Source organism: Arachis hypogaea, chromosome 11, assembly GCF_003086295.3.
Source record: "Arachis hypogaea cultivar Tifrunner chromosome 11, arahy.Tifrunner.gnm2.J5K5, whole genome shotgun sequence".
In the NCBI taxonomy this organism is placed as follows: domain Eukaryota; kingdom Viridiplantae; phylum Streptophyta; class Magnoliopsida; order Fabales; family Fabaceae; genus Arachis; species Arachis hypogaea.
The window spans coordinates 11,714,741-11,786,829 of record NC_092046.1 but is presented as its reverse complement, the minus strand read 5'-3'; the positions used below and the strand labels follow the sequence as shown (position 1 = coordinate 11,786,829).

At 35.1% G+C, this 72,089-nt stretch overlaps 2 protein-coding genes and 1 non-coding gene across 5 annotated transcripts; 1 reads left to right on the top strand and 2 right to left on the bottom strand.

The window, feature by feature from the left end:
- The first annotated feature begins 22,954 nt into the window (after nucleotides 1-22,954).
- Nucleotides 22,955-27,482, top strand: LOC112720263 (GDSL esterase/lipase At5g55050). Its single transcript, XM_025771142.3, has 5 exons — nucleotides 22,955-23,526; nucleotides 24,463-24,608; nucleotides 25,547-25,780; nucleotides 26,178-26,424; nucleotides 27,047-27,482. Exons 1-5 carry the CDS (start codon nucleotides 23,265-23,267, stop codon nucleotides 27,265-27,267), a joined length of 1,110 nt encoding a protein of 369 aa, XP_025626927.1. The 5' UTR covers nucleotides 22,955-23,264; the 3' UTR covers nucleotides 27,268-27,482.
- TRNAF-GAA (transfer RNA phenylalanine (anticodon GAA)) lies at nucleotides 24,995-25,067 on the bottom strand. Its single transcript has one exon. It is a non-coding gene; the product is annotated as a tRNA-Phe (tRNA).
- Nucleotides 27,483-43,267: 15,785 nt separating the features above from the next.
- Nucleotides 43,268-47,691, bottom strand: LOC112720260 (uncharacterized). 3 transcript variants are annotated; one of them, XR_003812189.2, is made up of 5 exons: nucleotides 47,419-47,681; nucleotides 46,335-46,442; nucleotides 45,132-45,798; nucleotides 44,965-45,055; nucleotides 43,268-44,886 (listed from the first exon to the last, which is right to left on the bottom strand). XR_003812189.2 is itself a non-coding variant. In XM_072206474.1 (5 exons), the coding sequence occupies exons 3-5, from the start codon at nucleotides 45,239-45,241 to the stop codon at nucleotides 44,785-44,787; spliced, it is 303 nt and encodes a 100-aa protein (XP_072062575.1). In that variant the 5' UTR covers nucleotides 45,242-45,798; nucleotides 46,335-46,677; nucleotides 47,419-47,691; the 3' UTR covers nucleotides 43,268-44,784. The 3 variants fall into 3 exon arrangements, 2 of the variants coding, with proteins under 2 accessions (XP_072062575.1, XP_072062576.1); XM_072206474.1 differs by having other exon boundaries at nucleotides 46,335-46,677; nucleotides 47,419-47,691; XM_072206475.1 differs by having other exon boundaries at nucleotides 45,132-45,872; nucleotides 46,335-46,677.
- Between the last annotated feature and the right edge of the window lie 24,398 nt (nucleotides 47,692-72,089).

Here is a 72,089-nt window from a genome sequence, read left to right as displayed (position 1 = left end):
GGCTGCAGATGCTATCGGATTCTGACCTCCATGCCCTCGAAGGAGCATTTCTAGAGCTACAGAAGTCCAAATAGCACACTCTCAAGCCATTGGAAAGCTAACATCCAGGGCTTTCCAGCAATATATAATAGTCTATACTTTGCTCTGAAAATGAAGGTCTAAAACTGGCGTTCAACGCCAGTTCTTCACCCCCTTCCTGGCGTTGAACGCCCAAAAGAGAGCAGCTGGCGCCCAACGCCCAAAAAGGAGTCCAAAGCTGGTGTTCAATGCCCAAAAAAGGTACTAGCACGTGGATTTACCCCTAGCTCAGCCCAAACACTCACCAAGTAGGCCCCAGAAGTAGATTTTCGCACTAAAAGACTATTGTATCCTATTTTTGTAATCCTTAGTTATTAAATTAATATATATAGACAAGAGTTCACCCTTGTTAGGAGCTCTTGGCCACTCTACACGTTTTACATTACTTTTCTGTAAGCTATGAGCAACTAAACCTCCTAGGTTAAGGTTAGGAGCTCTACTGATTCTTATGGATTAATAATATCACTATTCTATTTCAATCTATGCTTGATTCCATTCTAAGATGTATCTTCGTTTTTCATCCTAATGAATTGGAAATGTAACTTGACCGTCATCCCTATTCTACATGGGTTCTTGCGAGTCCTTGACGGGATAGTATTGAACCACAAGCTTGATTATACATCTCTTAGACAGCTAATCCACGACTTCGTTGGGGACTTGGAGATATTAGTTCAGTCGAGGTACGGGGCGATTAGGGCCTTTGTGGTATAGGCTAGAATCAATAGAGCAGCGTTCTCTAATCCAGAAGATCCGACCTTGTCTATGGCGCTTTGAGTAGGATCACCAAGGGAATGGACTGCAGGAGCTTCACCCCCGTTCAGATTGGATGATCACTGACCTGGTGTTTGATCTGAAGCAGAGGAGATTAATAACCACTGACATGACGTTAATCATGTACAGCCTGCCATGCAATGAATCATCAGAAGTTGAAGTAGACAGTGAGAAAAATTGATCCAGAAGGAGGAAGCATCTCCGAAGTCTCAACTGTTCTCTTATCATTGAATTCACACCAATTAAGTAATTCTATCTTTATTCTGTTTTTATGCGTTTTTCCACAACAACTATATTTTCTATCCGTCTGACTAAGATCTACAAGGTAGTCATTTCTTGCTCAATCCAACAATCTCTATGGGATCGACCCTCACTCACCTGAGGTATTACTTGGACGACCCTGTGCACTTGCCGGTCTATCTGTGCGAATATTGCGGTGTCAATTTCGTGCACCATTTATCCTGTTTGGATTAGAATTTTTATGAATTATATATAATAAAAGAAAATATTGTGTACCAAATTTTTCCTAAATCAATTACTATGTATTTGAATATGAATACATATATTGTTTAAGTTATTTTTAATATATTTTATATTTTAATATATATTTTATACTAATAACTAATTTAATGACTGATTTTTTATGTATATCTAACTTGTTCCTTATAATTTATAGTAGATAATAATAAGTTTTAGCCAAATTTCACCAAACAATAGACTCAATCAAAGTAATAGGGTTCGATATTAATATTTTTTATTTTAGGAGTTTGTAAATAAAGTTTAAAATTTAATTTTATTATTTTTTATTTTAATTCACAAAATTCTAAAAAATGTTAAACACTATAAGAAAAATGCTGAGCATTGTCGAATTTTCTGTCGGAAAAACGAATAAAATCCAACGGCAATTAAGTTACCGTCAGAAGAAATCGAACGGTATAAACCTCGCTGATGAATGTTTATCGTCAGACTTTTTTTGTCCAACGGTAATTACCGTCGAATTCTGTGACAGATTATCTGCTCGAAAAACCATTTGGTTATTAGTGAATTTTTTCTGACGGTAATGTTGGCGCCACAATATGTTGTTTCTCGCACTATTACCATCGGATTATTCCCTCGGTAAATCCGACGATAATGTCAATTGTGAAATAAATTTTCAGTTTTATTTTTTTATTTAAATTTATTTTTTACACAATTAATGGTCAATTTATAAATAATAGAAACCTATTATTTAAAATAAATGATCAAATGTTCAAATAAATTAAAAGTCAAGTAAATCAAATAATATAATGAAACAATGAATTGAAGCACTAATCACTAAAGATCCTAGTAGTCCTCGTTGTCATCGTCATTTTCGTTTTCGTGGCCCTGATGAGGCGACACAGAAGGCGGTGATGTCTGTGTGCCACCAGCACGGATGATGCCAACGGTGCGCATCTGAGCCTGGTACACCTCCATCTACTAAAGCCACACCAGCTGCTCCCTCCACTCTAGCCTGAGGTCATCCGTGTCCATCACGCGTGTGTGGATCTCCTGATACCTCTCTTGGTAATCGTTCAGCTCCTGCGCCTGCTGCCTCAAATTCACGCCTTTCTTGGGATCGACGGCCCGACTGGTGCCAGAGGCGGACGATGGCTATAATGTGGAGGTGCGGAGGCTGCTGGTGAAGAACGACCTCAGCCCGTATACGTGGTTCTTGTACGACGTTGAGGCAGTCTTGCGCCAAACCGCATCGAAATCGACGATTAAAGCAGCAAAGCCATCAACATCCTCCCCATTTTGTTGAGATTGCTGAGTCGCAGCCTCTAGTCTCTAGGTATAGGACTTCTGTGTAACACATGTTATTATGATTAGTACGACAACTATACGGTTAATATCTAATTTTATATCAGAAGATCAGATGTATGTTTACTCACATAATGATATTGAGACCGCTGATCAGCAAATCTCGCATTGTTCTCCTTCAATGGTTGGGTGTACTTGAACGTGTCCGCAAATGTTGCCTCGTGATCCAACGACGTCGACTACACATATTGCATTGAAACAATATGATTAGGATGCATAGTAATGATATGTAAAATAATATAACTAAGTTAATAACAAAATTAAAGAAACTACATATTAGCCTGGCCTTAGTCTTCATGAAGGTCGCTGAGCCACCGGTATACTTGGACTACCTTGCTGATGCCCTATTAGCTCTGTTAGTGAGACGCTGGTGCCTGAACCCCTCATCAGTCTCCCAGTGAACTACCAAAGCCTTCTTTATTTCCAGACGGAGCTCGGTTGTCAGGTGGTCCTGTCCCTCACGAACATCCTCCAGTATCTGCTACAGCTACCGACCCATTCGATGGTCATATATCTTCCTAATGAGGGCATCGTGCTCAGCGGCCCATATAAAGTGCAGCTGCACAAAGAAACTTTAAAATTAGTTAATCAAATTAGAAGATATAAACTAGTTAAAAATATTTGAAACAAAAAAATTATTAATTACCACCCATTTCTGAAACCATCACTTTCTAGTCTTAGAGAGGATCTTCTTGTAGCTGAACCAGGGATGGTCGTACAGCAGCTTGTGTTGGTCATCTTCTGAGTACATGCGTTGTTGTTCAGCGCAAACCTATCAACAATCCATGAACAAACCAATATGGCAATATAAATTAAGACCTCATCACAAATAACCATAATATATAGAGATTTTTATAGAAATTTCGTCAGAGTTTCATCTATAAACTTAAACAACACCAAATGTCAACAATCAATGAACAACGGGCAATAATCAAGAATCAACATCCATAAATCCACTAAATCCACTAACCTAGAATCATTAATAAGACACTTTCAGCAATTTAATAATCAGAAAACATGAAATACTTTCAGCCATTCAATCCTACATCCTTAAATCTACTAAATTATAATCAATAATAAGATACTTTCAACAATTCAATAATTAAGAAATATAGAAGACTTAAAGTGAAACTTACCACGTGCCTCCATCAGGCCAAATCGTCAACCGTACGATGGGAGGTGGTGGAGGGGCATCAATTGCCTCCCTTCCATGAGAGGACTCCGGGGCCATGGCTTCCATTGCTGGAGGCGGCGTCACCATGGCAGTGGGCTACTGAGCGGTTGGAGGCGATGTCGTCGCCGTAAACGGAGGGATGTAGTTGGGATTAGGGACCATGATGAATGGCTGGTCCGATTAACCCGCAACATGTGACGTCACTGGATAGTCGGAGTAGAGGGAGAGGATCTAGAATTCCCAGGGGTATCAGAAGAAACCCTCCTTCTACCACGACCACAATCACATCCATGGCCAGTAGCCTGATCCGCAACACCTCTACCTGTCATGTCTGCAAATAGCATACCAATTAATAGAAATTCAGAACAACAAATTAACAATAAATTATAATAATACCAATATAATTCTTATAATAATACCACAACATTAAGTTCAACATTTGATAATCTAAACAGCAAGTGTCTTAGAATACGACCATTTCAACCATAATGTACATTATTGGATCTAAATCAAATTCAAAGTGTGGAAAACACTTCAATCAAGCAAGGTAACAATTAAGGTAAAAATCAACACAAAGGAAAGTGAAGGTAGCATACACTAAATTGAAGTAAGTTGTATAATGTTTTGACATGAAAAAAAGTAATGTGTGTATTCTAAGTGTGTGTGCGATTTAGAACATACATAGTGGTCGCTTAAAAGCGTTATGTCACTACAACTAATCAAGAATTCAATTCCCTCAAATTAGCGCACCTAAGATGTTTTAAAGAGGACTTGGAAGTTAAAGCAACCAAACACGTCATAAGCGCTAAAAAAAACTTAGGCAGTAGAAATTGATGCAATTGTGATGGATTATGTAAAAAAAGGAGTTTTAGAGTGCGTTGTGTTGTCATTGAAATTCCTCTTTTTTCCAAAAAAAAACCAACTTGGCATTTACACGCAACATACATACTCAAAACTCAATTAGCAAATAATTTTCAATATATTACAATCTTTTATCACAAAAAGATTTAATTAACTATGCCAAAAAAAATCAAACATTCTAAAACTGACATAGAGGCATATGAACAAATACTTGGCGTGCACATACATCAAAGATGCAACATCAATGCAACTAAGTAACATTTGACAATTCAAATTCAAGTCAATGCTATTCAACCAAATTTTAGCAATTATTCAACAGCATATTCAACAACATTATCCATCAATTTAGTCAATTTCCAAGACTTTCAGCAATATAACACAAACTAATAATCCTAAAACTAACCTATCTTAACCACCTAAAATAAACTAAAATCAGAAAATTAATTCTAACTAAATTAACTAACTAAAATTAGACTAGTGAAACAACCTAACCAAAATAGAATTTGAAAAAGAAAGAAAAACAGAGTTTAAAGAAGCTTGGAATGCAGAATAAGAAGAGAATAGAGAAGAGGTGAAGATGCAGCGGCACTATGGTGTTGCTGGAGCTAGAGGTGGTGGAAGGGTGGTTGCCGAAGGTTGGAGAACTTGCCGGAAGACTGGGACAGGGACTTCCTTGTTCTGCTACGCTGAAAGTTGGACTCGCGACGAAGCAAGGCAGCGGTGGCACAACGATGGTGGGGGCGACGGTGGTTTGATGGCTCGCTAGTGGTGGCAAGGAGAGAAGAGGGGGAGTGGTGTTGTGCTATGAGGAGAAAGGAGAAGAGGGAAAGAAGGAGAAGAAGGGAGGGGTCGACGGTGGGTTGACGGCGACGGAAAGGGGGCTATGATAGTGGTGGTATCGGCGGTGGCAGATGGTGGTGATGGGGGTGGAAGAAGTGAGAGAGAGAGAGAGAGTGAATGAAATTCGAATTAGGGGAAGAGGATTCGCGCTTTTAATTTACGTCTCAGTTACCATTGGATTTATCGTTGGATTTTTTCGACGGTAAACCATTGCGAGTCACCAAAACACATCGTTTCACTAAGTTGGTTTATCGTTACATTTTTTCGAGAGTAAATATGACGCTAAAAGACGCGACAATATATTTTTGTTTCCGTCCAAATATTATTAGCGAACTTACCGTTAGAAACTTAAATCCGCTGGTATTATATAACCTTACGAATTCGATGCCGTTTCTGACGGTAAATCCGCTGCTACTATGAGTTGCTAAATCTAACGGTATTCAATGTTTTTCTTGTAGTAAAAAAATAAAAAATTAAAAATAAATACCAATTTAATTGGTGGGCCAGTGATTTAATCCATAGTTATTTAGAAGTTGAATAAAAACCAAATTTTATTTTTATACCTTTTTTCTTTGAATTTTTCGTCATTTCCATAAAAAAGTAAAATGTTATTTTGGGCAAAAGATATTCAGTTTTGACAAAAAGAATTGTAAAGAAAAAAAAATACTATCTTGGCCCTCCAAATATTATTTTCATATGATATTTTTTTAAAATTAGATTTTAATATAGTTTTGAGGAGTGCTAGAGAGTCAGCAACTTTTGAGTTTTGTAACTATCATTTGACCATCAATAGTATTTTTAATGGTGTGAGATTACATCCAATAGTGAGAGATCACTCACTTTTCTTTTGATGGTTAAGTGCTGGCTACAAAACACAAAAATTGCTGGCCCCTTAGACTTTTCCAATAAAAAAACATAAAAATTAAATTTGCCATTAATACGCCTTCTACAAAAATCAGGCCAAATACGTAAACGGTGAACCGCATACAATTAGTTATAAACCTGGAAAGCCAAATAATGTTTCTCCAAAATAAGTAATAAGAGCAACTAATAACTAATAAGAAACGTCCAAAAGAAGACAAAACTTTTTATCTAATTTTTTGGTTTTCTGTCGAAAAGAAGATAAGAGCCACATTAAATTTTTTGGTTTATTCAACTCAATATTGAGATTTCGATCTTTAATTTGTGTGAACAAAACCTTTAAATTTTGAATCAATTGTGTGTTTTAAGTTTTAAGGTCATGGATATCATTACATTACATCAATGTGCAAATAACGTACACACGGAAGGTTATGTGACTGTGTCTGCAAGCCACGTTGAAATATAGTTTACAATCCAGTAACGGAAGAGAATCAATTTTTCCGGTAAATATCAATTAATTTTTTAAAATTTTAAATTTTAAATTATAAACTATTAATTTTAATTTTATATTATAAATTAAAAAAATTAAAATAAAAAAAAACTAATATTAACTTACTAAAATTAATTTTTAATTTTTGTTAATTTAGATGTGAGAATATTTTTTTGACTATGTACTAAGTATTAAGATTTGATTTTAATATCACAAAAAATTAAGAACATAGATAATTTTTGAAGAAGATCTCCAACACATTAAAGATTATGTATTTTGATTGGTGTTGTATTTTAATTTTTTTGTTCTATTTTAATATTTGTATTGTAACACTTTATCTTTTTTAATGTTAAAAGCTTGTGGAGTGGATATATAATCTTGATGACAATATTAAAAGAGTTGTATAATCAATCCTAAATTATTCATAAAACTCTTCCCTCAGTTTGGATCGAGCCTTCAACTTACCAATAAAAAATATATTTTCTCTTTGCAACCAAATCCACTGTCGGCAAAGTCAGTCCGTATGTGTGTGTGTGCAATGTTGTAGTGTGTTAGTCAATTTACAATTTTTGTTTTTTTTGGGGGTTAAAGAGTCCTTTAGTTACTATACTCCTTAAAGAAGCCTCTAATAAAATGATGGCCAGAATTGATGACATTGACACGATCACGCAACTTAAATAAGAAATTAATATGGAATGGAGTTTCAAGTCAACTTTTTGCAATGGAAACATGGATTTTCAACGTTTTACAATCTATAGTTTTACACCACATAAAACAAAGAGAGTTTGATCTAAGAATTTCATTTTTCATCGGTGCTTGTCTTTGCTGCTGCCTGCTTGGGCTGTTTATTATAGGATATCGCCAAACTTTTGTAAATTAGACCGGCCATAAAATCCAAAAAACGAGAAAATTAAACATTTATGTTATAAAATAACTAAATAAGGAAGATAAAATAAAGAAATATAAATGAAAGACTCTAGTATTAATATTCACTAATATTAATATCATCCTACCATAATAACTATGATTTATATATTAATACTATATTTGTAATATGAAGAGAAAGAAAAGTTTCGTAGAGAGAGAAGAAATGCTTTTATTGATGTGTAAATGGCTTCTGATCAAGCCTTCTATTTATACTTGTGAAAGTCTAACTTTCTTCAACATTATTAATTATAATCTATCTTGAGAATGTTAGCTTCTCATAGGAATGGGCATCCACGTAGTTATCCTTATCACAACACTCCCCCTTGGATGACCATTTAGGATTATTGCCTCGTTAAAACCTTACTAAAGAAAAATCCAGTAGAAAAAAACCTTAGTAAAGGAAAAAGAGTACAATATCCTTTAGTGATGGGGACTGCCTCATTAAAAACCTTGTCAAGAAAAACCCAATGGGAAAAAAACCTGACCAAGGAAAAAAGAGTACAGTCTCCCCCTCTTGCCGACATCATTTAATGTCTCGAAATCAGCGCATCCCAATCCCATGTACCACTCTTTCAAAGGAGGATTTTGGGAGTGACTTTGTGAACAAATCTGCCAGATTGTCACTTGAGCGGATCTGTTGGACATCAATTGTCCCCTCATTTTGAAGATCATGAGTGAAGAAGAATTTGGGAGAAATATGCTTTGTTCTATCACCTTTGATATATCCACCTTTAAGTTGAGCAATGCATGCTGTATTATCCTCAAACAGGACAGTTGGAGCTATCTTATGATCAATCAGTCCACATGATGACAGAATATATTGGATCAAACTCCGGAGCCAAAAACACTCGCGACTTGCTTCATGAATCGCTAGTATTTCGGCATGATTAGAGGATGTTGCAGCAATCGTCTGTTTCGTGGATCTCCATGATATAGCTGTTCCACCATATGTAAACAGGTATCCTGTTTGAGATCTCCCTTTGTGTGGATCAGACAAGTAGCCAGCATCTGCATAGCCAACTAGTTGTGACTTGGATCCATAGGGATAAAACAATCCCATATCAATCGTCCCATGAAGATATCGAAAGATTTGCTTGATTCCGCTCCAATGTCTTCTGGTTGGAGAGGAACTATACCTTGCTAGTAAGTTCACAGCAAATGATATATCGGGTCGTGTATTATTAGCAAGATACATTAGCGCTCCAATGGCACTAAGATATGGTACTTCAGGACCAAGGATATCTTCATTTTCTTCCTTAGGACGGAATTGATCCTTCTCCACATCCAAAGATCTTACGATCATTGGGGTACTCAAGGGATGTGACTTATCCATATAAAATCTCTTCAAGATCTTTTCTGTGTATGTTGTTTGATGAATAAAGATCCCACTTTTTATATGCTCGATCTGCAGGCCGAGACAAAATTTAGTTCTTCCAAGATCTTTCATCTCAAACTCTTCTTTTAGAGTTTTTATAATTGTTGGAATCTCTTCAGGAGTTCTAATGATATTTAAATCATCAACGTACACAGCAATTATAATGAACCCAGATGTAGTTTTCTTTATGAAAACACATGGGCAGATATCATCATTCTTGAATCCGTTTTTGGCCAGATACTCAGTAAGACGATTATATCACATTCGTCTAGATTGTTTCAGACCATATAAAGATCTTTGCAATTTGACTGAGTATAACCCTTGCGAATATTCATTGGATGGTTTAGATATCTTTAGTCCTTCAGGGACTTTCATATAGATATCTCGATCTAATGAGCCATATAAATAGGCTGTTACCACATCCATTAAATGCATATGCAGTTTATGATATGCAGATAAACTGACCAAATAACGCAATGTTATCGCATCCACTACAGGGGAATACGTTTCTTCATAATCTATACCGGGCCTTTGTGAGAAACCTTGTGCCACAAGTCGGGCTTTATAGTGCACAACTTCATTTTTCTCATTTCATTTTCTCACAAATACCCACCTATATCCAACAGGTTTTACATCTTCTGGTGTACGGACTACAGGTCCAAAGACTTCACGTTTTGCAAGTGAGTCTAATTCAGCCTTCATGGCTTCTTTTCATTTTGGCCAATCATTCCTTTGTCGACATTCTTCAACTGATCTTGGCTCAAGATCCTTACTCTCATGCATGATATTTAATGCCACATTATATGCAAATATTTCATTGACAATTGTCTTATTTCGGTCCCATTTCTCTCCTGTAAAGACATAATTTATCGAGATCTCGTCATTTTCACAATTTTCAGGTACCTGAACGTCTTCTGGCGTTATATCAGAATTTTAGACAACTACAGGTGTCTCTACTATGTCTTTTCCAATAGGAATATTATTTATCTCTTTTCTCTTTCGAGGATTTTTGTCTTTGGAACCGACAAGCCTGCCACGCTTCTGGCGTGTATTTGCTTCAGTGGCTACTTGTCCTACAGGGACATCAATTCGAATTGGGACATTTTTCGCCCTGCCACGCTTCTGGCGTGAATTTGCTTCAATGGCTACTTGTCCTACTGGGACATCAATTCGAATTGAGGCATTTTCCGCTGGTATATAAGATTTGGTTATCCTCTTTGTATCGGAAAATGCATCAGGTAATTCATTTGCTATTCTTTGCTAATGTATAATCTTTTGAACTTCTAGTTCACATTGCCCAGATCGAGAATCTAAATGCATAAACGATGATGCATTCCAATTAAGTTTCTTTTCAGGAAGCTTATTCTCTCCCCCTAATGTTGGAAATTTTGATTCATCAAAATGACAATCCGCAAACCAGGCTTTAAATACATCTCCCGTTTGTATCTCAAGATACCTCACTATAGAGGGAGAATCATATCCAACATATATCCCCAATTTTCTTTGGGGTCCCATTTTGGTGCGATTAGGAGGTGCAATGGGAACATATATCGCACACCCAAACATTCTTAAATGGGAAACATTTGGCTGCTGGCCAAAAGCTAATTGCATAGGAGAGAACTGATGGTAACTCGTTGGACTCAAACGAATAAGTGCTGCGGCATGTAAAATAGCATGCCCCAAACCGAGGTTGGGAGATTTGTTCTCATAAGCAAGGGTCTAGCAATTAATTGGAGGCGTCTAATAAGCGATTCTGCTAACCCATTTTGCGTGTGAACATAAGCTACTGGATGTTCAACACTTATTCCATTAGCCATACAATAAGCATCAAAAGTTTGGGAAGTAAATTCACCAGCATTATCAAGACGAATTGCTTTAATTGGATTTTCTGGAAATTGTACTTTTAATCGAATAATTTGAGCCAATAACCTCGCAAACGCCAGGTTGCGAGAAGATAATAAGTACACATGTGACCATCTTGAAGATGCGTCTATTAGGACCATAAAATATCTAAAAGATCCACATGGTGGATGAATAGGTCCACATATATCACCTTGAATCCTTTCTAGGAATTCAGGGGACTCAAATCCAATCTTTACTGGTGATGGCCTTAAAATTAACTTCCCTTGAGAACATGCAGCACAACAAAATTTACTAGTTTTAAGAATCTTCTGGTTCTTTAGTGAATGTCCATGAGAGTTTTCAAAAATTCTCCTCATCATGGTTGTTCCCGGATGACCCAATCTATCATGCCAAATTATGAATTCATTTGGGCTAGTAAACTTCTGGTTTACAATGGCATGTGATTCAATTGCACTAATCTTAGTATAATACAACCCAGATGAAAGTGAGGGTAATTTTTCTAATATAACTTTCTTATTTGAATCATGAGTTGTGATACATAAATACTCATGATTTTCCTCATTCATTGTCTCAACATGATATCCATTTCGGCGAATATCATTGAAACTCAACAAGTTTCTCAGGGACTTGGTAGATAATAGTGCATTATTTATTATAAATTTTGTTCCTCCAGGAAACAAAATTATAGCTCTTCCGGAGCCTTTTATCACATTGCCTGAGCCAATGATAGTATTAACATATTCCTCTTTTGGCACAATATGGGTAAAATATATATCACTTTTAAGAATTGTGTGCGAACTTGTACTATCTGCAAGGCAAATATCTTCAGAATATGTCCTTGCCATTTTTCTTCAAAGAACAAATGATAATAATGATAAAATGAGTAGAAGTACATGCACAGTAAAATTATTCACATGAATACTTAACAAACACATATATTAAACTATTCCATCATTAATCAAATGGCCAATATTTCCTTCAAGATCCTCAAAGAAATTAGATACATCATAATGAGTGGTGGAATTTTCATCATTTGAAACAAAATTTGTTTCCTTTTCTTTGTCAGCCTTTTTCAAGGATGCTTGAAAAAGATCAACTAGGTGCCTTGGGGTACGACAGGTACGTGACCAATGGCCATTTCCACCACAACGGAAGCATTTATCCTTAATTGATTTACTTTTCCCATTGTTTCTTTCTTTATCCCACTTCTGGTGAGATCTTTTCTTGTGAACATAATTTCTTTTTCTTCCATAATTTTTTTTTGTTACCAAAATCTTGCCATTTACCTCTTCTGGGGTTATAATTTGCTGCATTTACTTCAGGAAATGGGGCGGCGCCAGCTGGGCGCGCTTCATAATTTCTTAAGAGCAACTCATTGTTGCGTTCAGCAACAAGAAAGCAAGAGCTCAAAAATTTTTAAATTCTTTTTCTCGATACTGCTGCTGCAGGAGCACATTCGAGGCATGGAAGGTCAAGAAAATTTTTTTTCTAATATATCGGGTATGAGGAAGTATCACCGTCTTTTCATGATTATACCTTTTTTCAGGGTCTTTCCACAGATCTTCAGGATCTTTTAATGTGGGATATTCATTTTTCAATCATACTTCAAGATGATGACCAAGAAAAATCATGGATTTGGCTTTATCCTTCTGGGATGTATTATTTTCAGCCTTAATGATATCTCTAAGATCCATTGAATCAAGATGGATTTTAGCATCTAGTATCTATGATAAATAATTATTTCCAGATATATTAAGAGCATTAAATTCAAGATGAAAGAGTTTCGACATAATGAAAATTTGTTACCTGGAGTCTTCCTAAAATTTCGTTAGAGCTTCGTGCTGATAACGTGTTATAAAATAACTAAATAAGGAAGATAAAATAAAGAAATATAAATGAAAGACTCTAGTATTAATATTCACTAATATTAATATCATCCTACCATAATAACTATGATTTATATATTAATACTATATTTGTAATATGAAGAGAAAGAAAAGCTTCGTAGAGAGAGAAGAAATGCTTTTATTGATGTGTAAATGGCTTCTGATCAAGCTTTCTATTTATACTTGTGAAAGTCTAACTTTATTCAACATTATTAATTATAATCTATCTTGAGAATGTTAGCTTCTCATAGGAATGGGCATCCACGTAGTTATCCTTATCACAACAATTTAGAAATTATGTCAAAATTTTGGTACAAATGGTGGACGTTGAAAAAAATTCGATGAATAGAGTTAAAGATTATATATGTATGAAATATATCATATTTAAAGAAAATAAAAATAGATTAAATTTGATGGTCAAGTTATTTTATGTTTGGTGCTATTTGAGGTTCAAGACTATTTGGGGCCAAATTTATTTGAGATCCAAAATTACTTGAAGTCCAAGACTATTTAAAGTTTAAGTTTGTCTGAAATTCAAGACTACTTGAAAAGTAAATTTACTTAAAGTCCAAGGTTATATCAATTAGCTTTTTTTTATTTTTCTATAAATAAGAGTAGCTTCAAAAAGTTAGAGATAGAGAGCTTTCATTTATTCACACACTTACTCACTCTAAAAATTTCTAGTCACATCGACGTACGAAAATAAGAGTCACAAATCCATATAAGTATTGGGAGACTCCATTTTTCTTTTGATCATTTTTAATTTTTTTTTCTTTCTGTTATTTAAATTCTGTTATTTTTATTCAAACACTTATCAACTTCTGCATATTTTAATACAAGTCTTACAATTTTGAATTTTTTATTTTTTGTACTTGTTTTTTCTTACTTCCTGCTTTCTATAATTATTCAATTATTTGTTCTTTTTTACATTTTTATTGGACACAATATCTAAATCCTAAGAGCAACCCACAAAAGAGTTGTATCTGCTTCTCGAATTGAGATCTTGATACAAGCTTGGTTGAATCTCTTGTCGAGAGGTTAAAAAAAGAAAATTCAGACCAACAGAAGTAAAAAATCTTAAAATGATACTCTCCTCTTCCTTTCTATTTGTAAAATATACACTTTCTTTCCTTATAGTTTTTAAAAAATTTTCTCTTTAATTCATTTTAAAATTTTTGTGTTAATTAATATCTTTACTCATTTTTTAAAAAAATAAATTATTTTTTACAAAAATACCCTTTAACAAATTTTTTATTAAATTTTGTGTACCAAAACATCCTTCAACAAATTATTTTTCTAATGATTAAATTATATTTTTACCAAAATATCCTTTAAAATATTTTGTAATGATTAAATTATCTTTTTACTAAGATACCCTTTAATATTATTTTTTTTAGTGATTAAATTATGATATCAATGTATATTATTTTAACATAGATTAAAAAAAAATTTGTGAGAATAATAGAAAAATAAAAAAAATGTTAAACCAAACTTATAAAATCATATTTAATAATATGCATTGATATCATGAGATTAACAGTAAAGCATATAAAAAAATTGTTGTTAAAAAACAATTTAGTAAAATTATAATCTAATAAATAAAAAATTATTGAAGGCTATCTTAGTAAAAAATAATTTAATTATTAAAAAATATTTTAAAAGATATTATCGTAAAAATACAATTTAGTCACTAGAAAAATAATTTATTAAAGAATATTTTGGTAAACAAAATTTAATTACAAAAAATTAAATTTTTGCTAATGGATGTTTTTGTAAAAAATAATTTATTTTTCTTAAAAAAGGGATAAAGTTGATGATAGTTAATACAAAAAATTTAAAATAAGTTAAAGAGAAAGTTTTTTTTTTTAATTATAAAAGAAGGAAGTATATCTTTTATAAATAGAGAGAAAGAAAGTGTTATTTTAGTAACTCTTAAAAGAAGAGAGTGAAATTTTCTTTAGAAATAAAGTTTAAAAATTTATGCATTTTTTTAAAATTAAATTTCTAAACCGATTTAAAAAAAACTGTTATTTGTTCACTTAGTTTATTGATTTTCAACAACTAAATCTAGGTGATCAATTCTAAGTTAGATACAAAATGAAAAGAAAAAGGAATTTGCACTGCCTTAAATGCATGATACATAGATTTAAAAACTGAAAGGATAAAAAAGTAAACTCACAGTTACAGAAAATCAGAAGTTAGTTAGAGTCCGTAGCAATAGTTATAAGTTAGTTATCACCAGTTACTTGAATAGCAAATCATTGGTCTTAGTCCATGTATATGTAATATCAAATGTAAAAGGTATAATAAAGAAATTATAATCTTCAAATCTCATTCGCTCATCTCTCAATCTCTCTCTCTCTTTCTATTCTCCTCAGCCACTGATACTATTTGAAAATACTCAAGTATATTATATTTAAAATACAAGAAAATTAACTTTCTATTAATTAATATTATTTAATTTTTTAATTTTAAAAATTTTTTTTCTTGAGAATGTAAAATTTGTGATTAAAAATTTATGATTTAAGATCTAAAATGTAAGATAAATAAAATAATTTAAAAAAAAATTATTGATATTTTTTGAAAAAAATTGATTCTCAAATGTTGCTCTTAATATATATATAAGTGTGTTGATCTATTTTCGATGAAAGTGAATTGTTCGAATCGGTAAAGCGGTCGTAAACATAAGCAATTTTTGAAAAGACACGCGCAAGCGTTAGATGGAGGTTCTCGACACGGATTCGATTTCAAGGCCTTTCGATAAGTTGAGCAAGTCAAATCGAACAAGGTACTTAAGTCAGATAATCGAGATAAGTTATTCGAATAACTGATTCGAGTAATTATAGAAGTGGAGAAGTTAGTGGCCGCGAGAAAATCATGGGAAACGTTTAGGCGGGAACGGTTACCAAGAAGAAAGCATTCAAAGTTGTAAATTTGTAATTAATTGTAATTAATTGTCAATTACCAAAAGTAGATTATAAATATTAGGAAGTTTTAAGGAATTAGGGTTAGAACTTTAACTCAGAAAAAACACTTAAGCACACTTATATCCCAGAGAATTCCTAAGTCTGCGATCGATTTACTTTTCTGTAGGGTTCCTTCCATATTTTTACTCTTTCAATTTATCTTTTTGTAAACTTTATTTTTTCAAAGTAAATTTATCTTTCAATTCTTTTTATCTTCATTGTCTGATTTACATTCCTGCACTTTAAATTTTCATGTCAAAGCCCTTCGACTCAGTCAAAGGTACTTTACTGTTTTCTTTAATTTCAATGCAAACTTTTCTATTTTCACCATTTTTTCTTTTCGAAAGCTTTACTTTTTCATTCCTTTTCTTGAATTATAAATTTTAATTTATTTTTATTCTTAATTCTCGTATAATCGAAGACACTTTGATGCATTTTTAAAAAACTGGTACCTACAAAGAGGAGTAGGTTTCGCTCCCATACCACTAAATATCGAACCACCATCGATTTGCTAAAAACCGACAAAACAGTGTGCTAAATACATCTAAGAAGTTTTGTGTTGCTTGGATAGTATTTTTTGAATAAATTATATGGTTATATGTATTTTTTAACATACAAATTTATTTATTTAAAAATATTTTTAAAGTACAACTCAATTTTACTGTTTAAGTTTATTTTAAAAATAATATATTTTTTTTAGAACTTGAGATATATATAATTGTTAAATAATACCCTAAGTCAGTCATTGAGAATTATTCGAACAGATCATTTAGTCTCTAACAATTTTTATACACAGATCAATTATGATATTTAACTTTCTTAATAATTAGTTACAGCAGTCCCCAGTAAAATTTGTTTGTCAGCGACTAATGTCATAGTGAGGTGGAATGTCAAGTGCCACAGGTAGTTGTTAAATGTCATGCATAACAATCGAGACAAAACAATCGATGCAACGAACTTAACACTCTCCTATAATAAAAGATGTTAGTTATTAACCGATGAATCTAACCAAGAAATGTTCTAACTAACACAACCAAAAAAAAAAGTCTATAATCACAGTAAAAAAAGTGACTATAGTTAGTAAAAAGGGTGAGATCTATGGTTACCTTTTCAAAAAATCGTGATCATAGATTCTTTTAGGTCACCCTCAAAATTGTGACTATAAACCCTTTTAGGTCACCTTCTAAAATCATGACTAATACACTCTTTTAGGTCACTCTTTTAAAAAATCGTGACTATAAAATTTTTTTGGTCACTCCCAAAACCGTGACCATAGACCCCTTTAGGTCGCTCCCAAAACCGTAATCATAGACCCTTTTTTGTTACTGTAAAAAACTGTAATTATAGACCCCTTTAGGTCACCCGCAAAACCGTGATCATAGATCCTTTTAGGTCACTCCTCAAAACTGTGATCATAGACTCTTTTAGGTCACCTCCCAAAACCGTGACCATAGACCCTTTTAAGTTACTCTTTTTTGGAAAACCATGACCATAGATTCTATTTTGTCACTATAAAAAATCGTAATCATAGACTCCTTTAGGTCATCCTCTAAACTCGTAATCATAGACTCTTTTAAGTTATCCTTTTTTAAAAAATCGTGACCATAGATATTTTATAATCATCATTTTCCTAAAAACCGTGACCATAACTTTTTTTTTATCACAGTAACAAAATTGTGACCATAGAAAATCTATGATCATAATAAAACTGTGACAAAAAAATTATAGCCATAGACCCAAAATATTATAGTGTAACAATAAAGTTAAACGTAAAAAATTAATTTATATATTAAAATTTTTTGAAAACTAAAATATTCACTCCAAATATTCTCATAAACTTTAAAATATTACCAGTAATTGTTTAAGTATAGCAATTTTTTTCTACATCTAAAATGTGAAAATATGTTTTGAAGTGAAAGGAGTAAATAGTTTACTTATTAATAATAATAATAATAATAATAATAATAATAATAATAAGTATATCTTACATTTATAATACTGTTTTTTTCTTTTACTGTTTAAAGTATATTTAATATGATCAAAATTTATGCTGTATGATGTACCAAATAAGCCTAACTTAGCTTGTATATGTTTATAATGACCATTTTCATTTAATGTACCATGTGTTGCATGTGTATGTGCTTTGTCTTGCAAGCCAATATGAACTACCTAAAAATCGTAACACTTAAAACATGATATTTAAGACTTCTTAACTTGAACACTACACATGTTTCACTAATTAATCTGAACTACTTTGCTAATTAAAGTGAGCAAAAGGACAAAGTACACTACTATTTTTCTTCTTCTTTGTTTTTCTTCTATTTTATTTCTTTCCCACTTGACAATGACAAGTTATGATTGTCTATCATCATTTAATAACAAAACACCACATAATCAACTTCAATCGGGTTCAGAAAAACGGCAAAAATTCAAATTTTATTTTTCTATAACAGGTTCCAATTTTTTTCTGTTGTGGTAGAGATTTTTGTTAAATAATTTATAAATATTATGCGGTGATGAATGCTGATGTGTCTTTAACAAAATTAAGAGTGTAATATTTTTTAAATTCTAAATATTCTAAATTCTAAATGATGAATTCTATATTCTACGTCTTAAATTTTAAATCCTAAAATTGTTAATTCTAAATTTTAAATTTTAAACTAATATATGTTCTTTTATCCTGCACAAATAATACATAAAATTATATAAAATTTTTATTAAAAAATAAATAAAAATATATATAATAATAATTACTATAAATATTTTACAATTTGAAATATTAAAAATAATTAGTATTTGAGTTAACTAATTTAAGTTGGTTGAGTAGTTGTCTTACTTATTTGTTAAAACAAGTATAAAGAGTTCAAATTTCGTCTTGTGTGTAGCAATTTATTGGCTACTAGTAACATACTTTTAATAAATGAAATATCAATACGTGGTGGATTAATTTTTGGTTTATCGAGTTAGGAAATACCGTAAAAAAACTAGTATTTGTCCTTAAAATAAAATAATTTCTCATTGATAGCAATATTTATGGAGATTTATTTTTGTTGAAATGTACCTGAGACAATTTTATTTGTTGGTATCGACGTGTCGTATTCATTCTTGAAATTAAAATAATATGATCAACATTGTTACATGTTAAAACTTCATATTTTATAACATGATTTTTAAATTTCCAAACTTATAAACTTGCATCATTATTGAAACACCATCGATGAGTATTCATTAGTGCGAACAGAAACTAATTAATAACAACTTTTGTCATTCAATATATAATTTATTCTATTGAAAAATAAATTAATATTCTCTAAATTAGTATAAATACATTTTTTTTTCAATTTTTACACTATTTTATTTGACAATATTTGTCATTAAAAAAAAAAACAAATGACCATATCATACTATTCTATAATATAATGTACAAAATAATTTCTTATCTTAAAATTAGTTCTAGTTGGTGAGGTAAAATTTAAAATAATTTTTATTTTCTTATTTAAATTTAAATTTAAATTCAAAATTAATTAACAACTCATCTTTTTTTTAATTTTAATAACAAAAATAAAATTAGTTAGGTACAAAATATTTAGCATTGAATAATTTCAATCATTTAAATTTCAATTATAAAAAATTAGATTATAAATTAATTATAACTTAATAATCGATAATACGTAAATAATATCTAATGCATTAATTATTTATTTTTTAACAAGACTAATGTATAATTTATTGAGGGTTGATTTATTGTCCAATTTTTTTTATAAACTTTTTAACATGTGAAAATAGTGATCTTATTTTTTATTATTATTTAAAAAATTATTCATAATTTTTTTATTATATAATCAACTTAATTAATAACTTTTATTATTTTTCTATTAAAAAATATCAGTTTATACTATTTATATATTTTTTCAATACAAATAAATAAATAAGTACTTACACTATTATACTTATTATCCTAGATGATGATTTAAATTGTTTATTTTGTATGTTAAATAATATTAACATTTGGTATCTTAAATTCATTAAATATTAAGATGAGAACAATTATTTAATAAATCATATAAATAATCATTAAAAAATATTATGAAGATATATATATAGTGTCATGTATATATTAAGATTATTTATTATAATTATGTGAGTGATTATTGTATTTTAATTTTTTTATTACAATAGTAAATAATATCTAAAACTAAAAAAGAGAAAAAAATAATTTAAAAAATTAATTTAAATTAAAAAATCTCTTGTAAATATATCTAATTTTTATATATATTAAATGTTATAATATTTAATAGTATAATATTTATTACAACAATAACTCAAAATATTACTCCAATAGATACTTGGGCCCAATAAGACCTCAAAGCAATCAAGATCAACTTAGGTTTATTATTAGAGTTCTAAATCCGACTTAGGTTCATTATCTTAAGCCCCAATGCAAATGAAGTCTACGTGTCTCCTCTCAAATCAGCTCAGATTGGATTGCCGTTGCTAATTAGGTATGGTAATGGTACTCATGAGAGTGTAGCAGGCCCCTTTTTCGTTCCTCATTCTCGTTTAAAAAAAATGCCACTGTTCACTTTTCGTCTTCGCTACTTTCTGTTTAATTATCCACTCAAGAAATGCAGGTCCTCTCGAGTATGTACGTATATTCTTTGAAAATTTTTGAAAAAAAATAACAAAAAATATAAAATATAATAATAATAAAATAATCAATTCAATATAATTCAACAATTCATAACATATTCATTATGAAAAATAACATTTTAAAAAAAAATATAAAAACATATTTTAATATAATAACCTAAGTTACCTAACATAATTTTTGGGACGATACCGAGCGATATAGTGACGGACTAGAGAGAGAGAGAAAGAGAGAGAGAGGATTCAAATTAAAGGCAGGAATTAGCGTTACTAAATTTAAAAATAGATTTATGTATATATAAATTAGGATATATCAGTAATTTTATATTCGCGTAGATTTAGTGAGTATCTATGTGGTTATGCCCCATCTCCGTCCATTTTACGTGGGCGGGTCGTGGGATTTTACAAGTCCTCATCTAGCTCCAAATCGTAAATAATTCCCGCGAATATTTGTTTTGGCTGGTTTTTTCATCATCTCTATTGCTAGTATTTGTTGGTTTGTGATGTGGAGCTATTCTAACTACTCAATAAATTCTCAGATAACCAAAGTCTAAGTTATATCATTTTCATAAAGTCACATATATTCTTGTTATAATAATATTAATTGAAGATAAATGGATAAAGACTAAATGAACTACTCATCAATATCTTCTCATTTTGAGTATATTTATATATATAAGAAATTACATATTAAAAAGAAAAAAAAAAGAAGAGTTAAAATAACAAGAACAATAAAAATAATGATTCTTATAATTTTGTTTGACCATCTATATATAAAAGACAAAAAGATTGTGATTGTCTAACCAAATTAATTTGTATTTATTATATTCAATTTGAATAATCATCTTATTTTAATTTAGTCCTTAATTCACATTATGTGAATTTGGCTCAATACATATTATTTTATTTGATTTAATTATTAGTTAAAAATATCTCAATTGCCTATTTTATTCATAGATTTATTATTTTAATGACTAATAAATTAATTAATTAATAAACATAATTAATAATTAATTTGGTTTAGAATATTAAAAGAAATAAATTAAAAAATACTATAAAAACAAATTGATATAAATTATGTGATATTTAAATATTTAATCAAATCAATTAGTTGATGTAATTAATTCATTATAATAAAAAATTTATCTATCTTATGTCCTAAGTATAGGGGTGCACATGGCCCGGCCTCGACTTGAAGACCCGGCCTGGTCCCGAACATTTTAGAGGCTACTTTGGTGTGATTTTACCGGATCTAGAGCCGAGATCTCAAAAATAGACCCGGTCATTATTTCAGGCCGGGTCCGGGTCAAAGCGAACCTGGCTTCACCCAACCCATGTGCACCCTAAGGAAACTAAAAAAGATATATAAGTTTTAAATTAATTTTAATATTATGTTATATTAATTATAAGCTTATTGTTTTATTTTTAATCACACTTGTTGAATTAGAAAATAGATAAAAAAGTATCAAATTAGAATTTATGGACAAATTCAAGTTCAAATATGGATATCAACTTTTCGGTAACAAGTTTCTTTTTTATAAATAAATTTATCGTAAATAAGTTTCTTTATAAATTATTGTTAAAACTTTAAAGACCTAGTTTTCACTCGGTTTGGACCCGGCATAGTTATGGCTCGAAAATGTTTAGGTTTTATCAGGTTTAAAACCGGGTTAGGGTCTAAAAAATAGACCCAATATATATTTAAAGTCGGGCCTGGGTCAAGACAAACCCAGTTTCACCCGACCCATGAACTTTCCTAGTCCTAAGGACACAAGTTAAGTTTACAAATTAAAAAAAATTAAAAAATAAATAAATAAATACTCTAAAAAATGCGATGTCAACTCCATTTATTAAATACAAAAATTCGATTTTTATATAATAGAATAGATTTTACATTATAAATTTTGAATATAAGCCATTAAAATAAATTATAATGCATGAAAACTTAAAATTTATTTAATTAACAAAAAGATATAATATTTTTTATATAGTAAAAAATATTTAAGAATGAGTCGTATTTTTATTAGCTTGTTGAATTGAATCATATATATATATATATATATATATATATGAGTGAATACCCCACTCGATCCTTCACAATTACCTCGAAAGGACAACGAGGTTAAAAAAAAAAATACACCTAATCCTGATTTTTTTTAGGATTGATTAGTCCCTGTGTAAAAAAAAAAAACATTGACTTTTTTTGGCACAGGGACCTCGTTGTCCTTTCGAAATAATTGTCAGGGATTGGATTGGATTTTTTTTTTGTCAAGGGCCTCGTTGTCTTTCGAAGTAATTATTAGGACTATTTTAGGTTTATATATATATATATATATATATATATATATATATATATGGTTTTAGGGAGTTGACGGGTACTAAATTTTTTTTGAAATATATAGATGAAAAAAAAACACCACCATAAAATCAGTGTTGGTTGAGTATATGGACAGTACTCTTTTTTTGCTCCACTATCTCTTAGTGATTCATATCACTAGCTTTTAATTTAATCAGAATTCTGTTCACACATATTTATTACACATATATCATCACATTCACATACCCACCTTTTTTTTTCTCCTTTAAATTCTTGCCAACCATTCTGAGCCTTCACATACCATAAATTAATACAAAAACCTAACTCAATTCCAATAATAATCTAGTGAGTAGGGTACATCCCAAAATGGGGAAAAGTGTTATTATGCTTTGGAGCTTTTCCCTCTTCCCCTCTTTCTTCATCTTCATAAACTTGTTGGGATTCTTAGAGGCTCAAAATAAGACTCCAATTGTTTATGTGTTTGGAGACTCTCTTGTTGATGTTGGCAACAACAATTACTTGGCTCTTTCTATTGAAAGAGCTGCTCTTCCTCACTATGGTATTGATTATCCTACAAAAAAACCAAATGGGAGGTTTAGTAATGGCAAGAATGCTGCAGATTTTATTGGTAAGTCATTTAAAATATTCATTAGTTCATTACAAATAAAAAAAAAAAGATGATAATATTTGTTTTTCAAATATTACAAATCAGTAGTTCATTCTTATAATAACTTTGGAAAAGATAATCATATTATATCATCAAGTTATAAATATTACAAATCATTAAACTCGTAGCTCTCTCAAATATTATATTCTCTCAGTCTCAGCTTACAAATAACTATTTTTTAAAGTTAAAATTGTACTTTTGTCCAAAAATACATATTATTTTAGAATTTATACATATAATATTAATTTGTTTTTTCTAATTTAATCATTATTTTAATGGTCTCTATTAATTTGTAATAGTTATTTGATATTATTTTTTTGTTAAAATAAATATATTTCAAATACTTTTAAAGATAACACACAGAGAGATTTTTCTGTCTGAATTATTCCCTATTTTGGCATTTCCTCAATATTTTTTCCATCTATGAAAGTAAGTAACTCATAATTGATGATAGGATGACTCCCAAAAAACATATAAACGGCATAACATGGGAGTCAGTTTCATACACTAAATTCAAAATAGTTGATGTGTGAACTGTAAAATATAAATAAAATAAGCAGAGTGAATGGATAGAAAATATAGTTTTTTTTTTGAAAAAAAATTCATATGTACATTCAATGCATTAAAAATATATACAATTTTATTCTCTTAACCAACAATTTTATCTAATAACCATTTTGCAATATATTTTTTAACTTTTTAGTACTATCTTTCTATTAATTTAAAATAAATTTGTAGTTTTTGTAAATATAATGGATTTTGATTTTAATCCCTATAAAATTTTTAATTAATTTAACTCCAAAAGTTATGTTAGTTATCATAGCATGAACTATATACATATTTTTGTGGCTAATATTTGGTTCAAATTAAATGAATGATGAAATGGGTTGAATGAAGCTGAGAAATTGGGGATCCCAACTTCACCACCTTACCTCTCCCTAGTTTCCAAGTCCCGCAACAACAAGAATGTGTCCTTTTTGGGTGGTGTTAGTTTTGCCTCTGGAGGTGCTGGAATATTTAGTGATAAAACAGATGAAATTTCTGTAAGTTCATTATTCAATCTTTCTTATTATTCCTTTTTTCAATTGCTTTTTTTTTTCTCCCTTTGTTTTACCCTGTTCATACATTATTATATGTTGAAAATAATGGGGCCTAGCTAGGATTACTGCATTAGGAGTTGGATAGTCTAGATTGAGGATCCAAATATCATTAATATCAGTTTTTGTAATCTCTGTTTGGTAGTTAAAGGAACTGAAAGAGACCTTCATACAATCCAATTTATTTTTCCACAAACTGGGACAAAAAGTGGGACATGGAAAGAGGTGGATTTTATGGAAGTGGGGTCGATGAGAGAAACATGGATTAATTAAAGATTGAGATTTGAGGAACAAAAATGACCAAATACGCGTATACAGAATTAAAATAGACTTGCGGTGAGCGTGGATCGAACACGCGACCTTCAGATCTTCAGTCTGACGCTCTCCCAACTGAGCTATCCCCGCATGTTAATATTTATTGCATTCAATGCTAAATAAAAGTATATAAGTAAGCCGAAAGCAAACCGTCTGATCTTAATAGATAATAACAAACTTATTTTTTAAATAATATGGAGTTAGAATTTTGTAAATGAAAAATTATAGAATCTCTCATAATAAAATTGATTAAATGTTGGTTAAAAAACAAATATAAAAAAGCGATATTGATCTTCCTTATGATGCTGTCCTAAAATAAGCAATCCCCACTTGATTATTATTATTATTATTAAAATAATACTATGAATCTAATATTTTTAAAATTATTTTATTTATCTTAATTCTAAATTTTAAATCATAAATTTTTTATTCTACTCTAAATTATAAATATTAAATTCTTTAAAATATTTGGAATTAAAAAATGACCAATATTATTGACTAACTAAAAGTTAATTTCCTATTATTATTATTATTATTATTATTATTATTATTATTATTATTATTTGCAGAGGCAAAACATACCTTTGCCGAATCAAGTGGACTACTACATCAAAGTGCAAGGGCAATTGACCCAACAAATAGGAGGATCTGCACTTCAGTGTCATCTCTCCAAATCCATCTTCGTTGTTGTGATTGGAAGCAACGATCTCTTTGGTTACTTCAACTCAAAGGATCTTCAAAATAAAAGCACCCCTCAACAATACGTTGATTCCATGACTTCCTCCCTAAAACTGCAACTACAGGTAAAAAAAAAAAAAAAATTCTATTTGAATTTATAAATAATTGTATGCAATTGGATGCTTAAAACTGTTTTTGAGTGAAAATGTACTAAACCATGCTTAATAATTATGATCAGAGGATTATAAAAAAAAAAAATACAGTTAAATAAGTTTTTGTTCTGGTCTTTATAAATAAATTGGTTTCGATTAAAAAAATTAGACGTTATCTAATTTAGACATGGCAATGCAAATTAAAATATTGGCATGATAAGATATAGTTTACCAACATTTAACCGCCAAATGATCACTTAAACATAGTAAACAAACAACAAAGAATAAAATATATCATTTTTAAATTTTATTGGGATCAACTCTTATCTTGTATGCATTTATTATTTTTGATTTGGTATTTATTTGGCAGAGATTATACGAGCAAGGTGCAAGGAAATTTGAAATTGCGGGAATTGGTGCAATTGGATGCTGCCCTTCAAACAGGCTTAAGAACAAAACAGAATGCTTCTCGGAAGCCAATTATTGGGCACTTAAATATAATGAAGATCTTAAAACCTTGTTGAAGAATTGGCAATTGGAGAAAAAGGACATAAGATACTCCTACTTCGATACTTATGCCGCTATCGAAGATCTCATTCAGACCCCAATTTCTTATGGTATTGTTATCGCATGCATATATACTTATAATTAAATCATAATGATAAATAAAAAACTCATATTGCATATACATCTTTTTTAGTATAATTAGCATATATATTGGGAGTTAGGACACTAGGAAAATACCTACAAAACTTGTCTTATATATTTCAGTCTTTTCCTTTTAAAAAAAATAAACAAGTTAGTAACAAATAAGAGAACTAAACAATACAAAACAACAGTAACTACCGTTGGTACTTATCGACTCTTAATTATTTCCGTGGATTTAATGAGTATTTAACTGCTCGATAGATAAAATTTATCGTGCATAAAAAATTATTTAACTGTGTATAAGTAAACAAAATTTACGCTAAATATAAATAAATATTATATATATAATCTTAAGCTCTCTTCTTAAAAGACGCTTCAATTTGTAACTCATTGAAAAAAATACTGAAGCAATTTTGAACAAATTTTGGTGGGAAAAAAATGTAAAACTCTACAAGTTTGTTGTCCTTTATGAATTTGTGAATTTTGATTCTGGTCCCATTAAAGAAAAATAATGTTCCAAAAATTAAAAAAAAAATGTTTATGTTTGATCCCTATATCTCATTTTTAAGAGTTTATATGTGCCATTTTCAGGATTTACAGAAATAAAAACTGCTTGTTGTGGAATTGGTAAGCTGAATGCTGAGCTTCCATGTCTTCCAATTTCCATTGTTTGTTCCAACAGACAAGACTATCTTTTCTGGGATCCTGTCCATCCTACCGAAGCTGCTACTCGCATCTTTGTCGATAGACTTTTTGATGGACCTTCAAGATATGCATCTCCTATTACCATGAGACAGCTTGTAGCGGCTTGAATTTCTTTTTTCTTTTTCCATTGTATATCTTAATTTGTCCTCAATAATACAATATGCCTTTTTTCTTTAACTTGTGATTGTCAAGTAGCTCAAAAAATTAAAAAAGGCCGACCAAAAGAAAATAGAAGAGAGGGGGCAACAATGATAGAGTAAAGAGGAAACATAGTTTACATATATGTTTAGTCTTTATAAATTTGGGTTATGTTGATTTGTTATCCTATTTTTTTTTTTGTATTTTTTTCTTATCATGCCATATAGTAGTAGGTGATCCATTTGCTTTAAAAAGTAAGAATTATTTTAATAGTTCAAAACTCGAAGGATCATTGATGGTTATATTTCACAAGACTTCGGTAAAACAGAACAGCACATTCACATCACAATTTCATTACAACTCTATAACGGTTGCATTGGAAAATACTTGCCAACGCCACAGCAGTTTTCGTCAATGTGCCTCATACTGGACAACTGCATAAAAACCAAAGAAAGAAAGATGTAAATGAACAGTGTAAATAAACTGCATGTATGTCTTAAAGTAGTGCATCAAATGCAAGCATGTCATTCTCAGAAGAATCCTAGTCATTAATAATTTTTCATTTTTCCGTTACCTAGGCACAGCGAAAATGGTCAGCATTCAATACTAACATATGATGTTTTTGATTGATTTATATTTCATTTCATATTGGGTTTTGTTGTTCTTATTGGGTTATATTTAAAAAAGGAGCCTTGGAGCAACGGTTAAGTTGTTTAGGGTTCAATGCTTCCACCTTATCAGATGAGCAACTACCCAAAATGATGAAGAGGAACAAATAATTGTTAACATGATTGGGTTAATTAAACTCCTAGATCCTCCTCCATAATTTTCTTTAAAAAAAGCATCAAATTCGAACAGTGTATAGTTGTTAGGAATCAAGCAAGATTACTGAATGCTCGGATGAAAACTTGAATCTCCAAATAAACACAAAAATAAGCCATGCTACTACTTATAAATACGAGAACTTGTTATTGTACTAACTTCTAAGGAGGCAGAGACTCAAACCCTATGTCAAAAATCAAAGGTCAATTCTATTGACTAGTTTGGAGCCTAAATATGCAACTACATTTTAAAACCTAAGAGAGTTTAAAACTGTATGGATATATTTCCGAATGAGTTTCATTCGGGTAAGGTGTTCCCAATTTTACCCGCCCAAAATTAGGGTTACGATTACCTCCATTATTCAAAATAAACCATCCAAACAAAGTGCACGTTTTCACGCATTAAAAAATTAGGCATCCATGAACAACACATTACATAAACTAAAATTATGAGAAAACAAGCAAGGAAAATTAAAAAACAAGGATTATGAAATTCAAATTGTAAAAGAGAGGGCTTACTGCGACGAGTGCGCTTCTTGTAAAGGATACGGTAACCGCACTCTCTGCACTGTATAACATCGCCTGGTTTCAGCGTATTCTCCATTCCACAATCTGCACAATGAAGAAACAAATGAAAAAAGAAAAGTTCAAAAGAACAAATTGTCTTTCAGAACCCTAGAATCCAAAACCACTCATAGGCAAAAGACTTATCGAAGAAACAAATATGAGAGATGAGATAAGAGGAGAAAGAGAAACCTCCGCAGATGTAGCTAACTGGCTCAGTCCATCAATGGCGCAGGTTTCCGAGTGATCGAGAGACTCCAAGATTTTAAGTTTCAGGCAAGGTTGTGAGAATCGGACCAGTCAATAAACCGGTAAGATAACTAATTCAATGGTTTACTGGTTCGACCGAAGTTCAATCGGTTTAATTAAATATTAAATAAAATTATTAAAAAATCTATATATAATTTTGAATATATAAATTCAATAATTTCTAACTTAACAAAATTCAAAATCTCACAATTTCATATAATAAATTATCTATAATTTAATATTAAAAATTCACAAATTTCACAATTTCACATAATAAATTATTCATGCTTAACCAACCACCTTGGAAAAAGGTGACAAAAGTCAGCATTTGATGCTGAGAAAAACTACATGTATCATCATTAGTCATATTTAAGGGAGAATAAGCAAATACATACATTACTTAACGAGAGGAATGAACAGCAGTGCACCAAATATAGATAAAAGGAACCAAATATAGATAAAAGGAAACTTCACCTGTTATACGAAGTTAAAATTTCCTACTTTTAATTCAAGGCAGAAAATGATATCTTATAAATAACAATGAACAAAGAATAGAAGTCGAATATAGATTGATATCAATCCAATACCAGAATACCAACTTTGATTCAAAAAATATCTTATTCTCTAACATACAAATTTATTCATATTAGAAGAACTGTACTAAGATAGTGAATGGAAGAATACAATGATTAGAACAAATAAAAAATCATGAACAGAATTAACTCAGCAAACAAATTTAACAGAATCTAATTATTAACAAAATCGAAAAGTCCAGCTAATCAGCAAATCAATTACTAACAAATAATAAGTATTATCAAAATCAATTACTAAACCCTAATCCAGCAAACAGACGATGAGGAGATGGCTGCGAAGTACGAACAGAGTATTATCAACATCCAAGTATTATCAAAGTCCAAGCCACAGTGTTTACCGGCGGCGAGGAGGAAGGCGAGTGACGACGACGAGAGAGGAAGCGACACCGGCGAACACAGAGAGAGCGAGCTCGACGATGATAACGACGCGGTGCTGCAGTGCTGTGAGGGCTGCGGTGATCAAATTAAATTATAATCAAATAAATAATAAAATATATAAAATATAAAATATATTATTTTAAAAAAAAATAAAATTCATTAAAATTAATAAAAAAATAATAATTAAAAAATTAAATACAAATAAAAAATAGTCAAATTATAAATAATTTTTTTACTATCTTTTTTTTTTAAAATTTTTAACTTCAATAAAATTGTTCAAAATAATATTTATCAATAGGACCATCTTTATTTTAAAAAATAAGCCACATATTTTAAGCACATATACGAAATTGTAAAATAAAATAAATAAAATTAATAACTAAAAGAAGAATAAAAGCAAAAAATGAAAAAAAAAAGTGTTTAAAAATTATATAATTATTAATTTTATAGTAGTAATCACTCTTTTATTTAATAAAAAAAATAAAAATCCTTGGCCAGGCGGGTCGGCCCGCCCCGCCCCGCCAAAAGTCGCAAATTTGACAGTGCGGGTTTGGCAAATTTTTTTAATTTGGTGGATTCCAAAATCTAACCCGACCCGCATTTTTTAGCATGTTTGGCATGTTGGCCCAACAGATTCAGCCCGTTTTGCCACCCCTACAATATACCGATAAATTTACCTATGAAAAAAGTGAATCTAATCTTATATATCGCCACCACCAGCTAGCCTTACCTTATCTTTTACATTGTTAATCAATAACATCATTAATAATTTACAATCCCTCACAAAATTCACATGAACCGTCATCACAATCCATAGTTACATTGTGCGCTAAAACCTCTAATTTAAAAAAAAAATATATTTCATGAGCTTTTGATAGTATTGCTGGGCTACAGCAACGACTTGATCGTCAATGGTCGTGAGAAAAAACTACCTCCTTCCTAAGCAAACTTCAATTTTCGACGAATACATTTTCACTCTCATTCTCGATATCTCTTTTGTCGATCTTAGTAACAGGTTTTGCTTCTCTTTTTCTCTCTATCCCAAAGTTCTGTCCAAATCCCATTAAATCTTACTATGAAATATGAATGGTTCTTTGTGTATTTTTTTTCCTTCTAACAATTAAAACTTGTTGAGCTTTGGCCTTGTACTTTGGGATTAAAATTGATTGAATGTGTCGATGGAAATAGCTTATCGAAAAGATTATTACATTGGAATTTGTTTATTAGGAACTTGACTGTTTCACATCCAAGTAAAGGAATTTAAGCTAGATTTGGTCTACAACTGCATATTCGAATGAAAAACCTTTGGGGAATGCTTCTGACTATAAAGTACGAATACTTTGCTAAGTTATCGTGTTCACGTGTCGAACACATTTTGGACACGACACTCATCAACAATTGTCTGACACGCGTGGCTCTCTTGTGTCCAACCGTGCCTTAATAAAAAATTCTTCTTCGGACACGCTTGGACACACCTAAATACCATCACGTGTCAGTGTGTCCAACCTTATTCTTAACATGTATTTTAAAAATGAATTTAAAACTAGTATATATTATTTATTAAAACAAAAAGATTTTCTAAATAATTTATATAATTAAAAAAAGACATTAAGACAGTTAAAAATTAATTTATATTTTAATATCAACAAATATCAAAATATCATTATAATTTATCTAAAAAATAATTTATAATTTATATATATATACCGTATCTCTGTGTCTTATAAGAATTTAAATTCGTATATCCGTGTATTTTGTGTCGTGTCGTGTCCGTGTCAGTGTTCGTACATCATAGGTTTCTGATATGTCAAAAGTAGAGAAGCCCGATGTTTATTGCAAGGCAATAGCTAATGACATTGTTGATGTTCTCTCAATTTATAGGTAAGTGCAAAGTTAAGGTGAGATAGGACTGGTGATAGTGATAGTGAAGGATTGGTGATTGGAGACAGAGTAGTATTATAGTTGGAGTTAGTTGGATTTTATTAGAGGATAATTTGAAAATTTTAATGATTTTTTTGAATTTGGATAATTTTATCAATAGAATCCCCTGGGTATAAAGTTAGATTCATTTTCTCGTGAGTAGATTTGCAACATTTTGAAATATTCATGGATAAAAAAACAGTTTATTCTAAAATATAATGTAAGGTGTTCATACTTGGACCCATAAAATGGGTCCAACCTCTATAAAACCCAAAGAAGATAAGTTTCTCATGAGTAAAACAGCAAGGCCCACCTTATCCATTAATGAGGTCAAATCCACACGGTGGTTATTTACCTGAACTACATCAAACTTGGGTTCCTAGACCTGAGTCTGACTTAACTCGGGGAGCAAGTAAAATTATCTATCCAATACTTCAATTATATGGATTGTAGTGGTACAACTGCCTACTGGCAGTAACTTCCTACACAATGAGGAATAACTCTCCACTCTGAGCAGATAAAAATCACATGACTGATGACTTAGTCTATGGACTTACTTAATAAATACGTAGATCAGTCAGGTAAATGATTTATCCAATTTTCACTAAAATTTATTTAAATTTTTACTGACTTAGACATCAAAATCTCTTACAAATATCTTAAACTGCCATTTATCGGAACTAATGTAAAGACAATTCGGACTCATTCATCACCACTTTAGACCTCTTCTTATAGTCTATTTCTATACAACCACCTTCAAGTACAACTCATAACATAAAGTTATCATAATATTTGTTGATACTCCTTTTATTCTTTTTCCTTTTTAAATCATAATTGAGTTAGATTAGTAGATTTAAATTAAAGATTCGAATTAAACTTTCCACACATTATAAAATAAGATTTATCATATAAAGCATAATAATTAATAAAAGACTTTTATTCAGTTAAGATTTTAATTCTAATTTAATTTAAATTAAGTTATATTTATATATTTAATTAAATATAAATCAATCACAAACTATCACGTCGAAAATATAAATTATTTAAATAAGAATGGATTCTAGAGTATTTGCCTATATACAATAGAAATAAAGAACGAACGAAAGATAGTGAACTCATAGTTTTTATTTTAACTTAAAAAATTATTACAAAATTATAAATCACAAAATTGTAAGATAAAATATAAATATAACTCGTAAGTTATAAAAAAAAACAAATATAAATAAATATAAAAAATTAACAAAATAAAATAAATTTCATAATTAATTCTCAAATTAATGAAAAGCAATTTAGTAGTTCATAACATATCATATGTAAATGCCATAAATTCAAAAAAGACTTGGATAAAAAAATGAGTCGGACTCACCAAAAACAATAAAACAAATAATCAATAAGGGTGAGTTTTAGCCCGTTACAGTGAAATTCATTATTAGCCTTGTCCTTTATGTATTGTTGTGGAGAGTGTTGATGCATTGTTTTCTTTTTGATGGCATGACAACAAGTGACACAATATGTCACCCTGCAATGGTATTATAGATTTTTAGGAGATTGTCACCTTTACACCAGTTGGGAGCGTGGGGTTGCAATATTTTTATGCCAAAATTTGAAATCCTAAACTTTTGAGTTTTTATTTTCGATTAATGATTTTTGAGTTTGTAGCCTACCAATTTTCACGCTATTAAATAATTAACTTTGTAACTGTTTAATTAATTAATAATAGTGTGAATCAATATATAAATCTATGTATACCGTTCAAATTCATATAGTTTAATTAATATTTTGCATTGTTAATAAAAACAATTACAAAGAATTGCCATATCATATTATGATAAATAAAATTTCACTTAAAAAATTTTTTTTATTTAAAAATTTTAAATATAATATTTATAAAAATGTATAATCTGTAGCATATTTATCTATTTATGTATACCTTACACATCTCGGATATAGAGTCATCAAAACCAGCAAAAATACAACTTGGGTATACTCAAAATATGAACAACTACCTGAATGTGTATAAATCGGGTGCACTGTACCCGAGATACAACCATAAGCAATTTCCATGTACTATATTCGAGATATAGCCATAAACAATATGAGGCAATGTACTTGGGATAGGTGCTTAAATAAATAAGGTTCTCTATACCATAGATACATAACAAAAAATGCCTATATAAGTAATTTTTTGGCTTAACTTAACCGTTCATCACACTATATCCATCTTAATTCTATATATTCTTCCTCTCCTCTTTTTCCAGAAAAATGGATAATAATCCGTTTTTTGTAATAGTTTATCCCAATGAGATCATTAAACTCGCTGATGAAGGAGTAATATTTGAGTGCAATTTAACTGTGATGTTGCGCATTTTTCTGTGTTGATTTTCTATATGCGCTTAAGAGTGTCATCTTGAGCAACATGGGAGCAATTGATTCGAAGAAAGTTGGCCGAGTAGCATATAGATTCCTATCAGCAGTGCCTAGTGGAAGTTTTACTAATAGGACGTTTTGGGTTGAAGCCAATAAGCACGTCAGTATAATGTTTGATGTGCAAGGTAGACTAATGCCGCAACATGTAATGGAGTTGTATGCTGAAGTTCATGACATGTTTGGCGGTTTCGGGTCATCTTCTTCAATACACCATGTAGTCCTGACCCTGGCAAGGCCGATTCACTTTGCGAGATAGTGTTGACATAGAGTTGAGCGAGTCTAATTCAGATTATGTTCTTGACACCGGGTCATCCAACGAGAGTGAGTCGTCTGGAGAGTATGTGCCAGATACTCTAGCTGGTGGAGGTATTCAGTTTCTTCTTCCTCCCCCAATATCCGTTCCACAGTTATCAGAAGTTCCAAATGATTATCACACTTTTAATTTGGATTAGACGCAACAAGAGGACCCTTTCAATCATAGCGACAGTGAGGATTACAGCATGGATAGAGGGTAAAATTTTGAGTGGGCCACAAGTTTAAGAGTAGAGATGTTGTTCTTGGCAGTGAAGAATTACAATATTCAAAGAAACGCTGAGTACAGGGTCATGGAGTCGAATAGGCTGAAATACCATTGTCGATACAAGCAATCATCCGTTGGGTATCCATGGAGTCTTCGTGTAGTATTTCGATAGAATCTGAATTAGTGGTAAATGTTGTACTTAATATTTTATAGAATTAAATTAATGTTCATTAAGGTATATCTTAGATGTTGAAATTTATAAGTTCTCTTGTAAGGAGGTGCGGAGGTTGGGGGTACATAGCTGTTTGGCTCCAACCATGTCTCAAGATCATGCTCAGTTGGATAGCAGTCTGATTTACGCTGTTATCCTACCAAGTATACATGTTGATCCATCTGTATCCATCATAGTATTGCAAAGTACAGTGCAACAAAGTTATCATTTCAAGCCATCATATCAAAAGGTGTGGATGGAAAATTAGAAGGTGATTGCTTAGATATATGGTGATTGGAAAGAGTTGTACAATAAGATTCCCAGACGTACTTGTATGGTAAATACGGGGTGTGCTACTAATTGCTGTTGCCCAGGATGGAAACAACAACATTCTTCCCATCACTTTTGCACTAGTGGAATCCGAGTCTACCAAGTTATGGTCATTTTTTTTGACAAACCTGACACGCAGCACGTCACTCTGCAACATGACATACTTCTCATATCTGATAGATCTTAAGCCATTCGCAATTCATTTAATGTAAACAATAGCGGTTGGCATCCTCCTATAGCTCACCATGCTTATTGCATACATCATATGGCCTCCAACTTCAATACCCGGTTCAAATCTGCATAGGACAAGTAGTATCTTATAAATGCAGCTTATAGTCCAAGCAAGGAAGGATGTGATTGGTACTTGGACACTTTGAAGGGGTTATCAAGTGATATGCTTGATTGGGCACTAAGGTTTAGGAAGGCATTGTAGCTCCAGCACTGTGATGAGGGTCGTTGGTATGGTCACATGATCACGAATCTCTCTGAGTGTATCAGCGTTGTTCTAAAGGGAACAAAGAGCCTACTTGTCGCTGATATTGTGAGAGCAACTTATAAGGGGCTGCAACAACTGTTTGTGCACAAGGGTCATGAGGCGCAAGCTCAACTGCATTTTGGTCAAGTATTCTCACAACAACTACTAGCAACAATAGAGAAGAATAGAAAGTCACTACAGAAGATGAGAGTCACTTACTATGATTGTCGAGCTTCAGTTTTTCGTGTGGAGGAGATGGAACCTTTGGAGGAATGGAGCTAGACTTCAAATCGTGTTAGGCTCAACATGCAGCAACATGACTATGGAGTTTTCCAATCCCTGCACTATCCTTGTCGTCATGCTTTAGCTGTATGTTTTGTAGGGAGCATTGAGTGAGGAACCTTGTTTGATCCAGTGTACCATATGGCTTCAGTTTTCAAAGTTTATGAGATGAAATTTCCTTCTATACCAAACGATAAGATGTAGGCCCCGTGGTATGGTGCAAGGCTCAAGCCAAATCCCTCTATACGCAAGAAGGCAAAAGGACGACCGGTATCGACATGACTGCATAATGAGATAGACGTTATTGAGAGATCTGAGAAGAGGTGCGATCTTTATTGTAACACCCTAATACTTTTAAACTGAGTTAAGCTTTATTTGGATTATATTTAGTAGCTGATAGACCTTGCGAAATTTTTCTTTTAAAACAAATGTGAAATATTTATATAAAATAATTTATAGATAAAAATATTGAATAATTAGTTTTTATTAGAATAGTTACTAGTTGAAAAATATAAGTGGATTTGAAAATACTAACATAAAAAACCGGTGTGCTAAACCATGAAGGCACAACAATGACAAGCTTTACTCATACCAAATAAAAAAGGAAACATAATAGTTACAATTGCAATCAGTCAATAAGGATAAAACAAGACACATAGGAAATCCTAATTCTCTTAATTTGTTTAACTATGGCCAAAACAATCGCATATTCTTCCTTCTTAAGGTAAACGTTTAATGTTTTGTATCTACGTCCTCGATAGCTTTCTCCCACTAGTGCACTTGTCTTTTCAACTCAACTGTATTACTTCGTACTGCATCGTTCCTGAAGATGGTACGGAGAGAGGGGTGAGAAACAAAAGTTTCCCAGTAGTTTATCTATATGGTGTCGTCGTATCCCTCCCCAGCCACTCCGAGTTTTAATATAAAAACAGTGATAATGCAATGTTATTCAATTATTATTTTCAAAAGTCCTTGTTAGTCGGAGTGGTGTGACTTTTAGATGCTTCTCATTTACTTATGCTATGACATGTGTGATGCATACAAAATGCCTATAGCGTTTAAAACATATAAATGTAAACTCATGAACTATGGTATGATGTTCTCATATGCCATAAAGCAAGGAAAAATAAATAATAAATAAGAGAAGAATAGTAACATTGCCATAGATAAGTCAAACAGAATAGATCTGAATAAAATAAAGATCTTTAAACAATATCATACATCATACAAAAAGGAACTTTGGAAAAAAGAAGGATCTTTGAATGCAATAATAAACATAATCATCAATAAAAAAAGATAAAAGAAGAACAATCATGATCACACTTTTCATTGTACTTTTCGTTACTTTTTCTCGTAGCTTTTATGGAAGGTATTGAGCTCAAACCGGTATAAACCCTTTCCCTTACCGAAGGTTCTTATCCCAAATGTTTTGGCGATCACCTTCCCTTACCGAAGGATCATCTTGATCGATCACCTTCCCTTACCGAAGGATCATATCGATATCTTGTCTTTGGGGGTCACCTTCCCTTACCGAAGGATCATTCCCTCAGTTCAATTTACAATCAAGGTTATTTAGACATACACAAGAAAAGAGTTATATCAACAAAGATATCTTATTATATAAAATTGATGGGAGTCTCCTTCCCTTACCGAAGGTTCCCAAAAGTTTGCCGATCACCTTCCCTTACCGAAAGATCATCTCGATTATCTTGTCTTTAGGGGTCACCTTCCCTTACCAAAGGATCATTCCCTCAGTTCTTTAATGCACAGAAGATTGTTATTATAATGCATAATGGGTATGGAGAAAAGAAATATTATATCATGACGTGCAATGCTAACATATATATTCAAAAATATTTAGGATATGACATATAAAAATTATCACAAAACCCCCTACCTCGAGTGAAATTCCGCTAGGTATTCCGATGATGCAAATAGATGCGGTTTGTTAGTGAAGAGAGACTTGTTTCATGGCTAGACTTTGTGTATACTAGAATGTTTTGTATAGAAAAAGGGAATAGAATGAGAAAGGAAGGATCAAATAGCTCTCAGGTATGTGCAGATTATGTTAGGAGGCATTTAGATGAAATCTTCAATCTGGATTGTCACTTTGTGAGCCTTATAACTTTTTCTACGTTTAGAATTTGGAATTAGCTATTAGATACAAATTTATAGAGAATTGAATTAGCTTTAAAACTAATCTTAAACTAAGTCAATTGGGTAACCACAGCTTGAGATATTCCCGAAGTACTGTTAGTATATCAGGCTGGCTGATAAGAGCGCGATTTTCTACTCTGAACTTGTAACCGATTTATCTACCTAATTTAATTTGAATTTAATTTTATACTGAACTTAAGAAATAGAGCTAGTATTCTTATCTTTTCATATAACAAAATATCATTCAAATCTAATAAATGTAGAATTAGTTATGACTATGTTTTAAAAGGTTGTTTACTGTCGGTTAGAGATTTACTACCACTAGTGCTTTCATATGTTTAAATTTTAAATTCAAATCTTAAATCATTACTATTTTAATTAATTAATTAGTTATTAAAAAAAATGACTTAATTCAAAAAGTTGGAATGTTACATTCTCACCCCCTTAAAAAAGAATTTTGTCCTCAAAATTCGTGTCTCCTAAGAAGATACTAATTCAACCTCACTTATCCTAGTAGATTTTATCTACATTTTCTTTCTATAGTGATATATCATATATGATATTTCCAACATAAGTAAGTTCAATCAAGAAAACACAAAGACATGCATGTACTCTTGGTGAAAAGACCTTAAAAAAATGAATTTGCATATGAAAACTTGGATGATAAACATATTATATGCATGTAAAAGAAGGAAAGAAAGGAATAATGCTATAAAGATAACAGGGCATCATACTACAACAACATAGATGATAAATAATAGAATAGAACATGACGCATGCCAAACATATATAAAAAGGTAATAAAACATAATTTCCTAGAATGTCTCAGGTGCATTTTTCTATGTCTTTTAAGTATGAGTAGGGTGTTCTTAGACAATCCATATTTTGACCTTTAACACATGCACATTTTGATCAAATAGTTATGGCAATAAAGCTCAAACAAAAACATTTAGGGGGAACACTAACCTTGACTATTAGATGATTACATATCACATAGAAAAGATTTCATTGTATAACACTAATTATAACTAAATGATAATAATTTAATCTGGCAAACATAGAATATGACCCTATGGGATCAAATTCCTCTGATACCAAAATGTAACACCCTAATACTTTTAAACTGAGTTAAGCTTTATTTGGATTATATTTAGTAGCTGATATTCAAAGACCTTGCGAAATTTTTCTTTTAAAACAAATGTGAAATATTTATATAAAATAATTTATAGATAAAAATATTGAATAATTAGTTTTTATTAGAATAGTTACTAGTTGAAAAATATAAGTGGATTTAAAAATACTAACATGAAAAACCGGTGTGCTAAACCATGAAGGAACAACAATGACAAGCTTTACTCATACCAAATAAAAAAGGAAACATAATAGTTACAATTGCAATCAGTCAATAAGGATAAAACAAGACACATAGAAAATCCTAATTCTCTTAATTTGTTTAACTATGGCCAAAACAATCGCATATTCTTCCTTCTTAAGGTAAACGTTTAATGTTTTGTATCTACGTCCTCGATAGCTTGCTCCCACTAGTGCACTTGTCATTTCACCTCAACTGTATTACTTCGTACTGCATCGTTCCTGAAGATGGTACGGAGAGAGGGGTGGGAAACAAAAGTTTCCAGTAGTTTATCTATATGGTGTTGTCGTATCCATCCCCAGCCACTCCGAGTTTTAATATAAAAACAGTGATAATGCAATGTTATTCAATTATTATTTTCAAAAGTCCTTGTTAGTCGGAGTGGTGTGACTTTTAGATGCTTCTCATTTACTTATGCTATGACATGTGTGATGCATACAAAATGCCTATAGCGTTTAAAACATATAAATGTAAACTCATGAACCTTGGTATGATGTTCTCATAGGCCATAAAGCAAGAAAAAATAAATAATAAATAAGAGAAGAATAGTAACATTGCCATAGATAAGTCAAACAAAATAGATCTGAATAAAATAAAGATCTTTAAACAATATCATACATCATACAAAAAGGAACTTTGGAAAAAAGAAGGATCTTTGAATGCAATAATAAACATAATCATCAATAAAAAAAAGATAAAAGAAGAACAATCATGATCACACTTTTCATTGTACTTTTTGTTACTTTTTCTCGTAGCTTTTATGGAAGGTATTGAGCTCAAACCGGTATAAACCCCTTCCCTTACCAAAGGTTCTTATCCCAAACGTTTTGGCGATCACCTTCCCTTACCGAAGGATCATATCGATATCTTATATTTGGGGGTCACCTTCCCTTACCGAAGGATCATTCCCTCAGTTCAATTTACAATCAAGGTTATTTAGACATACACAAGAAAAGAGTTATATCAACAAAGATATCTTATTATATAAAATTGATGGGAGTCTCCTTCCCTTACCGAAGGTTCCCAAAAGTTTGCCGATCACCTTCCCTTACCGAAGGATCATCTCAATTATCTTGTCTTTAGGGGTCACTTTCCCTTACCGAAGGATCATTCCCTCAGTTCTTTAATGCACAGAAGATTGTTATTATAATGCATAATGGGTATGGAGAAAAAAAACATTATATCATGACGTGCAATGCTAACATATATATTCAAAAATATTTAGGATATGACATATAAAAATTATCACAAAACCCCCTACCTCGAGTGAAATTCCGCTAGGTATTCCGATGATGCAAATAGATGCGGTTTGTTAGTGAAGAGAGACTTGTTTCATGGCTAGACTTTGTGTATACTAGAATATTTTGTATAGAAAAAGGGAATAGAATGAGAAAGGAAGGATCAAATAGCTCTCAGGTATGTGCAGATTATGTTAGGAGGCATTTAGATGAAATCTTCAATCTGGATCGTCACTTTGTGAGCCCTATAACTTTTTCTACGTTTAGAATTTGGAATTAGCTATTAGATACAAACTTATAGAGAATATAATTAGCTTTAAAACAAATCTTAAACTAAGTCAATTGGGTAACCACAGCTTGAGATATTCCCGAAGTACTATTAGTATATCAGGCTGGCTGATAAGAGCACGATTTTCTACTCTGAACTTGTAACCGATTTATCTACCTAATTTAATTTGAATTTGATTTTATACTGAACTTAAGGAATAGAGCTAGTATTCTTATCTTTTCATATAACAAAATATCATTCAAATCTAATAAATGTAGAATTAGTTATGACTATGTTTTAAAAGGTTGTTTACTGTCGGTTAGAGATTTACTACCACTAGTGCTTTCATATGTTTAAATTTTAAATTCAAATCTTAAATTATTACCATTTTAATTAATTAATTAGTTATTAAAAAAAATGACTTGATTCAAAAAATTGGGATACATTTATCGTCAGAAAGGTCATACCAAGCAAGGGTGTCCTAACGTTCCAACATCGGATCAATGATATAGTACTTTAATAGGATAGTAGTGTTATTTCATGTCAATTTCAAAAAGTTTATGTTATTTTGATGTCTTTGTCTAAATATTTTCTCATTTGAATAAAGTGTGTTGTTTCCATTTACTTGTTAAGTTTTCATGTTTTCAAATATAGCATTTGGATAAATAATATAACATACGTAGCAAACATAAGCAATCACTACATAATTCAGAAAGTAACAAGTGTTCTAAAGGCTATAAGTACCAAAAAAACAAATAGAAGACGAATACAAAATATAAAGCACTATATAGAGTTACAGTGAAGTCACTACTACTGTCCAGTATAGTGATCAAATCGCTGGCCCATCCGACGTGCAAGTGAACGTGTTTGTCGCTGAGGTCGACTGTGGCAAGGACGAATGATAGACTGGTGCTGTGAAGGACAAGAGAATGACTGATATCCTGATGGCGGGAGTGAATGATAACTTGGAGGTGGAGGTGGTGGCACAATCACTTGGTACGCTCCTGTAGGTGGTACATGTGGATATACTGGAGCCACCTATGTAGCCTTATACATTGGGAATCCCTGGGTATAGTCCCACTGTGGTGGAGCATGCTGTTGAATGACAAGACTTGCCATGGGACCAGGTCAGTATGCCACTGTCGGTGACGTACATGTAGGTGCCCAAGATGTGGAAGATTAGCCTCCCTAATCGACCAACCAATCTCTCCTACCACAATATCTATATGTAAGGTCGTCCATGATATTTTTTGGTAAACACATGAGGTCATACAACTCATCAAAACACACTCGATTTGGTGTGTGACAGAGGACTATCGTCGGTCTAGAATTTATCAATAAAGATCACGTCGAAGTATAGTTCCAAACCGACAACTAGCTCTCAATCAAAGTTTAATTTGGTTGTCACAAGTTTAACCCACTAAAAATAACCAAGAGTATTACTCTCGGGTCATTCTCAAGAGAATGGGCAAGCGTGTGAATTAAAGTTGGTTAGATTTCCAGGGTTAAAAGTCATGAGTAAGAAATTAAACTAAGGAACTTAACATGCAAGAAACTCAATTGACAAGAAACTAAATCTAAACAATTAACATTACCTAAGCAATTTTGAATCTAACAAGCAATGTATGAATTTAAATCTACGCTAAGCTAATTGAACTAACTAAAAGCAACTAATGCAAGAATTAAGTAATTGATGTTTTTGATGTTTCAATTAAGTTGCAAAAGAACTCTTGACTAGGTGTGAGAATTGGGATCACTATCCTTGTCTAATACCCATATATTGACAATTGTAAGGGACCAAACCCATAAAGTTTACTTCTATGCTTGAAGTATGTCAAATAGGCTTAATCAACATCAACCCATAAGTCCCAACCTATCTACTAATTAGTTTAGTAGTAGCTTAGTGTTAATGAGTATCAAATTGATCAACAAGGGTTCCCAAATCATCAATCCAATTAAATCTAATGACTCAAGATCACTCAATCTCTTTTACCAAGGCAAAGAGTAAAGAAAACTACTCCATAACTAGTAAAAATATTTTTTCAAACACTTGGTGTGCACTGTGCACTACTTGGAGACATAGACAAATTGCAAAATAAACTAGAAATTAATGCTACCAACTAACAATCATCAATAATATCAACTCAACTAAAACCATAAAACATGGAAAACATCAATGCATTAAATTGAATTCAAAATTGCCAAGGTTCACAAAATGAGAAATAAAAAAACTAAGGAGAAGAGAAGAACATAGCACTAACAAAGGAACTAAGTAGAATTAGAACTAAGGAAATTAAAATTAAGACAATCGAACTAGAATTAATAAGCTCCAATCCAGAAATTCAAACAAAAGATGATCAAAATAAACTAAACCCTAGAGAGAAGTAAGTGTTTCTCTCTTTAGGAAACAAAGAACAAAATTCTCTATTGTGATTGTTGTGTCTTCTCCCTTGGATGATCCCCTATCATTTTCTCTTCAATTGGCACCAAATTGGGCTTGGAAAGGGGTCCAAAACCCTCTGAGATCGTGAGTCACATGCTCTCATTAATGAGGCACGTTTTCATCAGCTCGCGTATGCGACCAATATACTCGCGTACGCGAGGGCGCACGAAACAAGGTCGCGTACGTAGCTAGAGTGCTTGTGTACGCGAGATAGCAGAAATTTGAGGCTCCAATTTTCTTCATAATTCCTTACTCTAGTATGCTATCCTCTTCACTTTCCATTCCTACCCTATATAACCTGAAATATTTGAACACACCTATCAAGGCACCAATGGGATGAAATAGTGAAATAAAATCAACCAATTAAAGCTTCAAATAACATAATTTTATCGTTCAAGCTCAACTACAAAGGAATCACAAAAACAAGCAAAAATCAGTGAATAAGTGTGAGATATGTTGAGAAAACCACTCAAATTAGTATAAGATAAACCACAAAATTGGGGTTTATCAGTGTGTTCATGTCGAAGTTAATCTGATCCAACATATCGGTGCCATCACCTTTCTGTCCTACTGTGAACAATGGATCATGCTATTGTGCTACTGAGGATGTACCTGGCATGAAGTCCCTAGCAATAGCCGCCTAATGCCCAGCAATGAATGTGGGTGATGGGACATCCTCCTGGGTAGTAACTGGAAGGACCTCTGAGATCTCCTCCTGGCATGCATACTCTGCCTCCTCATCTGCCAAATGCACATCTTGTTGTGCTGGCATCCTTCATGAGCCCAGGCCTTCCAGATTGGCCTATAGATATAATCTATAACGTGTTTCCTAGAACATCGCCTATGATCTGGAGCATCCGGTGGAAGGTATAACACATCCCGATGATTTAGGGCCACCGAGGGAATGTTCGCCGATGGGGCCGCATCCCTCAGCTCAACCAATACCTCATCCCCAGAGAAAAAATGAACAGTACACACTTCCTGCCACCATAATAAATAGTCCTGTATGAGCTGAGGATCTGGGTCACCCTCAATGGTGACCATCCTATGTTGGTGGCCACGGTCCCTCCACATATCATACCAAGCACCGTGTTTTTTAGGCCACCACACATCATCACCCCAGGTCGTCATGAACAAGAACTTATCCACATTGACCAGGCCCTCTTGCCAATGCTAATGACCACCAAGCTGTCTCTTTACCTTGTCCATATAATGGAACTCTACAAAGTGAAAGCACACTAACGGCACCACGGATCTCTATGTACGAATCTCTTCAATGCTCCTAATACATTCAGGTGTCGTCTGTGTAGCTGGGGATCTTTATACGGTGTCCACTGGAACTGGAAATGTGCATAATACTCTATTTAGCACTAGAAGAGTAATTTGTGTATAACATAGAAAAATTCCAGATGTTGTACCTCGTCAAACCTGAGTGCATCCAGACTGCACCGCAAGCTAAGACCTCTATCACGATGGTGGTCCCGACTCTGCTGTCCAAGTCCCGCCAACCTAATAATCAAGAAATTATAGTTAGTTTTTAATATTGCACATTCTTATTATTACAACAAAAATATTAAATAATTACCTTGAAGTAAGAAGAAATATGAGCATATCGTATCCGGCAGGACAGAAAGTCGGGAAACTATGGTAGATCCACGACATGACTAACGGCACGCACTCGACAATGTCCGTCATATTATGTTGGACAGCGCTGCACAATGAATGATAGGTGTGCTATAGCAATGCAGAGCCCCATGACAATCTTTTGCAACTATTAAAGTCCTCCAGAAAGTGACATCCATCTGACAGGGACAAGGTTGGCTGACTTGTCTGTAAATAAGTATCCTCCAATCAACATAAGTAAGTAACATCTTGCATACTGGCCGAGAGTAGCTGCATCAACCCCTGGTGGAATGTGGGTCACCCTGTTCCTAAGCCAAGTCATTTTTAGCCCAAAATTCTGCTTCTTGTCTTCGAGTTGTGATGGAGGTCTATCACTGAGCAAATCCTCAATCCACTGCCATGTGGGATGCCCATGGAACTACTGGAAATCTCTAGTGTAGTTGCCTATCAGGTCACCATCTGTGTGCAATCCAAGATGGTATGCCACATCCTAAAGTATGATATTGACCTCGCCCTACAGAAGGTAGAAAATATGGGTCTCTAGTCTCCACGGCTCCACAAATGCAGAGAGTAAGGTATTGTCGAAGATGAAATCCTTTAGCTCTACTACATGTCCGAACCCAGCCTCCCTGATATAAGGTAGTAGCATGTCAGACAGCGGGAGCCCTAAAGTCACACGACGTGCCAAGAGCAACCGAGGTGACTGTACAACTACTATTCATTAGTCTTCTGTTGCCTATTGCATTTAATATTGCTTTACAATAAAGTAATTATGAATATAACTTAATTAAATTTAAACATGACTCATTAAATAATTTGATGCATATGAATATTACTATACATAAGAGAATGCATTATTTACTTAAGAATATAATTTAATTAAATTTAAGCATGACTCATTAACTAATTTAATGAATAAAAGAATATATTATTTAATTAATAATAACAAATAAAAAATATAATTATTTCATAATAAACTAACACGACAGATAAAAATTATTTTATATGTACCTAATTAAATTCTAATGTTCTACTCTTCTAACAAATCTCATCCAAATAAAAACTAAACATCTAATTAACATATATTGTGGTATCAACTAAAAACTAAATAAATAAAAATATATTAACTAATTAACTATTAAAAATAACAGATACACGAACTGACCTCAAAGTTCATCAGTGGACACATGTCAGGTTGCATTCAACCTGTTAATGTTTTTTGATCGGACGAAACCCCTCGTCCAGCCATGTATGCTTTTCAAACTATCCAAACCTGAAAAAGTTATAATGAATACAAGGATCTCATCTACACACTTTTTATAGCGTTTCAACAAATCTCGGATACTATGCCCACTTTTCCATTACGAGTGAATCTCAGGTACATAATACCCGATTAACGTGTTTTGTGTGTATCCTAGTAGCACCTGAATTGTGTTTCACCGCGTTGTTTAATATCCAAGATACAATGTACCTGAGATGTGTGTTTAACTTGATTTAGGATACTGTACCTGGAATATGATACATAAATACACCTTAAATTATACATTTTTGTTAATATTATATTTAAATATTTTAAATAAGAAAAATCGAAAGACATTACTAATGAAAATTTATATTGGTCATACATTAACAAAGAATTAAAAAATACTTATAAAGATTTGAACTTAAATTCTATTTTTGTATTAATCCAATATAATTGTGCAAGCTTAACAAATAATAAATAAATAAATAAATAAATATATATATAAAACCCTAAAACTCCAATTAATACGATAATGATTTCCAAACTTTTTTTTTTAAATTTCTTAATAAAGTAATAAATAAAATACCATAAATATTAATTTCCATCCTAAAATTCTATGACTACGTTTAGTATGGGGTACTGGAACTAAGACTGAGACTGGAAGACTAAAATTCAATATTGTATTTGGTAGTTAGAGATTATAACTAAAATTTCAGTTTCAAAACACAAAATTTTATTTTCTTTAGTACATCCAGAAAATGAAAACACATGAAACTGAAATTTACAAGAACGATGACTGAAACTTTAATTATATATTGACATATAAAAACTAATTAAGGCTTCTTCTCTTCATTCTTCTTCAACCCCTTTACCCTCTGCAATTCTAACATTTTTAGTGGTATTATTGAATTTCTCAATGGTAAATACCATCCGTTAACAACTTGCTCATACACAATTATTATGCCGAACAAAATGATAATGTAATAAAGTTTAAAGACAGCTTTACCTCGATGCTCCCAAGCCATTCCACAAACTCAAGCCTCCTCATTACAACTATTTTCACCACCGACTTGGCCACCACTGTAGTCATCCCGACACCGACACCATTGTTGTCGGCACCAATGGCCTCCTCCAGCGCTCGTGTGATCCTCAGCAAGCTCTCTAAGTCCTTAATTTTCTTTCCGTCTGAGTCAATGACAAAGAACCTCTTCTTTCTCAATTAGATGATAACGATGATGGTGGTGACCAGTGGTGCCGATAAAATTAGGAATGGTGGTATGGGGGAGAAGAGGGATTAAGGTTTATTTTGTTTTTATTTTTTATTTAACAAGGATATTTAAGTAATTTTACTTATTTCAATCTCTATATTTATCCTAAATCAAACAGGATACTGAGACATGACTCAATCTTGTACACTTAACACCAAACACAATACAGAAATATAATTTAGCCTCTGCTTTTCATTCTTTGTATCCCAATCTCTATCTTTTAGTCACAGTTTACCTTCCAAACATAGTCTAACATAACTCATGGACTTATCTCTATATTTCAAAGACTTTATCATTCACAAAAATGTATATTATTCATGTTCTTCCTTCATATGAACTTGCAGCAATGATGGAATGTCGAAGTATTTGTCGCATATACTATATTTACTTAGATTATAAGTAACTAGATTATGAGACTTGCCCTTATGGTTGCACAAATTTTTTAAAATAAAAATTTTCTATCACATTATTATTATTATTATTATTATTATTATTATTATTATTATTATTATTGTGAAGGATTTTTTTTCTATTAAAAATATTTAGAATATATTAAGATATAACTTTTTCTAAAATTAATTCCAAATGGAGAATAGTGACAAAAATTGAAAATGGAAGTATAGTTTAGCAACCACTACAACATGTCCAATTAAAACTGATTGGCCCAAAAAAAGTAGTTGATCCATTAGCAAAACATATTAAACTAAAAAATTCCTTTTGATTATGCATGCTATTATGACTTATGAGACAAAGCTCTAAAAAATTATGCCGATATCAGTTTTTTAGTTGCATCAACTGAAGCTGTCATTAAATTTTCTCTATCACGCATCATACAAAAAAGCATAATACCTAAGATTTGTTGTGACTAGGATAGGATAAGAATGGATGTCCATTTAATGGGCAACCCATTTTCTATGTTGAAAGAGAAAGTCCTTAGGATGAAGCAAAATAAACGTAGTTTGAAAAGCAAACTTCTGTACGCCTATAAAAGCATGATCTGAGGCAAGGGAATATACCTCTCTCTTTACGTTCTAATACTTCTCTCTCTTTATATATATATATATATATATATATATATTACAACATATAATATTAGTAAATACATATATGAATTATTGTTATTGAGCCAATTAATACTAGAGTCTTCTATTTATACATCTTTATTTTATATTTAGTATATCTTTATTTATTTTACAGCACGTTATCAGCATGAGACTCTGATCAAATTTTTAGGAAGACTCAGGTAACAAATTTTCATTATGTCGAAGCTCTCTCATCTTGAATTCAATGCTCTTGATATATCTAGAAACAACTATTTATCATGGATACTAGATGCTGAAATTCATCTTGATTCAATGGATCTTGGAGATACTATTAAGGCTGAAAATAATGCATCCCAGAAGGATAAAGCCAAAGCTATGATTTTTCTTCGTCGTCATCTTGACGAAGGATTGACAAATAAATATCTCACATTAAAAGATCCTACAGATCTTTGGAAAGACCTTGAAGAAAGGTACAATCATAAAAAAATGGTGATACCTCCTCAAGCCCGATATGAATGGACGCACTTGCGCCTACAGCATTTTAAATCCATAAATGAATATCATTCTGCAATGTTTTGAATCACCTCATGAATGAAATTATGTGGAAAAAATATAACTGATCATGATATGTTGGAAAAAACTTTCTCAACCTTCCATGCCTCGAATGTGCTCCTACAGCAGCAGTATCGAGAAAAATAGTTTAAAAAATATTCTGAGTTAATTTCTTGCCTTCTTGTTGCTAAACACAACAATGAGTTGCTCTTGAAAAATCATGAAGCGCGCCCAACTGGCGCCGCCCCATTTTCTGAAGTAAATGCGGCAAGTTACCCCAGAAGAGGTAAATGACAATGTTTTAATAATAAGAAAAATTATGGAAAGAAAAGAAATTATATTCAAAAGAGAGGATCTCACCAGAAGTGGGATAAAGAAATAAATATTAGGCAAAATAAATCAACAGAGGATAAGTGTTTTCATTGTGGTGGAAAGGGCCATTGGTCACGTACCTGTCATACCCTAAGGCACCTAGTCGATCTTTACCAAGCATTTTTAAAAAAGGATGACAAAGGAAAGGAAACAAATTTTGTTTCAAATGATGCTGAAAATTCCACCAGTCATTATGATGTGTCAGATTTCTTTGAGGATCCTGAAAGAAATATTGGTCATTTGATCAATGATGGAATAGTTTAATATGTGGGATTATTAAGTATCTATGTAAATAAATATTGTAAAGAACTTATTGTTAAGTTTTATTTAAGCTTCAAATGTGATGTATATAAATAATGAAATATTAATGTTTATGAATTTTGAAATCATTAAATGTGTCAACTTTTAAAATAAAATTTTAGTATATGACATTATGTGCAGTGTTTCTTAGAAAAATAATTCCAATCAATAATTCAATTTGACTGTGCATGTATTGCCACTCATTTTATTATTATTTATCTTTGAAGAAAATAGCAAGGATATATAATGAAGATGTATGCCTTGCAGATAGTGCAAGTTCGTACATCATTCTCAAAAGTGATATATATTTTACCCATCTTGTGCCAAAAGCGGAATACATTAACACTATTATTGGTTCAGGCAATGTGATTAAAGGCTTCGGAAGAGCTATAATTTTGTTTCCCGGAGGAACAAAATTCATAATAAATAATGCACTATTGTCTACTAAGTCTCTGAGGAACTTATTGAGTTTCAAAGATATTCGCCAAAATGGATATCATGTTGAGACAATGAATGAGGGAAATCATGAGTATTTATGTATCACAACTCATGATTTAAATAAAAAGGTTATATTAGAAAAGTTGCCCTCACTTTCATCTGGGTTATATTATACCAAGATTAGTGCAATTGAATCACATGTCACTGTAAACAAGAAGTTTACTAGCCCAAATGAATTCATAACTTGGCACGACCGATTGGGTCATTCGGGAACAACCATGATGCGAAGAATTATTGAAAACTCTCATGGACATTCACTAAAGAACCAGAAGATTCTTAAATCTAGTGAATTTTGTTGTGCTGCATGTTCTCAAGGGAAGTTAATTTTAAGGCCATCACCAGTAAAGATTGGATTTGAGTCTCCTGAATTCCTAGAAAGGATTCAAGGTGATATATGTGGACATATTCATCCACCATGTGGATCTTTTATATATTTTATGGTCCTGATAGACGCATCTTCGAGATGGTCACATGTGTGCTTATTGTCTTCTCGCAACCTGGCGTTTGCGAGATTACTGGCTCAAATTATTCGATCAAAAGCACAGTTTCCAGAAAATTCAATCAAAGTAATTCGTTTTGATAATGCTAGTGAATTTACTTCCCAAGCATTTTATGCTTATTGTATGGCTAATGGAATAAATGTTGAACATCCAGTAGCTCATGTTCACACATAAAATGGGTAAGCAGAATCACTTATTAAACACCTCCAATTAATTGCTAGACCCTTACTTATGAGAACAAATCTCCCAACCTCAGTTTGGGGGCATGCTATTTTACATGCCGCAGCACTTATTCGTTTGAGGCCAACGAGTTACCATCAGTTCTCTCCTATACAATTAGCTTTTGGCCAGCAGTCAAATGTTTCCCATTTAAGAATATTCGGATGTGCGATATATGTTCCCATTGCACCACCTAATCACACCAAAATGGGACCCAAAGAAAATTGGGGATATATGTTGGATATGATTCTCCCTCTATAGTGAGGTATCTTGAGATACAAATTGGAGATGTATTTAAAGCCCGGTTTGCAGATTGTAGTTTTGATGAATCAAAATTTCCAACATTAGGGGGGAGAGAATAAGCTTCCTGAAAAGGAACTTAATTGGAATGCATTATCGTTTATGCATTTAGATCCTCGATTAGGGCAATGTGAACTAGAAGTTCAAAAGATTATATATATTTGCAAAGAATAGCAAATGAATTTCCTGATGCATTTTTTGATACAAAGAGGATAACTAAGTCTTATATACCAGCGAAAAATGCCCTAATTCGAATTGATATCCCAGTTGGACAAATTGCCACCGAAGCAAATACACGCCAGAAGCGTGGCAGGCCTGTCAGTTCCAAAGACAAAAATCTTCAAAAGAGAAAAGAGGTAAATATTATTCCTGTTGAAAAAGACATAGTAATGACACCTGTAGTTGTCCAAGATTCTGATATAGTTTTAACGCCAGAAGACGTTTAGGTACCTGAAAATTGTGAAAATGATGAGATCTCGATAAATTATGTCTTTACAGGAGAGAAATGGGACCGAAATAAGACAATTGTCAATGAAATATTTGCATAAAATGTGGCATTAAATATCATGCATGAAAGTAAGGATCTTGAGCTAAGATCAGTTGAAGAATGTCGACAAAGAAATGATTGGACAAAATGGGAAGAAGCCATGAAGGCTGAATTAGACTCACTTGCAAAACGTGAAGTTTTTGGACCTGTAGTCCATACACCTGAAGATGTAAAACCTGTTGGATACCGATGGGTATTTGTGAGAAAACGAAATGAGAAAAATGAAGTTGTGCGCTACAAAGCCCGATGATGCGTGAGCATCTTATCTATCTTTTCCTTGTGAATTTGCACTTGAATTGCTAAGTTTAATCAAAATTTAAATATCTTTTAGCTACTATGGATGCTACTTTGATTTGTGCACAATTCTATTTATTTCAGGTAACATTCGGAGGGATTTGACGGAGTTTTGTAGCAGAAAAGGGAGAAAGCAGATGATGCTGTCAATCATGACCTCTCTGCACTCAAACCAGAATAACTTGAGCTACAGAAGTTCAATCGATGTGATTCTAGCGGCATTGGAAAGCTAACTTCCAGAGCTTTCCAATGATATATAATAGTAAACATTTCTCTTCCATCAACCTCTGCATCCTCCACGTTAAACTGGGTTCCTGCCAAGTTCAGCGTGGATTTGAGAACTCCCAGGGAAGCACTCGCTGCCTTCTCCACGCTGAACTTGAAAAAAATCCAAGTTCAGCGTGGATTCAAAGGAACACGTTAAAGACCACACTGCCTTCTCCACGTTGAACTTGGAAAAAGCCAAGTTCAGCGTGGAGCTTAATGAATCCAATGGTCCCCACGCTCCTCAAGCCCAGCACGGATCAATCAAATTAATTTTGATTCAACTTTTATTTTATTTACAATTAGAAAAAGATATTATTTTAGTTTTAGAAAATATATTTTACATTAATTAGAATTAGATATAAAAGGAAAAAGAATCAGCCCTTCGGGCCTCTCTTCTCTCCGACCTCATTCTGCACTTTACAGTTTACCTGAATCCTAGTTTTTCTCTTTGAACCATGAGTAACTAAACCTCCATTGTTAATGTTAGGAGCTCTGTCTATTGTATGGATTGATACTATTATTTTTTTTATTTTAATTCATGTACTGATTTATAATTCAAGAATTGTTTTTGTTCTTTATATTATGAATTTGGGTGGAACGGAAGTATGACCCTCTTTCTAATTGAGTTCTTGTATAACTTCGAAAAGCTCTTTACTTGAACAACAGCTTGAAAACATATCCTCCTAAATTTCTAATTATCTAGACTTAACGGGATACGTGACATATAATCCTCTTATATTTGGATAATTAGGATTTCTGTGGCATATAAACTAGAATTGAACTTCACCCTCTAATTGGAATTAAGTGACCAAGGAATTGGCAGTTGATGAATTTTATAGGAGACTAAAAAGGTCTAAGGAATTAGGGTTTAGTCACATATAGTTTGCCATGAATTAATTCTTGTATGATTAAAATATTTAGTAAGAAAAGTCAATCCGGAAAATAGATAACTCTGAAGCCTTAACTGTTTCTCTATATATTATTCACATCAATTTTACTGTTTGTTTCTGATATTCTGAAATTACTGTTTATGCTTTTGAACCTTCAACACCATTTTCTATTTGTCTAACTAAGTAAATCACTTAACCATTGTTGCTTAATCCATCAATCCTCGTGGGATCGACCCTCATTCACCTGAGGCACTACTTGGTACGACCCGGTGCAATTGCCGATTAGTTTGTGGACTTTAAATTCTGCGCCACCCGACTTGTGGCACAAGGTTTTTCACAGAGACACGGTATAGATTATGAGGAAACATATTTCCCTGTAGTGGATGCAATAACATTGCGTTATTTGATCAGTTTATCCGCATATCATAAATTTCATATGCATTTAATAGATGTGGTAATGATGAACCTCAATTTTAGAATTTATTTTGTGTAGAATTTGGAGGGTTCTATCAACATTCTATCACACTTATCCATGTAAAATGCATAGTTTTATGTTTCCTTCCTAATTTTGCTTGATGGTTGAAAACATGTTTTTAGGCCTTAATTATGCTATATTTTTATCTCCCTCTACTACTATTCGATGCCGTGATCCATTTGTTGAGTGATTTCAGAGTTTATAGGGGCAAGAATGGTCTAGAAGAGAGGAAGGAAGCATGCATAAGTGGAAGGAGCATGAAAAATGGAGCTTTGGAGCATTGGCATCGACGCGCACGCGTAGCCGACGCGCACGCGTGGGAGCTGGAATCTGGGATTGGCGCACAAACGTGGACGCATACGCGTGGATCGCAAAATTCCAAACGACGCGTACGCGTGACCTACGCGTACGCGTGACGCTCGGCGCGTGACTTCTTTGATTGTTTTCTAGCTCTATTGTTAGTTAGGATTAATCTTTTCTTTAATACATCTTGTTGTCATGAGCTCTATGCTTCTTCCATTGAATGACACGTTCACTACCGGATCCGAGTTTAGCCCCTTTTGATCCGAAAATTGAGAGAACTATCTCACATCTTAGGCAAGCTCGAAGACGGTTGGCCCTTGGAGGTGGTGAAAGGGTTGCTACCAATCACCAACCTTTTCCGAGGGTGAATCGAAAACGTCATTTGAGGAGGAAACCATCTATTCTTCCATCGATACTACTAATTTTTCTTCTATTAATCTAGCTACCGAACCGATGGGCACTCCAAGGAGAGTCACTCTTAAAGAAGCCGGTGCTCCGGACTTTGTTCTTCAACCGCTTCAAGTGCGTCATCCGGAGTTAAATGCTAATTTTGAACTCAAGACCGCTTTGATTCATCTTCTACCCAAGTTTCATGGACTCTCCGCCCAAGATCCTATTAGACACCTTAGAGACTTTCAAGACGTATGTTCAACAACTAGGCGGGAGGGTTCCGATGAGGTTGCTATTTGGTTGTTTGCCTTCCCGTTCTCTCCAGAGGGAAGAGCCAAAGAGTAGTTCTACACTTTGCCCGATGAAATTGTTAGTGATTGGAATTTGCTTAGAAGGGAGTTCCTAGATAAATTCTTTCCTCCGGAGGTGACGGATAGATTGAGGAAATAAATTTTATGCATTGTCCAAGGTGAAATGGAAACTCTATACGAGTATTGGGAACGGTTTCGGAGGCTTCTTGACTTATGCCCGCACCATATGATTGACACCCTAGTGTTGATTAGCAATTTTTGCCAAGGAATGAAACCACAAGACAAGATCCTTTTGGATGCCTCAAGCAATGGTTCCTTGACAAAGTATAGAACGGCGGAGGAGGCATGGCAATTGATCACCGATTTGGCCGAGTCCACCCAACACACGAGATAAAGAAACAACCATCCAAGAGCTATAAATGAAGTTTCTACTAGTGGTGAGACCACCGTCCTTACCCAAACCTTGAGAGAGATGACAAATATTCTTAAGCAACTCCAACTTAATCAACAACAACCTCCACCTCCTCAACAACAATAAAGTCAACAGTTGGTCCCCCAACGAGCGTGCAAAACTTGCTCTTGTTACTCCTATTACACCGATGAATGCCTAAGTCTCCAAGAAGATAATACCTTGGTGGCCACTAATGCCTACTACAATCGTCCAAACCAAGGTTATCACCAACAAGGAGGCAACTATAATCAAGGGAGTAATTTTAATCAAGGTTGGCAAGATAATTCCAACCAAGGATGGAGGGACAACTATAATCAAGGAGGAAGGGACAACGGTGGGAATCAAAGATGGAACAACAACAACCAACAAAACCAATACCAACAAAATCCTCCATACCAAAACCAAAACCAAGGAAGAGCCTACCAAACCTACCAACCACGTCATTAAAGGCAAGCACCTCAATTCAACCAACCACAAGCCCTCCAAATCACTTATCCTTCTTCTTCCTCCAACCAAGATGAAACACTCCGCTCCATTCTCCAAAGTCAAAAGGAGCTTCAAAGCACACTCACCTCAAGTCTTACCGGTCTTACCTCTACCATCCAAGCCCTTCTCTCCCGTATAGAATCGACCACTCAACCCTCTACCTCTACCACTCAACCCCCAAGCTCTAGTGCCTTACCCTCTCAACCTTTACCCAACCCCAAGGGTGGCATCAATGCCATCACCTTGAGGTCCGGCACCAAATTGTAAGAGAGGAGTCATGAAGAGCCAAGTCCAATAGAGGTCACTCAAGATGAGGATATGGTTGAGATAAAAGAAGTCGAAGAGAAGAATGAAGCTCAAGAGGAAGTTGAAGAAGTGATTGCTCAACCAAGGGGTTGAATTCCTAAGGATGGAAAGGCCTTGCAAGAAGCTACTCCAATTCCATTTTCCACATTGGCAAGGAAGACCAAGAAGCGAGTTGAGTTGGAAAGGTCTTGCTAATTTTCGTAGTTGGTATAGCGGAGGATGTTCTAGTGAGTATAAAGGGATTGGTCTTCCCAATTGATTTTCATATTCTTAAGATGCCCCCTAGTGATTTCGGGAGGACATCATCTATTTTGCTTGGGAGGCCGTTCTTGAAGACCTCCCGGTTCAAATTAGATGCGTTTTCGGGTCCTACTTGTTTGAGATCGATGGAAGAGAAGTGAGCTTTAATCTGGATGAAGTCATGAGACACCAATCGGAGGATCATTCTATCTTCTGGTGTGATTTGATTGATAATGTCGTGGCCGAAGTCCACTGTTCATACCCTGGGTCGAGCTGTCCGATCCGGGATGTTTAGCAACACGGCGACCGACCTCTTCAGGTCCGACTATCCGATCTCTTCTTAAAGAGATCGGCCAAATCAATAGAAAAGCCCAATAAAGGGCCCAAATAGAGGAACACGACCCAAATCCAAAGGCAATTCAAGCCTATAGAGATAAAGGCAGTTCCCTTGAAGATAAGCTGACTTTACTTGAAATAAGATAAGATAAGAAAAGATAACTAACTTATCTTATCAGAAAAATCAGCCCACACTATTATAAATACACTGGAGCATCCAAGTATAACTCATACTCTGATTCTACATAAAACCTGCTTAATACTCGTGCTAACTTAAGCATCGGAGTCTCTTGCAGGTACCCCCCCACCCTCCGGTGACCAAGGATCAGCAGTGCTGTAAGTCCAGCAAGTCGGATACAACAGCTCCGGCCGCCATCAGCCAGTCGGACACGTTATCTCTGACCAGTATAAAAGATCTCGTCCAAGATCGACCTCCAGTTTCAGGTAACCCTCGGAACATTGGCGCCGTTGCTGGGGAACCTGGAAGTCATCCCACCACCATGGCGGACGGCCATGACAACGACCATGATTCAGATATGGAAAACAGAACACCGCACAAAAACGCGGACACCACACTGAAAGATACCCCGGAATCCAACGGAGATAAAAATTTATCAAATCCGGGAGCAATAGAGGCGCTTCAAGATCGCTTGAAACAACTTGAGAAAGAAACCCAACAACAACGAGAGATCAGAAAGGATCTACAAAGAGAGATACGGCGACGCCAAGAATTGGAAGAAAAACTACAGCAATTAGAAGCCGATCTCAAATCAAAAACCCCTCGGACTACTCCTGAGGAAAAGTCACGCAAAGAACAAGATCCATTCACAAGGGAAATCATGAAAACCAAAATTCTAAAAGACTTCAAACTCCCGGATATGATTTTGTACGACGGCACCACAGATCCCAACCATCATCTCAGCAATTTCAGAAGCAGAATGTACCTTACCGATGCCTCAGATGCTGTTCGCTGCAAAGCTTTTCCAACAACTCTCACGAAGACAGCAATCAGATGGTTCGACAACTTACCTCCAAAGTCCATCTCAAACTTTGACGACCTGGCCAAAAAGTTCCTGGCTAGATTCTCCATCCAGAGGGATAAGGCCAAGCACGCCCCCAGTTTACTGGGGATCAAGCAAGGAGATTGGGAGAGTCTCCGCAACTACATGGAAAGATTCAACAAAACATGCATGGACATACAAAGTTTACCAACAGAGGCCGCCATCATGGGACTCATCAATGGCCTACGAGAGGGACCTTTTAGCCAATCTATATCAAAGAAATACCCTACCTCCTTAGACGAAGTACAAGAGCGAGCAGAAAAATACATCAACATGGAAGAGAATGCTCGGCTGGGAGAAACCTCAAAATCTGGGGCCCCCTATCGAGACAAAGACAAGGAATCCAAAAGGAAAGAAGATCGACAAGGGGAGAAAATAAAAAAATACCATAATTACACTCCTCTCAAGGTATCCCTGGTCGACGTATACAAAGAAGTCTGTCATACGGAGAAAATTCCCCCAGCACGGCCACTTAAAGGCAAAAGAGGAGGAGGAAACCGGAAGGAGTATTGCGAATACCATCGAGTCCGAGGACACTCCACCAACGAGTGCTTCGACTTAAAGAATATCATAGAAAAATTGGTGAGAGAAGGAAGATTAGATCGCTTTCTGGCTACCCGAGATGATGACCAAAGAAAGAGACGAAGGGACGAAGATGACGGACGAGCTGAGCGATCACCTCGGACACCAGAAAGACACGCCCACATGATACACGGGGGATTCGCAGGAGGCGGGATCTCTAAATCATCCCGAAAAAAATATCTCAAAGAAGTATATCATGTCGAGGGAAAGGAGGAAGCACCCGACATCCCTGCGATAACATTCACTAAAGAGGACGCATCCGGCATCACCTCGGGACACGACGACCCCATGGTCATCACTATTATACTGGCAAACGCCAACCTACACCGCACATTAGTAGACCAAGGGAGTTCTGCCGACATCTTATTCAAAACAGCCTTCGACAAACTCGGCTTAGACGAAAAGGAGCTTAGAGCATACCCGAATAGTCTGTTCGGACTAGGAGATACCCCGGTATAACCACTAGGATACGTATCGCTACACACAACCTTCGGAAAAGGGAACCAATCCAGGACCCTCAAGATAGACTACATCGTGGTCGACGTAAGTTCAGCCTACAATGCCCTAATAGGTCGGACAACACTCAATCAACTCGGCACAATAGTCTCAACTCCACATCTATGCATGAAATTCCCAACTACAGAGGGGATAGCCACGGTAAAAGCAGATCAAAAGATGGCACGCCGTTGTTATAATGAAAGTCTAAACCTCAGAGGCAGAGGAGAAGAGTTTCATACAATTGAGCTTGGCGGAGTTCAGCGACGAGGAGAACTCCGTCCGCAGCCGAAAGGCGAGATAGAGAAGGTTCAGATCGGAGACACCTCGGACAAAACAACTAATATCGGAACGATCCTAAGAGGAGACTCAAAAGAATTACTGATACAATTCTTACGCGATAATGTCGATCTCTTCGCATGGAAAGCCGCAGATATGCCGGGTATATACCCCAAGCTAATGTGCCACAAGTTGGCGGTCTATCCGGGATCCCGGCCGGTGCAACAGAAACGAAGAAAACTTGGGCCAGAGCGATCCCAAGCGGTGGAAGAGCAAGTACAGGCACTACTGGAGGCAGGATTCATAAGAGAAGTCAAGTATCCATTATGGCTAGCAGATGTCATCTTGGTGAAAAAATCAAATGGGAAGTGGCGAATGTGTACCGATTACACCGATCTCAACAAAGCCTGCCCAAAAGATCCTTACCCACTCCCAAGTATCGACGCTCTGGTAGATGCTTCCTCCGGATATAGATACCTCTCGTTTATGGACGCATACTCGGGATACAACCAAATCCCCATGTATCCACCAGATCAAGAAAAGACCTCGTTTTTAACGCCAAAAGCAAATTACTGCTACATCGTAATGCCTTTCGGTCTCAAGAACGCGGGAGCTACTTATCAAAGGCTGATGAATAAAGTCTTCTCAGACCACATTGGAAAGATCATGGAAGTCTATGTGGACGACATGTTGATAAAGACACAAAGTGAAGATACATTATTGTCCGACCTGGCTCAAGTGTTCGACACTATAAGGAAGCACGACATGCGACTTAATCCGGCAAAATGCACCTTTGCGGTAGAAGCAGGCAAATTCCTAGGTTTCATACTCACACAAAGAGGAATTGAAGCAAACCCGGATAAATGCCAAGCCATACTCAACATGAAGAGCCCGACTTGTGTCAAAGAAGTGCAGCAACTCAACGGGAGATTGGCCGCCATATCCAGATTCTTAGCAAGGGCAGCGATAAGATCTCTCCCCTTCTATGCTACTTTAAGGAAGGGAAAACAGTTCGAATGGACGACAGAATGCGAACAAGCCTTCCAAGACTTCAAAAAGTTCTTAGGACGACCGCCTATCTTATCTCGACCACGAGAAGGAGAACCACTCGTACTATATCTCGCAGTAGGAAGCCGAGCAATAGCCTCAGCACTAGTCAGAGAAGACGAAAGAGGGCAACAACCCGACTACTTCATTAGCAAAGCACTACAGGGATCCGAACTGAACTACCAGAAAATAGAAAAGTTTGCCTATACTCTCATTCTAACATCTCGACGACTTCGCCCGTACTTCCATGCTCACACTATTAAGGTTCGAACCAACCAGCCCATAAAAGGAATATTACAGAAAACAGATTTAGCAGGCAGAATTTTACAATGGGTAGTCGAGTTATCAGAATTCGACCTCCAATATGAAGCTCGGACGGCCATTAAATCACAGTATCTAGCCGATTTTATCGCAGAATTCACAGATGCCTTGGAGACCGCCACAGAATGGAATCTCTACGTAGACGGTTCTTCAAATAAGACTGGAAGCAGCGCAGGCGTGATAATAGAAAGCAACCAAGGAACCCAAGTCGAGCTCTCCCTCAAGTTCGGGTTCCCGGCCTCAAACAACCAGGCGGAATACGAAGCGTTATTAGCCGGTTTGAAGCTGGCTACAGAGGTTGGAGCTCAAAAACTCAACATTTACAGCGATTCACAAGTAGTCACCTCGCAGATAACAGGGAGCTATCAAGCCAAAGATCCCATCATGAAAAAGTATTTGGATAAAACCAAGGAACAGCTCGAACAACTCGGGGAATATAAAATCTACCACACACCCCGCGAACAAAATGCCCGAGCTGACGCACTCTCAAAACTAGCCAGCACCAAACCAGGGGGCAACAATAGAAGCCTCATCCAGGAAATGCTACAGAACCCGTCAATATCGGAAGAGAAAAAAATCCTAGCCATCACAAGTCAGGACCAAGAATGGATGACCCCCATAATTAACTACCTCAAAGCAGAGACGCTCCCCACGGAGGAAAAAGAGGCGAAAAGATTAAAAAGGGAGGCACAGTACTACACTATTATAAACAACATTCTGTACAAAAGAGGGATCTCAATACCACTACTAAAATGTGTGCCGACTAACAACACAAAGGAAGTGTTAGAAGAAGTACACGGCGGCATGTGCGGCAATCATCTCGGAGCATGAGCTCTTGCCAAAAAAGTACTCCGAGCGGGATTTTATTGGCCAACCCTACAGAAGGAAGCTATAGAATTTGTAAAGACATGTCCACCATGTCAGAAACATGCCAACTTCCACATCGCCCCACCAGAAGAGCTCATCATGGAAGTCTATGTAGACGACATGTTCATAAAGACACAAAGCGAAGATACATTATTGTCCGACCTGGCTCAAGTGTTCGACACTATAAGGAAGCATGACATGCAACTCAATCCCGCAAAATGCACCTTTGCAGTAGAAGCAGGCAAATTCTTAGGGTTCATGCTCACACAAAGAGGAATTGAAGCAAACCCGGATAAATGTCAAGCTATACTCAACATGAAGAGCCCCACCTGTGTCAAAGAAGTACAGCAACTCAACGGGAGGTTGGCCGCCCTATCCAGATTCTTAGCAGGAGCAGCGATAAGATCTCTCCCCTTCTATGCTACTTTAAGGAAGGGAAAGCAGTTCGAATGGACGACGGAATGTGAACAAGCCTTCCAAGACTTCAAGAAATTCTTAGGACGGCCGCCTATCCTATCTCGGCCACGAGAAGGAGAATCGCTCATATTATATCTCGCGGTAGGAAGTCGGGCGATAGCCTCAGCATTAGTCAGAGAAGACGAAAGTGGGCAACAACCCGTTTACTTCATTAGCAAAGCGCTACAGGGATCCGAGCTGAACTACCAGAAAATAGAAAAGTTTGCCGCCACTCTCATTCTAACATCTCGACGACTTCGTCCGTACTTCCAGGCTCACACCATTAAGGTTCGAACTAACCAGTCCATAAAAGGAATATTGCAGAAAACAGATTTAGCAGGCAGAATTTTACAATGGGCAATCGAGTTATCAGAGTTCGACCTCCAATATGAAGCTCGGACGGCCATCAAATCATAGTATCTGGCCGACTTTATCGCAAAATTCACAAATGCCCTGGAAACCCTCATAGAATGGAATCTCTATGTGGATGGTTATTCAAATAAAACTGGAAGCGGCGCAGGCGTGATAATAGAAAGCAATCAAGGAACCCAAGTTGAGCTCTCCCTCAAGTTCGGGTTCCCGGCCTCAAATAACCAGGCAGAATATGAAGCATTATTAGCTGGTTTGAAGCTGGCTAAAGAGGTTGGAGCTCAGAAACTCAACATTTACAGCGATTCACAAGTAGTCACCTCACAAATAACAGGAAACTATCAAGACAAAGACCCTACCATGAAAAAGTATTTGGATAAAACCAAGGAACAGCTCGGACAGCTCGAGGAATATAAGATCTGCCACATACCCCGCGAACAAAATGCCCGAGCTGATGCACTCTCGAAACTAGCCAGCACCAAACCAGGGGGCAACAATAGAAGCCTCATACAGGAAATGCTACAGAACCCGTCAATCTCGGAAGAGGAAAAAGTCCTGGCCATAACAGGTCAGGACCAAGGATGGATGACCCCCATAATCAACTACCTCAAAACAGGAACACTCCCCACAGAAGAAAAGGAGGCAAAGAGGTTAAAAAGGGAGGCACAGTACTACACCATCATAAACAACATCCTACACAAAAGAGGGATCTCAATACCATTACTAAAATGGGTGCCGACCTCTAACACAAGGGAAGTGCTAGAAGAAGTACACGGCGGCATTTACGGCAATCATCTGGAGCACGGGCTCTCGCCAAAAAAGTACTCCGGGCGGGGTTTTATTGGCCAACTCTACAAAAAGAAGCTACAGAATTTGTAAAGACATGTCCACCATGTCAGAAACATGCCAACTTCCACATCGCCCCGCCAGAAGAGCTCATCAGTGTAACCTCGCCCTGGCCATTTGCAAAATGAGGACTCGATCTTCTCGGACCCTTTCCCCAGGGATCAGGACAAGTAAAATTCCTTATAGTCGGAGTAGAATATTTTACAAAATGGATAGAGGCAGAGTCCCTAGCCAACGCCACCGCTCAAAGAAGTCGGAAATTCCTATACAGGAATATTGTCACGAGGTTCGGAGTTCCATACTCCATCACCACAGACAATGACACTCAATTCACAGACGCAGGCTTCAAGAGACTAGTAGCCGACTTGAATATAAAGCACCAGTTCACCTCCGTCGAACACCCTCAAGCCAATGGACAAGCCGAAGCTGCCAACAAAGTCATATTGGCTGGGTTAAAACGGAGACTACAAGATGCAAAGGGAGCTTGGGCCGAAGAACTTCCGCAAGTCCTATGGGCATATCGAACAACGCCACACTCCACGACAAATGAATCACCCTTTCGACTAGCATACAGAGTGGAGGCAATGATCCCAGTAGAGATCGAGGAAGGGTCACCCAGAGTAGTCCACTACAATGAAAAGGCCAACTCTCAACTTCAGAAGGAAGAACTCGACCTACCACCTGAAATTCAGGAAAGAGCTCGGATCAGGGAAGAAGCACTAAAACGTCAAATGGCTTCCAGATATAATCAAAAGGTAGTGCCAAGAAGTTTCACTGAGAACGACCTCATCCTAATCCGAAATGATATTGGAACAATTCGACCAGGAGAAGGAAAGTTGGTAGCAAACTGGAAAGGACCCTACCGAGTTGTAAAAGTACTCGGGAAGGGCTACTACAGACTGTTCGAACTCGATGGACGAGAGCTTCCCAGATCATGGCACGCTTGCAACCTAAGAAGGTACTACAGCTAGAAAAGTAAAAGATCTCACCATTGAATGCACTCTTTTTCCTGAAAAGGTTTTTTAATAAGGCACCAAGTTGAGACTCAAACGCTATAAAGGGATGAAAAATTCCCACATGTACATATTTGCACTTTCCTTTGAATAAATATATATTTTAGATATTCTACAAGATTTCAAGACGCATTAATCTGAAGTATTCATCGTCCGATTATAAAGCAACAGATCGGCAGAAAGTGAAAAAATAATTTCACTGCACGATCACAATAAAGATAACCGTCTGATAAAGGTGAAAACGTGATTCACCCAAAGGACGATCTAGAGATGACAACCACTTTCTACAAATCGGCAAAGATGAACACAGAATAATGTAAGAAGTTATCGAAAGTGATCTAAAAAAGAACCTGACGAGGTCTTACGAATTGCTAAAATAATAACTTAAAGACTGGCCGACATTAAGAAGTCGGACCAAGTCTACCCAAGTTATAAGTAAACCCTGGAAAGAGGTCTGACCAACCCTATTAAAGAGGATTACTTTAACTTAGAAGGGCCCGACATAACAAAGTCAGCCCAAAACTAAAAAGTTATACAAGTAGTCCCTGAAAGAGACCTGACAATGGTCCAAAAAAGAGGACTACAAAAATAACTTAAAGGGGACCGACATAACGAAGTCGGACTCCTACTACTAAAAAGTTATTTGCAAAAATAACTTAAAGGAGACCGATATAACGAAGTTGGACTCCTACTACTAAAAAGTTATTCGCAAAAATAACTTAAAGGAGACCGATATAACGAAGTCGGACTCCTACTACTAAAAAGTTATAAAAGTAATCCTTGAAAGAGACCTGACGAAGGTCCAAAAAAGAGGACCACAAAAATAACTTAAAGGAGACTGACATGACGAAGTCGGACTCCTACTACTAAAAAGTTATAAAAGCAAATCCTGAAAGAGATCGGACGAAGATCCAGGAAAGAGGATTACAAAACGACTTGGAGGACCAACTTGAAGAAATCGGTTATAAATCGTCAAAAATACGAGCAAGGGCGAGAAAACTGAAAAACAAGTCGGACCCACATAGCCATAACCTCAAAAGACCCAAGTTACAAACAATAAAGCAAATCCGAAGAGGACGAGCAGCAGGGTTCCAACATCCTCAGAAAACAAAAAGATACCAAGTTAAGTGCAAAAGCATGATATAATCTACAAAGATATAAAGCTTCAGAGGCCACCCAAATCTACCTCAAAAGCTGGAAAGTTACTTTTATTGGTCAAAACAAAAAGTTGCTAGGCAAGCAACGAGAAAGTACCAGCAGTTAACAAAACATAAAGAGTTTAAAAAGCCCACAAGCCGGGCCAACTACGTAAATATCCAGAATAAATGGGCTAAGGGTCAGAAGACTTTCTAGCAGTATCAGTCCGAGGAGACGGAGGACGAGTCTAGAGAGGAACAACATCTACTGTACCATCATCCCGGTTTAAGATCTGACAGTCAGGATCGGAAGCGGGAGGGTCGACCTCGGCAGGAACAGTAGGAATTGACACCTTGGCAGAGGACACAGGGGGAGGTTCAACGTCATCATCATCCTCGTCATCAGGGACAATCTTGCCATCCCTGACGACGTTATCTAGGCTAAAGAGGGTCAGGTCGGCCTCGGGAGCAATAACCCGAACTTGTTCCTTCAGGTTCTCATAGGCAGCAGTTACACTACCAACAAGATGACCTTGGAGTTCGGAGTAATTAGCTCAGGCATTCTCCAACTCCTCCCTCAGGCGCAACACCTCCCGCCTTTCATCCGATCAAACTCCTGTTTGGCCTCCTCCATAAAAGCTTTAGTGGCATGGAGAGGAAGACTTTGAGCAGTTCGATATAAGGCCGCTCCCATGTGGGCCATCTTGATACTACTCCGAGTTATGTAATCAAAATGATGAAGAAGCGACACGTCGTCCATGGGGAGAATACCATAAGGGCCGACTTGTTGATCTACAAACTCGACCGCATCAAAGTTAGGAGCATCAAGGTTGAAAGGCTCAATTGTTTTTTGCTTTTTACTAGGAGGAGCACCAGAAGCTGCAGCAGAAGATTGTGGAGGATCGACCAGATGAACCCGAGGAATAGGAATTGCTTTCCTCGGTCCGGGAGAACTCAGCACAGGAGGTATCACTGGAACCTGAGAAGATCCCTCTTCGGCCGCCTTGGACGAGATGTTTAGAGCAGCAGTGGCCTTCTTCGCCTTCTTGTAGGCCTTCATAGAGTCATTATTTTTCGACATCTCTGAAAATACAGAATCAACCACAAAAGACAAGTTACAACATAGGAAGAGAAAAGCTCAGAAGCAAGTATAAAAACAAGTCAGACAGTACCCAAAGTAGTTCGAACCAAAGATATATCACTCAAGAATCTTTTTGTATCTAGATGGGGAGGTTTCCCCCACAAATCTTCAAGAACAACTACAAAGGCCCGCTCAACCTCACTAAGCATCTCCCATGTATAACGTGGCACTCTCACATTCTTTTGCCACTCTAGAGGAAAAGCGGGCTCATCATTTTCATCAAGGTAAAGCGGGCTCATCTTTAAATGACTCATCATACATGGCAAAAACTTTATGCCCCTGGGCCGATCTGAAAGAGACCCAGGAAGCTTTCTTTTTGGAGGAACCTCCGGGCTTGGCCGAGACGAAAAGATAAAGGAAAAGAGTTTCAGAAGGTGTTATGCCTAACTCTTGGCAAAGCAGTTAAAATATTTTGATAAAACCCCAGGAATTCGGGTGAAGCTGGGACGGAGCAATGTTACATGACCATAACAGGTCGGTTTCAAAAGCAGTAAAAGGAAAAGTAACGTTTAATTGGCTAAAGAAGTATTCATAAGCATAGAAGAAGGGACGCTCCCCCTCGATGGAAGTCGGAAAACAAACTCTCTCATCAGAATCAGGGGCAACAAGCTCATAATCCCCCTCACAAGCACGGTTACCACAAATCCTATGGCGCTTCCTCAGCTCTGTGCAAAATTCAGCATCCACAACAGAAACACACAACAAGACAAGGGAGTCCAGCTAATCGGACATCCCCTCGAGAACTCTGGATGACATCTCTACAATGTTATTGCGAGAAGACATGAGGCCAACTAATCCTACAAGTAAGAAAAGAAGATGGGATTACTAAAAACATCTCGGACAAGGAAGAAAACAACTCAATACGATACAGGCGAACACACAGAAAAGGAAAACTCCAAGACTCAAACCAAAGTCCTGGGGCATCCTTTGGAGGCAATAATAAAGCAAGGTTTCTAGTAGAAATCTACTTCTCGCACCCCAGCATCTCTCAAAACAAGAAAAGATGGTTTCAAACAGCAAGCATTTTCCATCAGAATAAAACACAAAAGTCTTCAAAAACATTTCCTTACAGGAACCATCCCCAAACATCAAGTACACCAAGAAGAAACCATCAAAAATGCAAACTTTCTTGGAATCAGGCGAAGCAACCGTCAAATAAAGCAAGAAACAGATACGGATTCTTCTGGATAAATGGTATCAGAACAAAAACAAAAAGGATCATGCAGAAGATAAAGAAAACTCCCAGAAATGCACATTTCAACAACAACAGGACACAATGAAAACAGAAAGATCCAAACTTTTCTCTAAAGGAGGACCAAAATCAAAACCTCATCACAAAGACAAAAGCAAAGCACGAAATGGGACTAACCTGGAGGCGAAAGAAGCTTCGAGGAGAAAAATGGAGGTGCAGAAACGGAAGCTGCCCAGAAAACCGCCGAGCGACGCCGCAACGCAAGAAAAGCAGAAATATGGGTGAAAGGCAGAGAGCGAGAGAACAAAGAAAGAAATTGCAGAGAAGTTACGAAAAGAGTGAGGGAGAGAAACCGTTTTTGGGTTTTCAAAAATCAAAATAAAGATCCAAAGGGAAACGGGGCAATTAATGTTAAAATTAATGAAAACATTAAACCCTCGCACGTTCCCAAAGCGCCGATATAAAAGCGCGCGCTTTTAGAGGAAAAACGTTCTACATTCAAAAAGCTCTACAAAGAAAGGAATCGACAAAAGTGCTCAAGTTCGGCTTCGCTATAAGAAGTTCGAAGTCAAAAAACTCGACCTCAAAGCAGAAGACCGAGCTCAAGCAGGGGCACTGTTCATACCCTGGGTCGAGCTGTCCGATCCGGGATGTTTAGCGACACGGTGACCGACCTCTTCAGGTCCGACTATCCGATCTCTTCTTAAAGAGATCGGCCAAATCAACAGAAAAGCCCAATAAAGGGCCCAAATAGAGGAACACGACCCAAATCCAAAGGCAATTCAAGCCTATAGAGATAAAGGTGGTTCCCTTGAAGATAAGCTGACTTCACTTGAAATAAGATAAGATAAGAAAAGATAACTAACTTATCTTATCAGAAAGGTCAGCCCACACTATTATAAATATACTGGAGCACTCAGGTATAACTCATACTCTGATTCTACATAAAACCTGCTTAATACTCGTGCTAACTTAAGCATCGGAGTCTCTTGCAGGTACCCCCCACCCTCCGGTGACCAAGGATCAGCAGTGCTGTAAGTCTCGCAAGTCGGATACAACAGCTCCGGCCGCCATCAGCCAGCCGGACACGTTATCTCCGACCAGTACAGAAGATCTCGTCCGAGATCGACCTCCAGTTTCAGGTAACCCTCGGAACATCCACCAAGATGATTTTGATGGAAAGAGTATGATTCAAGACCTAAGTGTGGGGAGTTCCTATGTATGTAAAGAAGATGCCTTATCACCTCCAATGTCACCGGATGAAAAAGTGCCGAGTCATGAAAAAAATGTAGATTTGAAACCACTCCCATCCCACCTAAAATATGCCTTTCTTGAAGATGACCAAAAGCTCCCGGTAATTATTGCAAAGGAGCTCTCCTCCCATCAAGGGGAGAAGTTGCTTAATGTCTTGAGGAGGAACAAGAAGGCCATTGGGTGGAGCTTAGTGGACTTAGTTGGCATTAGCCCCCAAGTGTGTGAACACCAAATTTTCCTAGAAGAAGGAGCCAAACCCGTTAGACAACCTCAAAGGCGTCTAAATCCTACCATTTTAGAGGTTGTGAAGAAGGAAGTCACTCGGTTATTAGAAGCTGACATTATTATCCGATTTCGGATAGTGAGTGGGTGAGTCCCGTCCAAGTGGTCCCAAAGAAATCCGGTGTTACTACAATCAAGAATGAGAAGGATGAGTTTATAGCCACAAGGGTCCAAAACTCATGGAGGGTGTGTATTGACTATCGGCGATTGAACTTAGCCACTAGGAAGGATCACTTTCCATTGCCGTTCATCGATCAAATGCTTGATCACCTATACGATAAATCTTATTACTGTTTCTTAGATGGCTATTCCGGTTATTTTCAAATTCACATTGCTCCGAAAGATCAAGAGAAAACCACCTTCATATGCCTTTTCGGAACGTATGCGTATAAACGAATGCCATTTAGCTTGTGCAACACACCGGCAACGTTCCAAAGGTGTATGATGAGTATATTTACGGATCTTCTAGAGCATTGCATGGAGGTGTTTATGGACGATTTTAGTGTCTATGGGGATTCCTTTGATCTTTGTCTAGACAATCTTGCAAAAGTATTAGAGAGGTGTACTAAATCAAACCTTGTGTTAAATTTTGAGAAATGCCACTTTATGGTTAGACAATGTATTGTTTTAGGGCACATTGTCTCTAATGATGGGATCTCTGTTGATCCGGCAAAGATCAATGTTATTTCTAGTTTGCCTTACCCATCTTCTGTGAGGGAAGTCCATGCGTTTCTTGGACATGCAGATTTTTACCGGCGATTCATTAAGGACTTTAGTAATGTGGCACTACCTCTCTCTCGATTGTTGCAAAAGGATGTGGAATTTGATTTGAGTGAAGAGTGCATGGAGACCTTTGACAAGCTCAAGATTGCTTTGACCCAAGCTCCCATAGTGAAAGGGTCGGACTGGACTAGACCATTCGAAATCATGTGTGATGCCTTAAACTATGCGGTGAGAGTGGCGCTAGCACAGCGCGAGGGTAAAAATCCTTATGTCATTGCCTATGCCTCTAAAACTTTAGATGGAGTACAGTCCAATTACATTATCACCGAGAAGGAGTTGTTAGCTATTGTCTTTGCCTTGGATAAATTCCGGGCTTATTTACTTGGCTCTAAGGTGGTAATGTACTTGGATCATGCGGCATTGAAATATATATTTGTTGGCCAAAAAGGAATCGAAACCAAGGTTAATCCGATGGGTGTTGCTATTGGAAGAATTTGATCTTGAGATCATAGATAGGAGTGGTTCGCAAAACTTAGTGGCGGACCACTTGAGTCGCCTTAAGCACACAAAGGGCGATTCCACTCCTATCAATGATACATTCCCTCTTGAGGGCTTGCTAGCAATATCCGAAGTGACCCCTTGGTACGCACCTATTGCCAATTACTTGGTTGCTCGCACCTTTCCTCCCAATTTTTCTCAACATCAAAAGGATAAGCTCAAAAGCGAATCTAAATATTATGTATGAGATGACCCATACTTGTGGAGATGTGGTGCCGATCAAGTAATTAGTCGGTGTATTCCCCAATCTGAATTTCAATCCATTTTGGAGGCTTGCCACTCTTCCGAGGGTGGTGGCCATTTTGGTCCTCAAAGGACGGCTAGAAAGGTCTTGGATTGCGGATTTTGGTGGCCTACACTATTCAAGGATGCATATCTATTTTGTAGCTCTTGTCCACAATGCCTTAGATTTGAAAATATCTCTAAGAAGAATGAGATACCCCAACAAACAATGTTGTTTTGTGAAATTTTTTATGTTTGGGGTATTGACTTCATGGGGCCCTTTCCAAATTCTAATGGTTTCATGTATATTCTACTAGCTGTTGACTATGTTTCCAAGTGGGTGGAGGCGATTCCCACCCGAACTAATGATGCTAATGTGGTTCTTTCTTTTGTTCGGAATAACATTATTTTCCGCTTTGGATCACCACGAGCAATCGTGAGTGATCAAGGCTCGCATTTTTGCAACAAAAGAATGACAGGGTTGATGAAAAAGTATGGTATCATTCACAAAGTGGCCATGACATACCACCAACAAACGAATGGCCAAGCCGAAGCCTCCAATCGGAAAATCAAGCGCATATTGGAAAAGATTGTGAAGTCTCACAGAAAGGATTGGAGTTCTAAACTCGGTGATGCACTTTGGGCCTACTGAACGGCTTACAAGACGCCGATTGGTATGAGCCCATTCCGGTTGGTCTATGGGAAGGCTTGCCATCTTCCGGTAGAGATAGAGTATAAGGCCTATTGGGCCATCAAAGAACGCAACACAGGTTTTGGGGTTGGAGACGAAAGGAAGTTATAATTGGTGGAGCTCGAGTGCCTTAGATTGGAAGCCTATGAGAATTCTAGGCTCTACAAGGAGAGAATGAAGGCGGTGTATGATAGAAACATTAAAAGAAGAGAATTTAGGACTGAAGAGTTGGTCCTCCTTTATAATTCTCGGTTGAGATTGATGCCTGAAAAGTTAAGATCAAGGTGGGAAGGTCCTTATAGAGTGGAGAAAGCCGAACCATATGGGGTCTACCACCTGCGCCACCCTTCAAGCCCCAACATTTTCAAGGTTAATGGTCATCGTCTAAAGCTATACCATGGAGAAAAGATGAAAAGCAGCAAAGAGGTTGAGGTGTTCCTCCTTGAGGATGCACCCGAAGGCGAAGAGATTTGAGCTCATGACCGTCCAACTTAAGGGCGTTAAAGAAAAATGTTAGGTGGGAGACACCCCACCATGGTATGATCTACCTTTGTACATAGTCTTTTTGCATATAGCTCTTTTAAATCTTTGTGACTTTTGTGATTGCTTGATTTGTGAGTTTATCCATAGTATGGTTGATTTTTGCTTGACTTTTGTGTTAAATTGCTCATGAAGAGTTCATTGATAATGGTTTGATTGAATTGAGATGTGAAGAAATGCTTAAGGTTGAGTGTTACATGAGGTTTTTGATGTTTTTGACCCCTTTAGCATGCATTACTACCAATTTGTGCTAT

Excerpts from the sequence above, each read along its gene's own strand:
- LOC112720263 (XM_025771142.3), top strand. The coding sequence starts at position 23,265 with ATGGGGAAAAGTGTTATTATGCTTTGGAGCTTTTCCCTCTTCCCCTCT. Across the intron at positions 23,527-24,462 it reads GAATGCTGCAGATTTTATTG|CTGAGAAATTGGGGATCCCA; the intron begins GTAAGTCATTTA and ends GGTTGAATGAAG. Across the intron at positions 25,781-26,177 it reads CCCTAAAACTGCAACTACAG|AGATTATACGAGCAAGGTGC; the intron begins GTAAAAAAAAAA and ends TTTATTTGGCAG.
- LOC112720260 (XM_072206474.1), bottom strand. The coding sequence starts at position 45,241 with ATGACGGACATTGTCGAGTGCGTGCCGTTAGTCATGTCGTGGATCTAC. Across the intron at positions 45,056-45,131 it reads ATATTTCTTCTTACTTCAAG|GTTGGCGGGACTTGGACAGC; the intron begins GTAATTATTTAA and ends CTTGATTATTAG. Across the intron at positions 44,887-44,964 it reads ATGCACTCAGGTTTGACGAG|TTCCAGTGGACACCGTATAA; the intron begins GTACAACATCTG and ends GCACATTTCCAG.